At 39.6% G+C, this 72,089-nt stretch overlaps 1 protein-coding gene across 1 annotated transcript; it reads left to right on the plus strand.

Moving 5' to 3' along the window:
- The first annotated feature begins 5,749 nt into the window (after positions 1 to 5,749).
- On the plus strand, positions 5,750 to 45,308 carry FAM199X (family with sequence similarity 199, X-linked). The gene is made up of 6 exons (XM_024551592.3): positions 5,750 to 6,285; positions 25,747 to 25,966; positions 39,711 to 39,860; positions 40,103 to 40,264; positions 41,339 to 41,605; positions 43,224 to 45,308. The coding sequence occupies exons 1-6, from the start codon at positions 6,089 to 6,091 to the stop codon at positions 43,392 to 43,394; spliced, it is 1,167 nt and encodes a 388-aa protein (XP_024407360.2). The 5' UTR covers positions 5,750 to 6,088; the 3' UTR covers positions 43,395 to 45,308.
- Positions 45,309 to 72,089: the final 26,781 nt, after the last annotated feature.

Below are 72,089 nucleotides of genomic sequence, written 5' to 3' on the forward strand. Positions count from 1 at the left end.
CCTTGTGACTTCTGGCTTTTCCCAAAACTTAAAGGACCTCTGAAAGAGAGGAGATTTCAGACCATCATTGAGATTCAGGAAAATATGACAGGGCAGCTGATGGTGATTGGGAGAACTGTGTGAGGTCCCAAGGTGCCTTCTTTGAAGGGGACTGAGAAGTGTATCTTCTTCAACAGATGTCTCTATTTTTCATATTACATGGCTAGATATCTTCTGGACAGACCTCATATCCATACAAAGGAATACAGGGTGGGGAAAGAGTAGGCTTACAGTTGTTCATATGGAAAAATACAATAATTAATAATTAATAATACAAGAATAAACTCTGTGTTTCGTGAACTCACAACTATAAACCTACTCCTTATTAATTGTTTGGCTTGGAAGGGCATATTTGTGATGGATAACACCTTCCCAATCAAAAAGTACAGTTAACATGGTTTGATCTTACTACAACTTTGCCACACCTTCTTCAGGCATGGAGAATCAGGCAACTTCCATTTTGACAACTCGGCCTTTGTTTCTGGATCATAGCTGTAGACTCATGATTCATCTCTGGTTACATCCTTCTTGAGGAAATCTGGTTCATTGGTAGCAAGTTTGAATCAAGTCATCAGCCACTGCAGCATGATGTTCCTTCTGCTCTGGCAGCAGAAGCCACAGAATGAATTTTGCCAAAACATAGTTCATGGTAAGATCCTTTGTTAAAATCTGGGACACAGTCGTTTTTGGAATCCCCAGATTAGTTTCTAGTTTTCACTCTGTCAGTCACTGATCTTTGTTGATTGCAGCCCATACGTTCAGCATTCTCCAGTGTTCTGCTTGTTGCAGGAGTTCCAGAATGTGGATCACTTTCAACAGATTTTCAACCATCTTTGAAGCATTTGTGTCATGCTTTTATTTACGCTGCACTCATGCCATCATTTCTGAAAGCCTTCTGAATCACTGAATACTTTCCATGAAGGAGTGTTCAAGATTAAAGCAAAATTTGATGCATATTCATTGCTGTACTCACTCAGTCATTTTGAAGGCAAGGCCACACAGTACACATGCTCACTCAATGGCGTCTACCACCCCCACTGACTAGTACAGTGAAGTCATCATTGTTCACGCATGCACATTCCAGTCCACTCTCCCAGGCTGCCAGGTTACATCGATGTCATGAAAACTGTTCTTGTTATATTAACAATGGCTGGACTTTTCCAAGACAGACCCTGTACGTATACTGAAGAAGATATGACTTTCCTAACTCATTTATAACAATGGTTAAATAAAAGTTTGGTAAGGGTGATTGAAGAAGGGTGAATTACCCATTCATTTAAAATTTTAAAGTATTTAAACATTGGGATGGATAGAATTACACAGGGAAATAATACATTATTTTCACTTCAGAAATAAGAAAATTATATGAGGAGAAATATGCAAATTTTATTATAATAGTTCCCTTGTTGATATTTCTAAAAATTTTTTGGCCATCAACCTTTAAGCATTTCCACAATTGCTTATGATTAATGTTACATCATCTATTGCTAATCAAAAGTGTTTTCTAAGTCCATCATTTTTCTTTCAAATTGCGCCAGTTCTACCACAGAAATTATATGGAATTTCAGTACCACAGTGTTTCATCTAAAATACAAATCTCTCCCAGCCTAGTAGACAGCTACTCATATTCTAAAAGCCCAGGTCAAATGTCACTCCCTTCGTGAATCCCTCCCCAATCTCATTTCTCCCTGCCAGAATGCATTCTTTCCTTAAATGTGCACTCCTAGGTCTTAATACATACCTCTTTTAGATATTTTATCTCACTGCATTACAATTATATGCTTCATTGGTTAGCAGTTGTGTTTGGCTCATTAAGAACCCATTATTTTTCCATCACATAAAAGAAATTTAAAGGTAGGCAATTCGATATGTTTATGGTCGCTCCTTTTTATCTTTCTGCTGTTTTCCAAGATCAAGCTCTGGCTTCCCAGCTCAAGTTTTTCTCAATGTAACATTATGTTTGCTGTAGTTCCAGGCATCACATCAATAGCTGGGCAAGAATGAGTAAGAAGGTAACTAAAAGGGCCCCTGAATTTAGCAGCCTCATAGGCACCGTTACTTTTACTCCCCCACACTGGTGCATGCTCGTGCAGAGAGTGCAGGTGCATATGCGCACGCACATAAAATTATGAAGCTTTCTAAGAAGCTCCACCCAACAACTTCCACACACATATTGTTGTCTTTAGTCACATGGATGCCCCTGTCTGAAAGGAAGGCTGGGAAATTAATTTTTTTTTCATCTGGGTACACAGCTACTCCTCCCCAAAATCAGATTTTATTGCTTAGAAAGAAATGGGAGAAATGGTATGTGATAGTCAACTAGCAATCTCTGCCTCCCATTCCCTTTTACCATATCTGTTTCTTTACCTAGATTAATTCCTGGAAGGTGTAGTGTATGTCACATTCATGTTGTATTTCTGGGGCCTAGAATAGTACAAGACACTCAGTGATTGACTGTTTATTTTCTTCACCTGCAATATGAAGGGTTTGTTCGTGTAATCTGCCTAGGTAAAAAAGATTCCATGTTTTACTACAATAATTTTCTGTGCTTCGTGTTAACTATTAAAATCCTTAATTATTTAAGAAAACAAACCTTTCTCACTTATGAAAGAGCTAAGGTTCTTGATCATCATGTTACCTTATATTTTTATTTTTTAAAGTTTTGTTTCTATGAATAGTCAGATATGAGGGGGAAACCCCAATAAACTAGAATTTATTTATAAAAACTTGTGTATTTATTTTTTACATGTTTAAACTTCAGTCACCTTCAAAGTACTCTCTATCTGATGCAATATACCAATCGAGATACTTTTCCACTGCTCAAAACAGTTTTTGAACTCAACAATTTTGATGCTTTTTAGTGCTACTGCTGATTTTTGTTTCACTTTTTCCACATCAGCAAAATATTTCCCTTTAAGGACTTTTTTCCAACTGGGGAAACAAAAAAAAGTCACTCGGTGGGAGATGGGGTGAATAGGGAGTGTGGGGCATGGGGGTCACGCTGTTTTTGGTCAAAAAGTGCTGAAAACTTAGCACAGTGTGGGCAGGTGTGCTCGTAAATCACCCATCATGAAGTGGGCAAAGGGTGTTGGAAGTCTTCAAAAAAAATTCACTGAAGCTGACTGCAGCCTCTCACAACAACACCAACTGGTACACTGATATAGATGTGTTCCTAGAACACTCACCTAGTGGAGGAAGGTTGTACTACTAGGGGCCCACTCTCCAGAAGATAATTCCTTTTTTTGGAATTATTATGTACTGTTTTGCATCACCAACTGTTCTATTTTAAATTTCAAATATCCTGACAACTTTTGATTATTTGTCCTTCCTAATATTGAATCCTAAATGGAAAATGAAATAAAATAATTTTCAGGATATCTTTACCAACTAAAGCTATTTTTGAGATTTTCTAGATGGCCCCTGGGTAATCAGACTTTTTTTTTTTATTTTATAAAAAGAGGGGTACTAGAAAATGTGTTCATTCAATGTTAGTATTGATGAGTTGCATGGGAAGACCTGTCCAATCAGGAGATGCTAGGCCTCCCCGAGATTAAATATATTGGGTTGATCAAAAAGTCCATTTAGTTTGTTCTGTAAAATAAAAGGCAAATTTTTCATTTTCACCAATAGTTTTATTGATTTGGATATTTTGAGTATATCAGCTATCTTCTGCGTGGTATAGTGTTGATTGTTCTCAACTAATGTCTCAGTTTGGTCTCTATCAACCTCAAACAGGCCTACCCGACCAGTGAAAAATCTCCAGTACAAAACTTTGCAAACCCCTTTCAGTAAATTTGATCAGTCACAGCACCTTCTCCATACACTGCGCACATCTATTCTTGTGTTTCAGTTGCATTTTTACCTTCCCGGAAATAATAAATCATAATATGGCAAAAAATGTTGTGGGTTTTCTCCCATCTTCAATATTAAAATAGCTACACACAGATTCAATTTTGATTAAGATTATTTAATGCATGCTGATATGACAGCTGTCACAATACAATCTAACAAAATTGTTTCGAATCGAGTTAAAGACGACAACTAAGCGCTACTAGAGCCACCTTATGGGGGGGAAAAGCCAAGGGAACATTTTGGCCAACCCAGTATTTAATGATTTATTGAGAGATTATACCCTGGTTGTCAACCATGGTTCTTGGCATCAATTCAAATGCAGGAGGAATCCCGGACTTGATTGACTGCAAACAGCTTAACTTAACGGTAATACAGCATGTGTGTGAAACAGCACTGCTGTGACCAGCTCTGAGAGTGCTGTGGGAAGCTGCTGTGAAAACAGCAAGGCCCAGAGGCCAGGCCCCTTTTCACTGGGCAGATCTGTGATGGCGGGCTCCTCTTCCACACACGATGGCCTGCACCTGCCAAAGGCAATCTTCAATGCTAAGCGCGCCCCGGAAGTAAGGGGAGCTGACTTAATAGACAGAGGTCCCCGCCTCTCACCCCTGATTGGTCAGAAAGCAGCCACTCTGATTGGCCAGAGCTGCACAGTTCCGATTGGATGGGGTAAGCCTCAGTCCTATTGGTTGAATTAGGACCCCAGGAACTTTTTAATAAGGGCTGTCTGAAATAGCACAGTGCAGGAGAAAATTTAGTGGCTCACAGGTAGGCAGTCTAACCAAGAGGCTTCTCTCCGAAGTTCAGTTTGCAGTGAGAGGTCCCTGTGCAAAAATAGCTGGGAGGCTCTGCTTTTTTTTTTGCATGGTTGTTTGACCCCAGTTAGCCACCAGGAGCCGCCCGGCTCAGTCCTCAGGGTTCACATCATTTTATATGACATGTGCTTCCTTTTACCAAATAGTAGCAGATAGTTTTTAAAATTTTGCGTTCAGTTGGCACGATAAGAAATTGGCAATTTTGTGGTTTCCTCCGAATATTTAAAAAAATGTACACACCTAAGATCTGGAATCACTTGTCTGGAATACAGATAAAAGAGAGGAAAAAAGAACAGTATGATATCTAGTAAATTGATTTAAATTGAACAAGTTAAGCACCTTTTCTACGGGAGCATTGGCAGTACTGCCTACGTCTCCTCTGAGAGTCAGGGAAGGCTTCACAGAGAAGCTAATGTTTGAGCTGGGGCTTTAAGGATTAGCAAGGGAGAAACCGCAGGACATTCCAAGCAGAATGCAAAATGCAAGCCCCAGCACTGAGCACAAAATAGCTCTACGTTTTCAGCTCTGAGTAGCGTAGAGGCCGCCGTCTATAATTCTCAGGGTTTGGTGACCAGAGATGAGGTAGGGGCTACTTTTCTCTACTTGGCTAACTTTCCCTGAAGTTTATTGCACAGTGCTGGGCACACATCTGCAGGAGCTCAATAAATGTTGAATTGGGACCTGGTGATCGAGTGTGCTGGGAACCAGGGCATCTGAATTCTTTATCACGCAACCACAGTGAGCCAAGTCCCTTTTCGAAGGCCTGCGGCTTGCTGTTTAGTAATCAGCCACCGGTGAGAAGGCATTGGAGGGGATTGACCTGAAGTGCCCGGCGTTTTAGCGCCTGGAATCCCTCACCGGCCACTTGGAGGGCAAGGTGGGTGGTGCAGCGGCGCCTGAGGCGAGCGGCAGCTCAGTTCCTCCTCCACTCCAGCAGGGGGCGCGGGGAGCGGCTTCCTGCGTCACCCCCACCCCCACCCACCGCGGCGGACGCCCCGCGGACTGCCGCACTTGCAGGCGGAGAGCGCAGTGGGCGGGCCTGAGCGGGCCTGGGCGGGCCGGGCTAGGCCGGGGCTTAGCCAGGCGGCGGCTGCAGTGTTGCCCGGACGGGGCTGGGCTGGGTAGCAGCCTTGGCGGTGGCTGAGACGACTGCGGAGGCCACAGGGGGCTGACTTGGTGGCAGCGGGTTGCAGTGGCCTGGAGCAGCCTCCTCGCGCAGCGCCGCACCCCCGGGAGCTGCGGCGGGCCGCGCTCAGCCTGCTGGTGAATTGTGGCTGGCGCACCCCGGCGCGGCGGCGACGGCGGGCAGGTTAGAGTGGGGGCAGGGGCGGACGTGAGAGCAGCCGGGGCCCAGAGAGGTAACCTGAGCCCGGCCATCTCCAGCCATGTCCGACGAAGCGTCGGCCACCACTTCGTACGAGAAGTTTCTGACCCCAGAGGAACCCTTCCCGCTTCTGGGACCCCCTCGCGGGGTGGGCACCTGCCCGAGCGAGGAGCCCGGTTGCCTGGACATCAGCGACTTCGGCTGCCAGCTGTCCTCTTGCCATCGCACCGACCCGCTCCACCGCTTCCACACCAACAGGTATGTACCGCCGCTGGAGGTGGGGGCAGATTGCCTACACCCCTGCCTCAAGTCTGGGACCAGTGGGTCGCCTCCTAGCCTGGCCCTTCGCCCTGGGTCTGCACTTCCATATGCCCCATCCCCCACCTTTCTCTTCTACTGGCGCTCATTCCCGGGCTCCTTCCCTCTCACCCTCCCTCTTTTCACCCCTGCCCTCCTGATCCTCGTTCAGCCGGCATTTTACTCTTTTCTCCCATTCATCCTCTGACCGTAGCGACTCCTCCCTTCTCTCTCCCCGCACCCCCGTCTGTCCCCTGAGAATTCCAAATCCGCACCTTTGATTTTTAACTGTTCCTCTGTTTCCTACCATCCGCAAAAGTTTAATCCCTTCCATTTCTGATGGCTCAAAATCAATCTATGGATTTTTTGAAAGGTGGCACTTTTAAAGCTATAATCTTAATTTCTCCCAATTTCTAACCTGTCTCACAATTCTATTTCCACCCCCCCCCCCATTTTTAGTGAAGCTCTAGGAAACTGGACAAGTCTCTCTTTTTTTCTTATTTATGAACTCTTTGCCTTCGCGCTGTAGGCCCTCCCAAAATGTATAAGCTTAAATCTGGAAGATTCTTGATTCCTTCGTGTTGTACATCCTTTCATTTGTTCCCGGGTGGAAGGATGGAGCGAGGCTTAGAATAGGCTTGCTTAATACAAATTTATTCAGAAGGTGCATCCCCTAGTTGGTATTATTAGAAGGGAGTATTCTGGAGAATTCTTTCATGCAAGCATTTAAGTGTTACACCGAATGTGGGGAGTTTGAAGATGCTTTATAGGTAGCCCCAATCTTTAATATGTTTAAGATACATATGCAAAGGCCTGGGAGGGTGTGTGGGGAAAAAGGAAGGAGGAGAGGGGTTCAGGTATGGAAAATACTGCAGATGAATTAAGGAATTTAGTTCTGATTTCTGATCCAGTTTATAATATGAGCATAAACAAATCCTTCCACATTTTAATGTCTTTTGTATGTTCCCTTCCATCTCTTAAATCAATCTACAGATTTGCTGAGTTTATGCCAGATACAGGGAATGTATAAAACATGATTCTTACCTAAAAGACAGTTATATAGTCTGGAAGTAAGGTGCGATAGTTAAGCAATCACCCAGAACATAAGTGTGACACATTTGAAAAGAAAGTGGTAGTGAACTGAAGCCCAGAGAGAAAAGACTGAGTTCAAGGTCATAAAATTGAGCTAGGCAAAACCAGGATTACTCCTTTGGAGCCAATGCTGAAACTTGGGAACAGAGCTAATGGCTCCAATGATTGTTAGAGTTTTTTAGACTAACTCACAGAAGTCAATTTATTCTGTGAGGTAACTATAACATGGATGTCACATACTCATGAAATCATTTGTCCTTAGAATTTTTTGCATTGGAAAATAGCTGGATGAATACTTTTGCATATATTTGACATTTACATTTTGCAGCATTAGACCAAGTTAAATACACAGGAAGGTTAAGTGATTTCATAATCAGCTTGCTCTGATGATGAGGGCCTGTATGGGGACAGAGGCTCAGGGTAAGCACTGCCAGAATAGGTTGGGGTGATGGGGAGTGAAGCAAGGAGAAGAATACATTTCTTACAGTTTTCTCCTCCCCAGTTTCATTTGTGTTTTCCTACCGCTTTTCCCAGAGACCATGGTAAAGTCAAGGTTGTTTTGCAGGATGGGGCAGTGAAGATAGAGAGGGAAGTTTTGTTCAGCCTCAATTTTTCCAAGCCAAGCATTATTATTCCTAGTTACTACGTGCTTTTGAAAAACCTTCCTCACCTACCCTACTTTTTGTGAGGCTTGGAATGACTATAGGAGATCTACGGTATCTTGCTCTGTATGTTTTTCAGCAGAGATTAGGGGAAGGATAATTAGCAATGTTTATAGCAGATGATCTTTCTGCCCCGGGCTACCGTGCTTTTTAAATCTTTTCTCTTTCTGGAGTGTTCTTTATGCCTTCTTACCCCTTCTCATGATGGTGTTTGAGAGTACCATATGATCCAGTTGTTTCTTTTCAAGGAGAAGCAAACATCTAAATCACGTATATGGGCAAGGATTCGGGAGTACTTTTAATTTGGGGTTTTATGTGTCACTTTTTTTTCTTCACAGCACATCATTCATCAATTCAAGCAAGAATCCAAAAATCATATCTGTATAGTTGAATACTGATACTCTGCTTTGGGGTTAGTCATTATAAAACAAACCTCATTGAAGGTACAAGGCTTGTCAGCACGTAGACACTTAATTGACCTTTATTTTGCTTCTTCATTGTTGCCTGATAAGAAAACTGTGGATTGTTTAAACAATGCTGTTGGTAAGGGCCTTCGGATGGTGACAGGTCTGTACCTGTTTATTTATTGGACTCTGGGCTATACTGTAACCTTCATTAACCAGGAGAGTGAGCTGCTAGTATTAATAATCCCTTAGGTTGAATGTTTGTAGTATTCAGGTTAGGGTCACCTGTGACTTAGGTTGGTGTGTCACTGGTCTAGGTTCAGTGGAAAGTAAATTATATGAACACAACCAGTTTTGTACAATTCACTTTCCTAGTAGTATCTTTTAGGATTTTATGACCAAATAAGCATTGTATGGAATTTTGGGAGCATGAATGAATTTCAATAAGGAAAAAACTTAAATATTTTAAAATATATTTTATTGATTATGCTATTACAGTTGTCCCATTTTTTCTCTCCCCTTTATTCCCCTCTGCCCTGCACAGCCCCCATGTAAGTTCTTTGGCTTCTCCATTTCTCATACTATTTTTTTAATTAATTAATTAATTTATTTTTATTCAGTTACAATTGTCTGCATTTTCTCCCCTTCCCTCCACCCCACCCCAGCCAGTCCCACCTCCCTCCCCCACGATTTTGTCCTTGTGTCCTTTATAGTAGCTCCTATAGACCCCTCTCCCCACTCCCCTGTGGCTATTGTTACAATGTTCTTAATTTCAATGTCTCTGATTATATTTTGTTTCCTTTTTTCTTTTGTTGATTATGTCCCAGTTAAAGGTGAAATCATATGGTATTTGTCCCTCACCGCCTGGCTTATTTCACTTAGCATAATGCTCTCCAGTTCCATCCATGCCATTGCAAAGGGTATAAGCTCCTTCTTTCTCTCTGCTGCGTAGAATTCCATTCTATTTTTAAAGATTTTATTTATTTATTTTTGGAGAGAGGGGAAGGTAGGGAGAAAGAAGGAGAGAAACATCAATGTGTGGTTGCCTCTGGAGGGCCCACAAAGGGGACCTGGCCCACAACCCAGTCACATGCTCCAACTGGGAATTGAACCAGGGACCCTCTGCTTCGTAGTCTGGTGCTCAATCCACTGAGCCCCACCAGCCAGGGCTCCCATACTATTCTTAACCTCCCCCTCTCTATTTTGTACCTGCCAATTATGCTTCTTGTTCCCTGTACTTTCCCCTCCATTCTCTCCCCTCCCATTCCCTGCTGATAACCCTCCATGTGATCTCCATTTCTGTGATTCTATTCCTGTTCTAGTTGTTTGCTTAGTTTGTTTGTTTTTAGGTTCAGTTGTTCATAGTTGTGAGTTTGTTGTCATTTTACTGTTCATGTTTTTGATCATCTTATTTTTCTTAGAAAAGTCCCTTTAACATTTCATATAATAAGGACCTGGTGACGATAAACTCCTTTAACTTGACCTTATCCGGGAAGTACTTTGTCTGCCCTTCCATTTTAAATGAGAGCTTGGACCTACATCCAAGAGTAGCCTTGCATTTCATGACTTTGAATACTTCTTTCCAGCTTCTTCTTGCCTGCAGGGTTTCTTTTGAGAAATCAGCTGATAGTCTTATGGGAACTCCTATGTAGGTAACTGTCTCCTTTTCTCTTGCTGCTTTTAAGATTCTCTCCTTATCTTCAATCTTGGGTAACTTAATTTCAATGTGTCTTGGTGTGTTTCTTCTTGGATCCAACTTCTTTGGTTCTCCCTGAGCAACCTGGACTTGTATGTCTATTTTTCCTTTGCCAAACTGGGGAAGTTTTCCTTCATTTTTGTTCAAATAAGTTTTCAACTTCTTGTTCTGCCTCTTCTCCTCCTGGCACCCCTATGGTTCAGATGTTGGAATGTTTAAAATTGTCCCAGAGGTTCCTAAGCCTCTCTTCATTTTTTTTTTTTTTTTTTTGAATTCTTGTTTCTTCATTCTGTTATGGTTGAATGTTTCTTTCTTCCTTCTGGTCCAAATCGTTGATTTGAATCCTGGTTTCCTTCTCTTCACTGTTGGTTCCCTGTACGTTTTCCTTTATTTCACTTGGCATAGCCTTCACTCCTTCCTTCATTTTGCAACCATACTCAACCATTTCTGTGAGCATCCTGATTCCCAATGTTTTGAACTGTGCATTTGATAGGTTGGCTATCTCTTCATTGCTTAGTTCTATTTTGGGAGCTTTGATATGTTATTTCATTTGGGCCATATTTTTTTTGTCTTGGCGTGCCTGTTATGTAGTAAGTGATGGAGCCTTAGGTATTCATCAGGGTGGGGCAGCCCATGTTGCTGTTTTGTGGCCCCCTGTATGTGTGGCAGGAGTCCCAGAGGGAACAATGCTACTTGCTTTCCTCTTGGCTGGCTTTCAGTCACTTCCCTCGCTACCCACAAGCAAATTGGGCCCTTCTGGTGCTGATTCCGAGTGGGTGGGTTTGTGTACATTCTAGGTCCCTGTGGGTCTCTCCAATGACTCTCCTGTGAGGCTGGGAGTTTCTTCCCCTGCCACTGCAACCCACAGAGGTTTTTATAGTCAAAGGTTTTGAGACTTTATTTCCCTGCACTGGAACCCTGGGTTGTGTGGTGTGTCTCACTCCCCAGTTGTTCCTCCCAGTTTATCTGCATGTGAACGTGGGGCCACCCAGGCCACCAGCTACCACCTTGTCGAGTGTCCTCTCCATCCCAGCTGCCCATCTCTGCCTGTCCTACTGGTCTGGGTGAATGTTTCTTCTTTAATGCCTTGGTTGTTGGACTCCCATACAGTTCAATTTTCTGGAAGTTCTGGTTATCTTTTGTTTTTAAATTTGTTGTTGTCTTTCTTTTGGTGTGTGAGGGGGCAAAGTGTATCTACGTATACCTCCATCTTGGCTGGAAGTCTAAATTTTAAAAAATATTTTATTTATTTATTTTTAGAGGGGAAGGGAGAGAGAAAGAGAAGGAGAGAAACATCAATGTGTGGTTGCCTCTCACGTGCCCCCCACTGGCAACCTGGCCTACAATCTAGGCATGTGCCCTGACCAGGAATCGAACCAGCGACACCCTTTGGTTCCCAGGCCAGCACTCAATACAGTGAGCCACATCAGCTAGGGCTAAATATTTTTTTTAAATTGAAATGTCGATATGGAATGTATATAGTGATAAAGAATTTTTTTTTTTGTTTTGGTGACAGGATTTTTCTGATGTAGTTGTGGATTTTCTCTTAGCAATTGTTCACTGCAAGCTCCACCATCATAAAAAAAAAGGATGTTTAGCAAATTTAAAATAATTATAATGCTGTTGGTAGGTCCTGTAATTAAATTGTGAGATGAAGGGAGTTAATATGAACTTCTGGATGTGTTATTTTCTTCATCTTTCTGGAGTTCATCAGTACTTTCACACTGAACAATTGTGAAAAGTGTGTGGGAGGATAGTGCCTCCCTTTTGTACACCCTATTGGCAGGATATGAAATGAATTTTTGTATAAAGCAGTTACTCATTTGAGTGATGTTAGAGCCCTGTTTTCAATCACCACTAGCCAGAAAAACCTAAGACTACTGTGTTTTTTCTATCACCCACATTTTTCCTGTCTCATAGAAATAGAGGTATAGAAGAGCTGTGAGTTGCAGGTGGGAGAACCACATTCCATGAAGTAAGATAAGTTAAAGAGGCAGGAGGAATTTGGTTTGGGGACTTGTTGAGACAAGTTAAGAATGGGGATCAGGCTTTGGAGAACTGTCCAGGTTAGAAATGTAGATTTGGGAGTAATCAGAACAGAAATTCCAGTAGCGTGACATGAGTAGAACCGTGGTTAACACAATAGACACAGTAGATGAAACTTTTCAATAAATTTTGCAGTGAAAGGAGGGGAGATGTAGTAATATTTCAAAAAATAAAGATTTGTTTTCTGCCTTGTTTAGTTTTTCTTTTCCAGGAATAGAGCTTTTAGCTCCTTAGAAGCAGCCCATAGGAACGGGAGAAATTGAAAATACAAGAGAGGGTGGTTTGACAATAGATGGATGGGATGAACTTAGAAACCCAAATGCAAGAAATGGCTTTAAAAATGACCTGGAATGTTTTTATTTTCAAGACTGTAGATGGGGTGTGAGGGATGTGTAATGATTCTCAGACAACTGAGGTCATTGGGAGGAGAGTTGGGAATTAGAGTGAGTAGAGTTAGGGGGCTTGTGTCATCTGCTGTAACTTGGGACCTTGGGGCTCCAGAGGAGTAGTCCAACTCAGGGCTCTATGGGGAGTCTGGCAGGGAGTCAGTGATGAATATTCATGATGTTAGGGAAATGTCCCCTGAGAATGAATGGTATAGAATTGGAATGATTTTCATCAGCCTTATAGTAGGACTGTATTCCAAGGGTCTCATTGGCTGGATTCTCATCCTGAGGGGTAATGGTTAGGTCTACCTGAGAGAGAAAGGGCTGCAAAAGAATGTGTATGGTACACATGCTTTTCCTTCTTTTTTTAACATTTTTTATTGTTGACAGTGTTACAGATGTCCTCTTCCCCCACCCGTTTGCCCACCTCCACCCATCCTACTTGCCCCCTTCCCTCTGCCTATCAACACACTGTTGCCTGTGTCTGTGGGTTGTACACATATGTTCTTCGCCTAATCCCTTCACCTTCTTTCATCCAGTCCCCCTTCCTCCCTCCCCTCTGACAGCTGTCAGTCCCTGCATCTATGCTTCTATTTCATTTTGTTCATCATTGTATTTTATTCATTAGATTCCAAACATAAGTGAGATCATATGGTATTCATCTTTCACTGACAGGCTTATTTCACTTACCATAATAATCTCCAGGTCCATCCGTACTGTTGCAAAAGGTATGAGTTCCATCTTTTCTACAGCCGTGTAGTATTCCATTGTGTAAATGTACCACAGCTTTCTTATCTACTCATCTACAAATGGGCACTTAGGCCGCTTCCATATCTTGGCAATTGTAAATACCACTGCAGTGAAATATAGGGGTGCTTATATTCTTTCTAATTGGTGTTTTGGAATTCTTAGGATATATTCCCAGAAGTGGGATCACTGGGTCGAAAGGCAGTTCCATCTTTAGTTTTCTGAGGAAATCCCACACTGTTTCCCACAGTGGCTGCACCAGTCTGCATTCCCACCAACAGTGCACTAGGTAGGGTTCCCTTTTCTCCACAGCCTTGGCAGCACTTGTTGTTTGTTAACTTATTGATTGTGGCCATTCTGGCAGGTGTGGCATGATACCTTGTTCTGGTTTTAATTTGCATCTCTCTGATAATTAGTGATGTTCAATATATTTCATATATCTGTTGGCCTTTCCCCATTTTTTAATCGCATTGTTTGTCTTCCTGGTGTTGAGTTGTATACGTTCTTTATATATTAAGAACCCCTTGGATATTAACCCCTTACCCGGTATATCTTTGGCAAGCATGTTCTCCCATACAGTGGGTTCCCTTTCCATTTTGTTGATGGTTTCTTTTGCTGTGCAGAAACTCTTTAGTTTGACATAGTCCCATTTGTTTATTTTTTTCCTTTGTTTCCTGTGCCCTTGGAGATACATTGGCAAAACTATTGCTACAAGAGGTGTCTGAGATTTTACTGTCTATGTTTTCTTCAAGGAGTTTTATGGTTTCATGAATTCTGTTTAAGTCTTTTATCCATTTTGAGTTTATTCTGGTGTATGATGTAAGCTGGTGGTCTAGTTTCATTTTTCTTGCATATACTAGTACATTTCTCCCAACACCATTTATTGAAGAGACTGTCTTTGTTGCATGCGCTTGCCTCCTTTGTCAAATATTAATTGACCATAAAGGTGTGGGTTTATTTCTGGGCTCTGTTCTATTCCATTGCTCTATATTCCTATTCTTATGCCAGTACCAGCCTCTTTTTTTTCTTTTTTTTTTAAGATTTTATTTATTTATTTTTAGAGAGGGGAAAGAAGGGAGAAAGAGAGGGAGAGAAACATCAGTATTTAAGGGAAACATGGATCAGTTGCCTCTCGCATGCTCCCAACTGGGGACCTAGCCCACAATCCAGGCATGTGCCCTGACTGGGAGTCAAACTGGTGACCTTTTGGTTTGCAAGCCAGCACTCAATCCACTGAGCCATACCAGCCAGGGCTTTTCTTTGTTTTTTGTTTTTTTGAATTTTATTTATTTATCTTTTAGAGAGAAGGGAAGGGAGAGAGAAAAAGGAAGAGAACATTGGTGTGCAAGAGAAACATCAATTGGTTGCCTCTCACATGCCCCTGGCTGGAGGCGTGTCCAACAACCAAGGCATGTGCCCTTACCAGGCATCGAACCAGGACCCTTGGGAGTGAGGGACGATGCCCAACCTACTGAGGCACACCAGTTAGGCCAGTACCAGGCTGTGTTGATTACAATGGCCTTGTAATATAGTTTGATATCAGGTAGTGTGATACCTCCAACTTTGTTCTTGTTTCTCAAGATTGCTAAAGCTATTTGGTGTCTTTTTTGGTTCCATATAAATTTTTGGAATATTTGTTCTAGTTCTGTGAAATATGCCATTGGTATTTTAATAGGAATTGCATTGAAACTACAGATGCTTTGGGTAGTATGGACATTTTAATGATGTTAATTCTTCCAATCCATGAACACGGTATGTGCTTCAATGCCCTATTGTTTTCCAAGTACAGGTCTTTTACCTCCTTGGTTAAATTTATTCCTAGGTACCTTATTTACTTATTTATTTATTGCTGAAATAGTAGCACATGCTTTTCTTAATTTTACCAAAATACCATTGAAAGTCCTTTGTCTATTTATTATTAGTGAAAGACCTTGTGGATAAATATTCTTGGCTTTACCTTTCTTTTTTGTAAATAGGTTTTGGGCAGCAAGCCTAGTCATTCAGTTAAAACCCATTTCATTGGGATTCTTTTCTACATTTTTCTTTTTACAGAATGGAGAAAGTCTCCTTTGTGAATAATGTTATAGCTAGGATGTTAGTCTTAGGTAGCTTTCTCTTAGTGGAATAAGATGTAAAGGCTTTGTAAATTTGAATAGTTCAGTGCTGAGCACATGTACACAGTGATTATTTGTTACACATTTGAAACTGACAGAATAGTCTAAAAGAATCATGCAAAGTTTTATTATGAAAACTCATTGTAGAAAATTGTTCACATATACAAAACTGTAATGACCATGCACGGTCCCTTTCACTAAAGATAACTGTCAACATTTTGATGTTGTCACATCTTTTTTTATTAAAAAAATTTAAAATATTTTTTACTGATTATGCTATTACAGTTTTCCCAATTTCCCCCCCCTTTATTCCCCCTCCACCCTGCTCCCCAACCCTCCAGCATTCCCTCCCCTTAGTTCATGTCCATGGGTTGTACATATAAGTTCTTTGAGTCCTCTGTTTCCCTTACCATTTTTTCTCTCTCCCCGTCTATTTTATGCCTACTAACCATGCTTCTTCCGTGTACCTTTTCCCCCATTCCTCCCTTCCCCCTCCCCACTGAACTCCCGCTGTGTGATGTCCATTTCTCTGATTATGTTCCTGTTCTGGTTGTTTGCTTAGTTTTTGTTTTCGTTGTTTTTCTTTTCTTTTAGGTTCATTTTTAGTAGCTGTGAGTTTGTTGTCATTTTACTGTTCATACTTTTGATCTTCTTTTTCTTAGATAAGTCCCTTTAATGTTTCATAAAAGGAAGCACTTTATCTGTCCTTCCATTCCAAACGAAAGCTTTGCTGGATAGAGTAATGTTGGATGTAGGTCCTTGCCTTTCATGACTTCAAATACTTCTTTTCAGCCCCTTCTTGCCTGCAAGGTCTCTTTTAAGAAATCAGCTTATAGCCTTTTGGGCACTTCTTTGTAGGTAACTGTCTCCTTTTCTCTTGCTGCTTTTAGGATTTTCTCTTTGTCTTTAATCTTGGGTAACTTAATGATGATATGTCTTGGTGTGTGCCTCTTTGGGTCCAACTTCTTTGGGACTCTCTGAGCTTCCTGGACTTCTTGGAAGTCTCATTCCTTCGCCAGATTGGGGAAGTTTTCCTTCATTATTTGTTCAAATAAGTTTTCAATTTCTTGCTGTTGTCATTCTCCTTCTGGCACCCCTATAATTCGGATATTGGAATGTGTCAGGTTGTCCCAGAGAATCCTCAGCCTCTCTTCATTTTTTTAGATTTTTGTTTCTTTGTTCTGATCCAGTTGGATGTTTATTTTTCCCTTTTGTTCCAAATCGTTGCTTTGAATCCTGGTTTCCTTCTTGTCATTGTCGGTTCCCTGAATATTTTGCTTTATTTCATTCTGGGTATCTTTCATTTGTTTTTTAATTTTCAACCAAGCTCAATCAGATCTGTGAGCATTTTGATTACCAGGGCTTTAAATTCTCCATCAGATAGGTTGGCTATCTTCTCATTGCTTAGTTCTCTTTCTGGGGTTTTGCTGTGTTCTTTCATTTGGGCCATATTTCTTTGTCTTGATGCTGCTGATAAGAAGTAAGGGGTGGGGCCTTAAGTAGTCCCTGGGGGCAGGGCAACCCTCTTTGCTGTGCTGCCTGTGGGGGAGGGGCCAGAGAGGGAACAATGCAGCTTGCCTGCTCGTCTCTAGCACACTTTCCAACAGACTGTTGTGTCATACTGGAAATATCTCTCACCACGGCAACCCCAGCCTTAGCCCACAGTCAGCTCTGAGTCTCAGTTTTCCCTTTAAATCAGCTCTGCCCATGCAGCTCTGCTGAGCCTGGCAGGCAGCCCCATCCCTCAGCCGCCTCCCAATGGTTTTTCTGAGTCTGAGTCTGCCAGTGCTGTCCGCCTTACTGGTCTGGTTGTGCTGGTTGATTTTTTCTTTAATTCCTTAGTTGTTGGAGTTCCATGCAGTTTGATTTTTTGGCACTTTTGGTTGTTTGTTGATTTTAGATTGGTTGTTATCCTCCTTTTGGTTGTATGAGGAAGCAAAGGGTTTCTACCTACGCCTCTGTCTAGGCTGGAACCCCGATGTTGTTACTTTTTTAAACATTTTGTTTTTCCTGTTTATGCTGTTCCAATTTCTTCATTTTCTCCCCCCCCCCCCACCCAGCCCCTCTCTTCCCTCCCTAAGCCCATCCTCATATTGTTGTCCTTGTCCTTGGGTTGTGCATACCTGTTCTTTGGTTAATCCCTTCACCATCATTGATCCCTTCACCATCTTTCATTCCCCGCCCCCCTTTCAGGCAGCTGTCAGTCTGTTTTATGTATCTAAGCTTCTGTTACTATTTTGTTTCTTAGTTTATTGTGTTCACTAGATTCCACATGAGGGAAGTCACATGGTATTGGTCTTTAACCAACAGGCTTATTTCACTTAGCACAATGTTCTCCAGGTCAATCCATGCTGTTGGAAAAGGTAGGAGTTTCTTTTTTAACTGCTGCATAGTATTCTATTGTGTAAATGTACCACAGCTTTTTTTCCCACTCATGTGCTGATGGGCACTTGGGCTGTTTCTAGATCTAGGCTATTATAAATAACACTGCTATGAACATTGGGGTGCACAGATTGTCTTGAATTGGTGTTTCAGGATTCTTAGGGTGCAATCCTAGCAGTGGAATTGCTGGGTCAAAAGGCAGTTCCATTTTCAGTTTTTTTTGAGGCACTTCCACAGTTTTCCACAGTGACTGCACCAGTCTGCATTCCCACTAATAATGCTCCACAGCCTCGCCAGCACTTGTTTGTTGATTTGTTTATGATGGTCATTCTGAGTGGTGTGAGATGATATCTCATTGTCGTTTTAATTTGTATTTCCCTGATGATTAGTGAGATGATTAGTGATGTTGAGCATTTTTTCATGTCTCTGGGTCCTCTGTATGTACTCCTTGGAGAAGTGTCTATTCAGGTCTTTTGTCCATTTCTTAACTGGGTTGTCTGTGTTCCTGGGGTTGAGTTGTGTTAGTTTTTTTGTATATTTTGGAGATTAAACCCTTGTCTGATTTATTTTCCCTTTTTTCTGCTATTATAATATTGTTTATACATATTTGTATAGACATATTTGTACATACATCTTTTTTCCAAGTTTCCATTTGAGAAATGGGATAGATTCCTAGATTACTGAGTTAAATGGAATGAACATATTTAAAGCTCTTTTTAAAAAGATTTTATTTATTTATTTTTAGAGGGAAAGGGAGGGAGAGAGAGAGGGAGAGAAACATCAATGTGTGGCTGCCTCTCATATGCGCCCCCCACTGGGGACCTGGCTGACAACCCAGGCATGTGCCCTAGACTGGGAATCAAACCAGCGACCCCTTGGTTCGCAGGCCGGCACTCAATCCACTGACTCACACCAGCCAGGGCATAGCTCTTGATATATATATGTATGTATACACACACACACACACACACACACGTTACCAAGTGCTTTTCAAAAAAAAATGCCAATTTAATACCACCCCAAGTAGTGGATTAAAGTACTTCCTACCTTGTTTTTATCCACAATGCCTTTGATAATAAAAATAATATTTGCAAATCAGAAGGCAATAGAATTAAAAATAACTAATAGTAAAACATACTATTTTTCTGTTTTGAATGATTGTTTCAAGTATGAGCCAGGTTTCACACCATTGTTAATTTTTTTAATAAAGAAAAAAATGAAGAAAATTTTACCCTTTGCAACAGTATGGATGGACCTGAAGAACATTGTGCTAAGTGAAATAAGCCTGTTGGTTAAAGACCAATACCATGTGATTTCACTCATGTGGAATCTAATGAACAAACTGATCTAACAAGCAAGACAGAGACAGACTCATAGATGGAGAGCTGATGACAACTAGTGGCAGGGGAAGCTAGGGGGTGGAGGGATTGAGGAAAAAGGACTCATGGACATGGACAACAGTGTGCTGTTTACTGGGGTGGGAGGTTGTAAGGGCACTAAATGGTAATGGGAAAAAATACAATAAAGATTAAATCAAAAAAAAAAAAAAAGGAAAGGGAAAAGGCTTCTAAGAATATCCAGAACCCTTTTATATCTGTTATAAAGTCATGGATCTGGAAAACTGAGGAACATACTGATTTTGCCTTGAGGTAAGAACACAAAACCAATAGTTAAGCAAGTCTGCACAATTCCTGACTCCCTCGTCAGTGATCGAACCATAAGAGTTTTAAATATGGCATAGTTTTTTTTAAAGTCATTATTACTCACGGAGGGAAATACACATTTCTATCAAAGTTTTGTGAGCTGGAAAGGAATTCTCATTAAAAACATTTATCTAACAACTTTTCCATATAACACAGTACTGGCACATAGAAGATACTAACTTAATGTTGAATGAGTGAAAAAAGGTTAAAAAAAATGTCATGCAATTTGAAGACACAAGAGAAAAAATAATTTCCCCAGGACACAATGTAGATATAATCTACCTGTGTCCAGGATAGAACTTACAATTGCTTTTCATGATTGCTTTTTTTATAGTGACTTACTGTGTGATTTGGGCAATTCGGTGAATTCTACTAGGTTTGTTGATTTTTTAAAAAATGAGGATACTTCCTATTTAGCAAGCATGTGATGAAACTAGGCAATATTACAAGGTATATCCTTGGATTCTTAGATGAATTTTATAGTTTTCCTATGTATAAAAGTTTGCTTAAATCTGCTTTTATATTTACTGAACTATAACAGTTTAGAGTGTAGGTGTCTGTGTGTGTTTCACTGATTGAAAATACTTTAGCTCAATGGAAAGGGTGGCATAGAATTTGCTGGTTTGCCTGAATTTTGTAAATTAAGAACTTAGGAATTAAGGACAGTCATATAAAATAAGAGTAGGAGTTAAAAAAATGAAACATACAGTTCAAAAAAAACTGGATTTAATGAATGAGAAACAACCAAATTATAGGTAAATAACAGGCTTTTCTTCAGAAAGTCATTATTTCAGTACCGTATTAGTATCGGATATACTAAGTCATTATCTTAAGGATTAATTCTCTAGGCTACTGCGAAAACTGAAAATCTATAGCTTAGAAGATTTCAAGACCAAAAAGAAAAAAAAATTACAATCTTGTTACAGATATTACAGAAGAAAGGTTAATATCCTTAACGCATAAAGAAGTCTTTACAAAATCAATAAGAAAACATTAACACAGAGAAAAATTCTGTAGTAAAATAGCTAATAAATATTTTAAATTTTGATCCTATCAGTAATAAAAAAATTAATACAAAAATGTTTTTCTCCCATCCTCAGGCAAAAATTTAAAAAATGAAAATTCCAGCCCTGGCTGGTGTGGCTCAGTGGATTGAGTGTGGGCCTGTGCACCAAAGGGTCGCTGGTTCGATTCCCAGTCAGGGCAAATGCCCGGGTTGCAGGCCAGGTGCCCAGTAGGGGGCGCATGAGAGACAAACACACATTGATATTTCTCTCCCTTTCTTTGTCCCTCCATTCTCCACTCTCTAAAAATAAATAAATAATTTATTTTTACTTTTTTTTATTGATGTTAGAATACAGTTGTCTCCATTTTCCCACCACCACTTTCCTCTGCCCACCCACGCCGACCTCCCACTCTCAATCCCACCCTGCCTTGGCTCCATCCACGGGTCCCCTCAAAGGCCCTAGGACAGGGAAGGTGGCTGTAAGGGGTTTTCAAACACAGTGAAAAAGTACAGTGTCAGGAGTTACTGCTGTGACCGCTGTCCCCAAACCAGCACACAGGTAGAGAAAGGCACTGGGCGCTCCGCAAGGGCTGAGGACTCATACATGTTCATTTACGTTCCTTTCCCTTCTTTCGCATGTTATTTCCCTCTCCCCTCCCGATACTGTCTGTATTTTGTCGATTTCAATGTCTCCGGCTATATTTTGCTTCCGAGTTTGTTTTGTTAATTAGGTGAGATCGTATGGTATTTGTTTTTCACCCCCTGGCTTACTTCACTTAGCATAATACTTTCCAGTTCTACCCATGCTGTTGTGAAGGGTACGAGCTCCTTCTTTCTTTCTGCTGCATAGAATTCCATTGTGTAAATGTACCATAGTTTTTGGATCCACTCATTTGCTGATGGGCACCCAGGCTGCTTCCAGTACTTGGCTATTGTAAATTGTGTTGCTATGAACGTTGGGGTGCATAGGTTCTTTTGAATTAGTGTTTCAGGATTCCTAGGGTATAAATCCAGCAATGGAATTTCTGGGCCAAAAGACAATTCCATTTTTAGTTTCTCAAGGAAATTCCATACTGTTGCCCACAGGGGCTGCACCAGTCTGCATTCCCACCAACAGTGACTAGGGTTCCCTTTTCTGCACAACCCCACCAGCACTTATTGTTAATTTGTTTATGTTGGCCATTCTGACTGGTGTGAAGTGGTACCTCATTGTGGTTTTAATTTGCATCTGTCTGATGGCTAGTGATGCTGAGCATCTTTTCATATGTCTCTGGGCCCTCTGTATGTCCTCCTTGGAGAAGTGTCTGTTCAAGTCCTTTGCCCATTTTTTAATTGGGATGTTTGTCTTCCTGGAGTGGAGTCATGTGAGTTCTTTATATATTTTGGAGATCAAACCCTTGTCCAAGGTTTCATTGGCAAATATATTTTCCCATACAGTTGGTTCCCTTTTCATTTTGCTAATGTTTTCTTTAGCCATGCAGAAGCTTTTTAATTTGATGAAGTCCCATTTGTTTATTCTTTCCTTTATGTCCCATGGTCTAGGGGACATATCAGTGAAAATATTGCTTCATGGAATATCTGACATTTTCCTGCCTATGTTCTCCTCTAGGACGTTCATGGTGTTATGACTTACATTTAAGTCTTTTATCCATCTTGAGTTTATTTTTGTATATGTTGTAAGTTGGTGATCGAGTTTCATTTTTTGCATGTAGCTGTCCAGATCTCCCAACACCATTTTTTGAAGGGGCTATTTTGATTCCATTTCATGTTTCTGCCCCCTTTGTCAAATATTAATTGACCATAGCAACTTGGGTTTATTTCTGGGCTCTCTATTCTGTTCTATTGATCTATGTGTCTGTTCTTATGTCAGAACCAGACTATTTTGAATACTGTGGCCTTATAATATGGTTTGCCAGGTATGGTGATCCCATCTACTTTGTTCTTCTTTCTCAGAATTGCTGCCGCTATTCAGGGTCATTTATGGTTCCATATAAATTTTTGAAGTGTTTGTTCTGGATCTGTGAAATATGTCATTGGTATTTTAATAGGGATTGTGTTGAATCTATAAATTGCTTGGGTAGTATAGACATTTTGATGATGTTAATTCTTCCAATTCATGAGCATGGTACATGCTTCCATTTGTTTGTGTCTTCCTTAATTTCTTTCTTCAGTGTTGTGTAATTTTCTGAGTACAGGTCTTTTACCTCCTTGGTAAGTTTTATTCCTAGGTATTTTTATTTTTCTTGTTGCTCTGGCAAGTGAGCAAGAGGGATTTTTTTCCTGATTTCTGATTTTGATATTTCATTGTTGGTTTATGAAAATGCCTTGATTTCTGAATATTGTCTTTGGATCCCACTGTTTTGTCAAAGTCACTTACTAGATTGAGTATTTTTTTGGTGGAGTCTGTAGGGTCTTCTATGTACACTATCATGTCATCTGCAAACAATGACAGTTTTACTTTCTCCTTTTCTAATTGGATGCCTTTTATTTCTTTTTCTTGTTTGATTGCTGTGGCTGAGACTTCCAATACTATGTTGAATAGAAGTGGTGAAAGCAGACATTCTTGTTTTGTTCCTGATCGTAGTGGGAAAGCTCTAAGTTTTTGACCATTGAGTATGACGTTGGCTGAAGGTCTCTCATATTTGGCCTTTATTATGTTGAGGAATGCTCCCGCTATTCCCACTTTGCTGAGTGTTTTTATCATAAATGGGTGCTCTATCTTATCAAATGCTTTTTCTGCATCTATTGATATGATCATATGATTTTTGTCTTTCCTTTTGTTTATGTGATGTATTACGTTTATTGATTTGCGAATGTTGTACCATCTTTTCATCCTTGGGATGAATCCCACTCGATCATGGTGTATGATCTTTTTAATGTATTGCTGGATGCAATTTGCCTGTATGTTGTCGAAGATTTTAGCATCTATGTTCATCAGCGATATTGGTCTGTAGTTAATTCTTTCTTTGTTGTGTCTTTATCTGGTTTTGGGATTAGGATGATGCTGGCATCATAAAAAGAGTTTGGGAGTCTTCCTTGTTCTTGGAATTTTTGGAAAAGTCTGTGGAGGATGGGGGTTAGCTCTTCCTTAAATGTTTTGTAAAATTCTCCTGTGAAACTGTCCAGTCCATGGGTTTTGTATGCTGGGAGTTTTATGATTACTGCTTTGATTTCGTCAGCTGTTGTTGGTCTGTTCAGGCTTTCTGCTGTTTCTTTCATTTTTTGAAGATTATCTTTTTTTAAGAAATTTGTCCATTTCACCTAGGTCTTCAAATTTCTTGGCATATAGTTGTTCATAGTCCCTTTTTACAATCCTTTGTATTTCTGTGGTGTCAGTTGTAATTTCTCCTCTTTCTTTTCTGATTGTGTTTATTTGGGTCCTGTTTCTTTTTTTCTTGAGGCGTCTGCTTAAAGGCTTGTTAATTTTGTTTATCTTTTCAAAGAACCAGCTCCTGGATTTATTGATCATTAGAGTTTTTTCTTTAGTCTTTATGTTGTTTAATTCTGCTCTGATCTTGGTTGTTTCCTTCCTTCTACTTGCTTTGGACTGTCAAAAAATAAATAAATAAAATCTTTTTAAAAAAAGAGAAAAAAAGCAATTCCTCCCTTGGCCAGGTGGCTCAATTGGTTAGAGTGTCATCCTGTACACCAAAAGTTTGTGGGTTCAATTCCTGTTTAGGGCACATGCCAGTTAGTTTGCAGGTTTGATTCCCAGTTGGGGTGAGTATGGGAGGCACTGGATCTGTTAAGGTTGTGGTGAAATGAGCACTCATATACTGCTTTGGAGAGTGTAAATTGGTGCAGCCTTTCAGAAAGGTATTTGATTAAGTATATTATGGTCTTTAGAAGTACTTACGAGGTCTGCCCAGAAGGTATCTTGCCCTATACTATGAAAAATAGAGACAATATTATTGAAGAAGATGAAAGATACAAGAAACATTGTATATAGGACAATGACGCCTCAGTCCCCTTCAAAGTAGGCACTTTGGGACCTCACACAGTTCTCCCAGTTGCCATGAGCTGCCCTGTTGTATTTTCCTGAATTTCATCAACGATCTGAGATCTCTTCCCTTTCAAAGGTGACTTTAGTTTTGGAAAAAACCAGAAGTCACAGGGCACCAAATCTGGGCTGTAAGCAGGCCTGAGTCACCTGGGTGACTTGATGTTTTGCCATCTCTGCACAAGACATGATGCATGAGTGGGCATGTTGTTGTGATGAAGCTGCCAATCACCAGGTGCCCATAGCTGTGGGCTTCTGAATCATCCAAGTAGTTTCCACAGAGGAATGTTCAAGCTTAATGCAAAACTTGGTGCAGATTCATTGCTCTACTTGCTCAGTCATTTTGAATGGGATGGCCACACAGTACACATGGTCACTCAACAGCGTCCACCACCTCCAGTGACTGGTACAGTGAAGTCGTCATTGTTCACACATGTGCATTCCAGTCCACTCTGCTTGGCTGCCAGGTTATGTCATATCGTACAAACCGTTCTTGTTGTATTAACATTGGCTGGACAGTTTCTGGATAGACCTTGTATATGTTTTGTTTGTGGATAAATATTTTACTTTATCTGTCATTTAAATATTTTTTTCAAATACTGTGTACCAAAATTTGTCAGACAGACACAGTAGGGAGAACAGTGTAACCAGCCAGATATACCCATTGCCCAGCTTCAGTAGTTACTCACATATGGCAGTGTGCTTTATCAATCCCCATACTGATTTGTCAACCTTATGTTCAGACACATCCCACATGTATTTCATTCATAAATATTTTACAATAGTGTGTAGATGTAAAAGATAAAGGCTTGCAGCATGGCTCAGTGGGTTGGGCATCACCCTGCAAAGCAATAGGTCCCGAGTTTGATTCCTGGTCGGGGCACATGCCTGATTTGCGGGCCAGGTCCTCAGTGCGGTGTGTGCGGTAGGCGGCTGGTCCATTGATGTGTCTCTCGTACATCAATGTTTCTCTCCCTTCCTGTCTCCCTCCCTTCCCCTGTCTCTAAAAATAAATAAATAAAAGCTTTAAAATATAAGGGTTCTTTTGAAAATAATCCCAATATCATTATCATATCTAAAATATACTGCCATTCCTCATAAATGTCATAAATATGTTATTAATATCTTGAAATTGGGGAATTCTGTCACTCCTGTTGTGATTTCTTTTGTGTTCTGTTTTTAAGGTGGAACTTAACGTCCTGTGGAACAAGTGTTGCCAGCTCCGAATGCAGCGAGGAGCTGTTCTCGTCAGTTTCGGTGGGAGATCAAGAGGACTGCTATTCCTTGTTAGATGATCAAGACCTCACTTCCTTTGATTTATTCCCTGAGGGCAGTGTGTGCAGTGATGTGTCTTCCTCTATTAGCACATACTGGGATTGGTCGGACAGCGAGTTTGAATGGCAGGTAGATTTTGTTTTCCTTATATTGCCATCATTGCTTCCTGAGCAGTGTGAATTTCTATTTTGGTATTTTCATCTCTACCTCAAAGCAAACTTCTCTAGTATTTATCCATTCTTACAGATACTCTGACATTAAGGGTTAGATGGAATGTGTAGCCTTTATTTCTGCTAATGTACCTTTTAGGCTTCTGATGCTACTAATATTCTTTTGTAGATTTCCAAGTAACTTAATGCTTGTAAAATGTTCCAGTTGCTATGTATCATCAGTACCTTCCTCCGCATGAATCTAAGGAAACTTACTACATTATGATAAATGGCTTTCATGTCCTTATAGGCACAGTGTCCTTATGTCAGGATTATTTTATATGTTTAACATCACAAACCACTATCGTAAATACATAGTTATGAGTGCTGATATCAGAAATATAATTTCTCATTTTGTATTCTCTGTGTATGTAGAGATGTTTTTCTGCCAATAGTGTTTTTTCTTCTTGTGACATATATGTCATTTAAAATGGCTTTGTGGCAAATTGTGTGGAAATGCTGCCTGATAATGAATGCAATCTATCAGAAAACATAGATCATGTTATTGCAACATCCATTTTCAGATTGTAAAAGACAGTAACATTTAAAGAAGCTTTCCTGTATTCAGCAAATGTTATATTCAACAGACACGTGAATGCTTGATGTGTTTGAGAGCCATCAAAATACTTAAAGTTGTATTCCAAAGAGGAACTAAATATTACCTTATTTCAAACAATTTTTAGTTGAAATAATCTACAATGACATAAAGTCAAAACTAAGAGTTTGCAAGCCTCACCCTGCTGTGATTAGCGCTCTTGCAGGTACAAGTACGTTTGCAGAGCATTGAGTCATACTTCAGCCACGGTTTGGCCCTGTGCTTCTTTCAACTAATGTATCTTGTTTGTTCTGATAGCTGCATCGTAAGTTCTTTATTAATGGTTATTTAGATTGGTTTCAGTTTTTTTTTTCTTATTATAAACAATGCTACACTGAAATTTAAGAGTTTTTAAAGAGGAAAGAAATAATCCATTTTATGTTAAACATAAACATAAATGAACCATAGTTTTTTATCCACTCATTTGCTGATGGGCACTTAGGTTGCTTCCAGTACTTGGCTATTGTAAATTGTGCTGCTATGAACATTGGGGCGCATAGGTTCTTTTGGATTGGTGTTTCAGGGTTCTTAGGGTATAATCCCAGCAGTGGAATTGCTGGGTCAAAGGGCAGTTCCATTTTTAGTTTTCTGAGGAAATTCCATACTGTTTTCCACAGTGGCCTCACCAGTCTGCATTCCCACCAACAGTGCACTAGGGTTCCCTTTTCTCCGCATGCTTTCCAAGTTTATTATCTGTATTTTATGTTATATATACATTCAAAGGTTTCCCTTTTATGTGTAAATATTTGGATAAAATTTTATATTTTTAAACTTTAAAACATTGAGATAAAATTCAACATTTAAATAGTTTTATAGTGTGTTATTCAGCAATTTTTAATATATTCACAATGATGTGCATCTATCACCACTAATCCCAGGACACTTCCATCACCCCAAAAAGAAACTCATACCTCTTAAGAGACAGTCCTAATTCCCCCCATACCCATTACCTAGCAATCACTGATCTACTTTCTCTATGGATTTGCCTGTCTGGACATTTCATATAAATGGACTCATATGTAGCCTTTTGTTTTTGAATTATTTCACTTAGTGTGTTTTCAAGGTTCATCCCTGTTGTTGCATGTAACAGTATGCCATTCCTGTCTTAGCTCAAGTTACTATAACAAATACCGTAGTCTGAATGGCATAAACAAGAAACATTCATTTCTACAGTACTGGAGGCTAGAAGTTTGCAGTCAGGATGCCGGCGTGGGCAGGTGCTGGTGAGGGCCCTCTTCGGGTTTGCACATGGCTGCCTTTTGCTGCATCTTCATATGGAGGGTTGGCGGGAGAGCTGTGGTTTCTTTATCCCCTTATAAAGTCACCAGTCCCATCATGGGGCTCTGCCATCATGAATTATATAAACCTAGTTACCTTCCAACTCCACCTTCAAATATCATCACATTGGGGTGTAGGGCTTCAAGATACAGTTTTTGAGGGGGAGGCACACACTCAATAGCAATTTTCTTCCAAAGCTGAATATTCCATTGATTGTATGCATACACCACATTTTGTTTATTCATCCGTCAATTGATGGACATTTAAGTTGCTTCCACTTTGGGACTGCTATGAACACTCAGGTATAATTTATTATATGATTGTATATTTTTAATTCTCTCATATGTACACTGAGGAGTGGAATTGCCGGGTCATGGGATAACTTTGTTTAACTTTTTGAGTAACTGACAAAATGTTTTCCAAAGTAGCTGAATACAATGTTGCATTTCCACAAGTGATACTGTCACGCCCCACTTGACAGGGATACGTTTTGAGAAATGCATTGTTAGGAGATTTTGTTGTGTGGACATCGTGGAGCGCACTCACACAAGCCTGGATGGTGTAGCCCGCCACGCACTAGGCTGTGTGGTACGGCACTTCCCTCCTAGGCTACAAGCCTGTTCAGTGTGTTATCTTATAAAAACACAGATTAAATCCAGTACAGGGAAAATGATGTGACCAAAAGGTGCGATGAACAGGATGTATGAGGCTGCTGCTGGAGTAACTCTTTTACAGAAAACTTTTTTTAAATCCTCATGTGAGGGTATGTTTATTGATTTTAGAGTGGTGGTGGGGAGAGAAACACTGATTGGTTGCCTCCTGTATGCCCCCCGATAGGATTGAACCTACAACCTAGGTATGTGCCCTGATGGGGCATCAAACATGCAGCCTTTTGGTGTGCGGGGTAGCGCTCCAAGCGACTGACTCACCTGGCCAGGGCTACAGCAAACATTTTTTTTAATGAGTAGAAAGTACACTGTACAATAATGATAAAGTAATAAAAGTACAGTATAGTAAGTACATACGACAGTGACAGTCACTTATTCTCAAGTGTTATACACAATACATAATTCTCTGTGCTATACTTTTATACCAGTGGAAGTGCAGTAGGTTTGTTGCCATTAGCATCACAATACACGCATGAAAAAAGTGTCGTGCTTTGATGTCGTGACTGCTAAGACATCACTAGGCAACAGGAATTTTTCAACTCCCTTACAATCTTATGGGCCCACCTTCATATGTGCGGTCTGTTGTTGACTGAAAGTAATGCAGTGCATAACTATGAAAGTTACAGTTTCTCCACATCCTCGGAGACAGCACTCGGTATTGTCTCCTTTGGTGTGGCCATCCTACTGCTCGTAGGGTGGTATCTCACTGAGGTTTTGATTGGCATTTCCTTAATGACTAATGATGTTGAGCATCCTTTCGTGTGTTTATTGGCCATTTGTACATCTTTGGAAAAAATATCTGTTCAAACCTGTTGCCCATTTTTAAGTTGTATTACTCATCTTTTATTGTTGAATTGTAAGAGTTCTTTATATCTTATGGCTACTGGACCCTTATTGTATATATGATTTGCAAAAGTGTTTCCCATTCTGTGTGGTGTCTTTTCACCTGATAGTGTCTGTTCACTTGGTAAGGGTCCCTTGACACGCAAAAAAGTTTTTGATTTTTTAGTTGAATTTATTGGAGAGACACTGTCTAATAAAACCATGCAGGTTTCACGTGTACAACCCAGTAACACATCATCTGCACACTGTGTTTTGTGTTCACCACCCAAAGTAAAGTCTCTTTCCACCACCATTCAATCCCCTCTTTGCCCTCTTCCACCCCCCACTCCCAAAAGTTTTTAATTTTAATGAAGTCCAGGTTATCTTTTTTTTTCTTTGCATGCTGTGCTTATAGTGTAAAATCAGAAAAAAATTGGTTATGCCAATTTTCACTTATCTCTTTCTCAGAGTTTTAGTTCTTATATTTAGGTCTTGGATCCATTTTTAGTTACTTATTGTATATGGTGTAACATAGGGTCCAAATTCATTCTTTCCCATGTAGATATCCAGTTGTCCCGGCACCATTTGTTGAACAGGCTGTATTCTTTCCTTGCCAAATGGTTTTGGTACCTTTGTGGAAAATGAATTGGTCATAGATGTATAGGTTTTTTTCTAGACTCTCAGTTCTGTTCAGTCGAGATATACTTCTCCGTATCCTGATGCCACTACTACACTGTTTCTAGTTTCCCTGGCTTTGTAGTAAGGTTTGAAATTGGGAAGTGTGAGTTTCCTCACCGTGTTGTTCTTTAGCAAGATTGTTTTAGCTATTTGGGATCCCCTTTGCAACTTCTTATGAAATTAGGATTAGATTGTCCATTTCTGCAAAACGAAGGCAGTCTGAATTTTGATAGGAATTGCATTGAATCCGTAGATTGATTTGGGGAGTATTGCCGCCCTAACAGTATTAAATACTCCAGTCTATGGACATGGGATGGGATGTCTTGATTTATTTAGGTCCTTTTCCGTTTCTTTCAGTGACATTTTGTAGTTTTCAGTGTCCAAGTCTTGTACTTCCTTGGCTCAGTTTATTGCTAAATATTTCATTGTTTTGCTGCAGTTGTAAATCCTGCAACTTTGCTGAACTCACTCGTTAGCTTTAATAGTTTATTTTTTTCTCTGTGGATTCTCTAGGATTTTCTGTATTTAACATCATGTCATCTGTGGATAGAGATAGTTCTTCTTTCTTTTGAATCTGGATAGTTTTTTTTTTTTCCGTGCTTAATTGCCCTGGCTAGATCTCCACTACATTGTTGAATACATGTGGCAAAAGCAGGTATCCTTTTCTTTTTTCTAATCTTAAGGGAAAAGCTTTCGGTCATTTTTTTCACCTTTGAGGACAATGTTAGCTGTCAATTTTTCATGAATGCCCTTTAACATATTGAGAGATTTCCCTTTTGTTCCTAGTTTGTTCATTGTGTTTATCTGAAAGGGTATTAAAGTTTTTCTAATGCTTTTTTTTCATCTATAGAGATGATTATGCAGTTTCTCTCCTTCATTTTGTTAATATAATATACAACATTGAGTGATTTTTGTATGACTCACCTTGCATTCCTGGAATTAATTCTAATTGGTCATGGTATATAAACCTTTAAATATGCTTCTGGGTGTTGTTTTTAGTATTTCATTGAGGATTTTTACATCAGTATTCATAGGGATATTGGTCTGTAGTTTTCTTCTTTTTTTAAAGTTTTATTTATTTACTATTACAGAGAGGGCAAGGGAGGGAGAAAGAGAGGGAGAGAAACATCAAGGTGTGAGAGATACATTGATTGGTTGCCTCTCACGCGCCCCCCAATTAGGGACCTGGCCCGCAACCCAGGCATGTGCCCTGACTGGGAATCTAACCGGCGATCCTTTGGTTTGCAGGCCAGTGCTCAATCCACTGAGCCACACCAGCCAGGACAATTGTTCTTTATTTGAATTAGTGTATCCTTCGTTTCTGACTGGGTCTTTTTTAAAAAATTATTTTATTGTTATTTAAGTACAGTTGTCTACATTTATTCCCCACCACTTCTCCCTTCCCCAGCCATCCCCATTTCCCTCCCTTGCTCCCACCCCCTCTTGGTTTTGTCCATGTGTCCTTTATAGTTGTTCCTGAAAACCCTGCCCTCCTTCCCCCCATTATCCCCTCCCACCTCCCCCCTGATTACTGTCAGATTGCTCTTCATTTCAATTCCTCTGGTTATATTTTGCTTTCCCGTTTCTTTTGTTGATTAGGTTCCACTTAAAGGTGAGTTCATATGGTATTTGTCCCTCACTGCCTGGCTTATTTCACTTAGCATAATGCTCTCCAGTTCCATCCATGCTGTCTCAAACGGTAGGAGCTCCTTCTTTTTTTCCTGCTGCATAGTATTCTATTGTATATATGTACCATAGTTTTTTGATCCATTCATTTATTGATGGGCAATAAGGTTGCTTCCAGTACTTGGCTACTGTAAATTGTGCTGCTGTGAACATTGGGGTACATAGGTTCTTTTGGATTGGTGTTTCAGGGTTCTTAGAATATAATTCCAATAGTGGAATCGCTGGGTCAAAATGTTCTATTTTTCATTTTCTGAGGAAATTCCCTAATGTTTTCCACAGTGGCTGCATCAGTCTGCATTCCCACCAACAGTGCACTAGGGTTCCCTTTTCTCCACATCCTCTCCAACATTTGTTGCTTGTTGATTTGTGGATGATGGCCATTCTGACTGGTGTGAGATGGTACCTCATTGTGGTTTTAATTTGCATCTCTCTGATGGCTAGTGATGCTGAGCATCTTTTCATATGTCTCTGGACCCTCTGTATGTCTGATGTGGATCCAGGCCCACAGGATCCAGTGTTGTGGCAGCAATAGACAAATACACACGGATTACAGAAATCCCGTGGAGAAAAAGGGACGGCATGGCCACTCTCTAAGTGAGAGAGGGTGAGAGTGCTAGAGAGAGCCCAAGAGACAGAGCCGACCCCTGCCTGGACAGGCTTTTATTGCTTTTCTGGGCACATTACACTGAGGATGGTCCTCATTTACTATGCACAGGTTCACCACAGGTGATTACCTTTTAAGGACAAGAAAGGACAGAATACTGCTAATTACTTCAAAGAGAAGGATGTTACAGCTCAAGGGGGAAACTGCTCACACTCCATACTTGGGTGGTTTAGCACAGATTTTAGGAAATTAAAGATACTCAGTAAACATTTGCTGCCCCAGGGTGAGGGAGTTTTAGCAAGAGCAAGTCTCAGAGCAGTCTAGGTACAATGCAGGCCTCATTTCCCACGGGAGAGCCTGTCCGTGGAAGTGGGTCCTGCCCGCCAACCTTGCTCCCCACTGGCTTTTCCGAGTGGGGGCTGAGCCACATTTCCCACACCTGGAATAGTTCCCCACATATGGCCTCCTTGGAGAACTATCTATTCAAGTCTTTTGCCCACTTTTTAATTGGGTTTTTTGTCTCCCTGGAGTGGAGTTGTGTGAGTTCTTTATACATTTTGGAGATCAGACCCTTGTCGGGGATATTACTGGCAAATATGTTTTCCCGTATAGTTGGTTCTCTTTTCATTTTGCTGATGTTTTCTTTAGCCATGCAGAAGCTTTTTAATTTGATGAGGTCCCATTTGTTTATTCTTTCCTTTATGTCCCTTGCTCTAGGGGACATTGGTGAAAATATTGACACATGGAATTTCTGAGATTTTCCTGCCTGTGCTTTCCGCTAGGACTTTTATGGTGTCGCGGCTTATATTTAAGTCTTTATCCACCTTGAATGTACTTTTGTGTACGGTGTAAGTTGGTGATCGAGTTTCATTTTTTTGCATGTAGCTGTCCAGATCTCCCAACACCATTTGTTGAAGAGGCTATTTTTGCTCCATTTTATGCTTCTGCCCCCTTTGTCAAATATTAATTGGCTATAGATACTTGGGTTTATTTCTGGGCTCAGTTGTGTTCCATTGTGCTATGTGCCTGTTTTTATGCCAGTACCAGGCTGTTTTGATTACAGTGGCCTTGTAATACAGTTTAATATTAGGTATTGTGATCCCTCCTACTTTGTTCTTCTTTCTCAAAATTGCTGCATCTATTCAGGGTCATTTATGGTTCCATATGAATTTCTGAAATGTTTGTTCTATACCTGTGAAATATGTCATGGGTACTTTAATAGGGATTGTGTTGAATGTATAAATCACTTTGGGTAGTATGACATTTTGATGATGTTAATTCTTCCAATCCATGAGCATGGTACATGCTTCCATTTGTTTGTGTCTTCCTTAATTTCTTTCTTCAGTGTTGTGTGGTTTTCTGAGTACAGGTCTTTTACCTCCTTGGTTAGGTTTATTCCTAGGTACTTTATTTGTCTTGTTGCTATATCAAATGGGATTTTATCCCCCTGATTTCTGTTTCTGATGTTTCATTGTTGGTGTACAAAAATGCCTTTGATTTCTGAGTATCGACTTTGTATCCTGCTGTTTTGCCAAATTCACTTATTAGGTCAAGTAGTTTTTTGGTGGAGTGTATAGGATTTTCCGTGAACACTATCATGTCATTTGCAAACAATGACAGTTTTGGTTCCCCCTTTCCAATTTATGCTGCTGAGGTCCTCACTAAGTTCCTTGAGCATCCTTATAACCAGTGTTTTGAACTCTGCATGTGATAGATTGCTTATCTCCATTTTATTTAGTTCTTTTTCTGTAGTTTTGATCTGTTCTTTCATGTGGGCCATGTTTGTCTCCTCATTTTGGCAGCCTCCCTGTGTTTGCTTCTATTTATTGGGTAGAGCTGCTTTGACTCTGTGTCTTGGTAGGGTGGCCTAATGTAGTAGGTGTCCTGTAGGATCCAGTGGCACAGCCTCCCCTATCACCCAAGCTGGGTATTTCAGTTGCACCCTTCGTGTGGCCTGAGCTCACCCTCCTCTTGTCTTTGAGACTTGGTTGCTGTTGGCAGATCAGTGGGAGGGATTTACCCAGGCCAGTCAGCTAGAAGGATTGTCTGTGATCACTGACCACCCACCTCTGCCCTCCATGGAGGATCAGCTGTGCAGGGGCAGGGTGGTGGGGCTCCAAAGTAGTCTGTATCTCTCCACTGGGCATGCTGGTCCTGGAGTTTCCCAGGTGGTGCAGGCCAAGGTCAGCCCACACCTGTGTTTTCCCCGGGTCACCCTGCCTGAGCTGTAAAGCAATCTGAGAAGGCTGCTACTTGTGCTGGGCTTGGAGATTCCCAAGCAAAGCCAAGCTGTGAGTGCAGCCTGACTGCTGTTAGCGCTCACTGAAGCCAGCTGTTGCTTGTTTGATAGGATTTATGAGCCAAGAGGAGTCATTCAAATGGAAAAGCAGCTTGGGTGGGCCCATAAGTTGGGTGGGGTGGACTCTCTGGGGATCTCCAAGGTAGGTCACAGTGTTAGCCAGGTTGATGGAGTCTCAGATATGACACCAGCCTACCAGTTCTGTGGGTGGAGAATTCAGCAAAGGGACAATGACCCCTGCTCGCCCTGGTGCCAGACACTTCAGTTTCTCCTTGTATACTACTGGTGCCCTTTAAGCTGCCTCCCCCAGTGCTGGAGCTCAGAGGGAGTGAATCTGAGTAGGTGAGTCTGTGTGTGGGTTCCCGAAGAGGAACTGCTTAGGGCTCCAGCAGCTTCCTCCACTGAATCAATCCCCACTGGTTTTCACAGCCAGAAGTTGTGGGGACTTAGCTTCCTGGCTCTGGAATTCCTGGCTGGGGGGCCTGGTGTGGGTTGGGGACTCCTCCCTCCTGAGATATCCCTCCTGAATTTTATCCACGTGGCCAGCCCTCCTACCAGTGTAAATGGATGTGTTTTTTTTTTTAAATTCTGTAGTTGTCAGACTTCTCTTCAACTTGATTTCTGATGTTCCTGAGTGATAGTTGTTCTATATTTTAGTTGTAATTTTGATGTGGTTGTGCGAAGAGACGAGCCCATGTCTGCCTACGTTGCTATCTTGCCTGGAAGCCCAGTGCCTCATTTTTTAAGCTCACACTTGTACTTTACAACCAGACTACAAGGATTCTTAATAAAATGTAATTGTGGTAATTCAGAGAAACATATTTCTGCCTATTTCATGTGATTTATTTAGAGTTCTTATAATGTTGCAAAGTGGCAAGTATTTTTTAATTGCTGACCTTTCCAGTCATTTCATGAGGAGTTACAGTGGGGAACTGACCTCAGTCATTCACTGTTAATGTCCGTGACTGACTGGAACAAAACTCAGGCCGCCTCAGTAACGTGTTTTTCCACTTAAGAAACTGGAGTACGGGACTCTGTTGCCATGAGTATTTGCTAGTTAAATATGCTGAAGGGTTTAAAATGCTCTCCTGTTTTTGTAGGACCTCCTAATGATGAGCAGTCAGTTATCCAAGAAGTTAATTACAAATTATGTGTTAGGATTGATATAGACTAAAAATTGTTGACTGTAGTTTAAAAATTTGTGTTACTGCTCTTGTGATTAAAAACTGCATTTGTTTAAATCTTTCTTTTAACCAGATGTTTCACTTACTACTAAAGTAAATATAAATGACTCAGAGACTCTGGGAAGATAATACTAACTACTTAATAAGGCAGGATTTTAACCTTAGAATGAAGCAGTATCTTAGTATTAGAAATAGCTTCAAAGCATTTTGCTTTGTTCATCGTTTTCTTTGATATATGTAGTAGTCTTAGAACTTGAGAAATTATTTTATTGTTGAGCAGGAAAGCATAGAAAATTTAAAGGGTGAGTAATTTAGCTGTCATACTTGAAACCTAGAGATGCAATTTGAAATTACGTATCAGCTGTCACAGAAATGAACTTACTCATAAAATTTTGCTGCATACTGCAGAAAATGCAGAAGAGGTTTGATTTAATTCTCTCTGTGTCACAATTACTGATTATAATATAAATATACTGGATATTGTTGCCTGCGGAAAATAAGGGATCAGAATTATTAAGCATTTTATCCTGAAGTACTCAATATATTACTAGTTATAAAATGGAAAACTGCTTGTCTAATAAATAGACAGGAGCCCATACAATTAATTGTCATGTACATCTGCTGCTCTCTTCCCATATCTCCAATTGACTACTTGACATTTCCACTTGGGTGACCTTATTGTTTAATGCTAACCTATTAATCTGATGCTGAGGCCTTGATCAGTAATGAAACTTCCAATAGTGTTTCTGTGGGGAAAAAATAGACTGCTTTGTGACGTGTCTTAGAGTGTAATGAAAAATGAGTATTATCATTTCCAAGGACACTTGTACTTGCCTCTTTCACTGTTACTGCGAACGCTCCGTATCCCAAACTGCATTCTTCTCTCGTTCCCAAAACTTGCAAGATGTCCTTGCGTAGCCTGAAGCACTGGACTTGTGTCCTACTTTGGATATTTCCAGTAACTGTGTGACCCTCTCTGGGTATCACTTTTCCTTATTTTTAAAATGAGTGTGTTAGACTGGAAGATCTATAGCATTGCTTCAGGTTTTTTTGCTGTAAAAGTTGAGTTGTTTAAGTGCATTGCCCTGGATGGGTTGTGTGACTGAAACGTCGCCAGCTTTCTTCTGGTCTCACGTTGGTCGTGTATTACCCTTATCCATTCAGTTATAAACATCCTTGTAAATAGTTTTTATTCAAAATTTTCTCTGTTCTCACTTGTCTTTCCATTTTTGCTTACCTTAGTCCAGGCCCAGATCAAACTAGAGCTCTATTTCCAGTCTTTCCTCACTCTCCTGTGACCCCGTACTGCTTTCTAACTTATCTTCCCTTGAGTTACTTCTGCTTAGGAAGTGTCATTGGCTTACCTCCACACATCATGTAAGTTTTTGCTTCTTCGGTTGGCTTTCAAATCCATAGCAAGATTTTCTGTTTTAATCATACTGTTTTCTTTAACTTAATTCTGTGTTTTTCCATCTGTTTTACTAAATTATTCTTCTTACCTAAAAGCCTTTTCCTTCCCCCCTTCTGCCCTTCTGAGATACTACCTTGTGAAACTTAACCCAGCCACTTTAGTGACACATGATGTTCTCTGAGGGTGTGCGCTGCCTTTTTAAGGATCCGAAACCATGGCAGGAGATATGAAAGGCAAAATATGCCTGTTTATTGAGTGTCACATATGTGCCAGACATGTGATCTAGTCTAAACCTTTCAACAATCCTTTGAGGCGGATGGCATTAACCGTAACTTCCACTGAAGATTTCGAGGCTCAGAGAAGTGAAGTAAGCTCCACAAGATCAAACGTCTAGTGAGCAGTGGAGCTAGGATTTGAACTCCATTTGGGATCTTTTTACTTCTCCCTAAAAAAGTGGACAAAGAATCATTAGTTACCTTCTTTATACCCCACCTCCTGCAACAAACACGTAAACTTACTTAAAGACACAGATTGAAATGCTTAACATAATCTGGCACCTAGCATGTATTTGCTGAAGACTTGGCTGGACATTTTTCTTAAATTTGGAGAGCATAGATATTTTGAAAGTTCCTTTCTCTACCTAATTTATCAAAGGAGCCTGAAGTAGAGGAGGCCTTTCATCTGGTGAGTGTCTCATTTTCTTTTAGGAACCCTAGGGAGATCTTTAATAGAGTAATGTCGTGATTTAAAGTCTTTCAAAGAGAAAATAGTAAAGCATTTTCTTTATTGACATTAAAAGCTGAAAAAGAGATGACATTTGCGTGTGTGTTTGTTCTGTAATCATCCTTTCATGACAGTGACTAGATAACATAAGGGCAAAGAGTGAGAATTCAAGCAGTGCTGTTAAAGGAAGTCATACAAATTGTTGGACGCTACGTATGCACTTGGGTACATCAATGGCTGTCAAATTGAAAATATAGTTTTGAAGAGTCGCAGCTAACTCGGACAGTTTCTTTCTGAACACCATGGTCCCTGTGCATAGTGATCAAGCCTGCTTTTCCAGTTTCATTCCTGTTTTGTATGCGATTGACCCCCCAATGCCTGCCCCCTTGCAGCTCTCCTAAGCTTTAATCCTGCACCTTCAGCTCGCTGCTACATTTTTCCACTGGTGACCTGTCATCTCAATGCTAACATTCATGACTTGCTATGTCATATAATTGTATGTTTATGCCATTGTATTACGTTCCTGAATATAAAGTTCTTGTGTGAGGATCATGACTTACACTCCTTTGCGTCGCCGGTACCCTTTATAGCACTGTAAGCATGATAGGAAGCCAAATACATGTGATTATGATAATCTTCTTGGCAAAAATAGCTTTTCTCTTTTGGTAACTTCAGAAGCCCTCGTATTCATCCAGAGTTCAGTTATAATTGCAAAGTCTGTAGGACCAAACAATGACAACGAGGTTCTGTTTTGTATCTTATAAAAGCAAAAGCATTGTCTTTGAAAACTGTTAGGTACTTCTTGTATAAGAAAATGTTTTCTCTTTTTTGATGAATGACTTAAACACATTTATTTCGAATTAAATCCATTCTGAGTTTTGAAGGTGACGGACATATGTCTGTTACCTGGATTGTGGTGGTGGTTTCAGGGCGTGTGCATGTGTCCGCACTCACTGAATTGCACATATTAAATATGTTACAGTTCTTTGTGTATTGGTTATAAATCACTAAAACTTAAAAATTCATTCTCACTGGCTTTTAATAGGCAATACAAAATTATAGCACATATTTTTGCTGTTCATGTCACTTTAAACTGACTTGATTTCCTGTGTATTTCTCCTTTGCCTACACATTGTCTCTTACCTTTTCCCCCCTAATTTTTCTTTTGTAATACTCCTGGACTTTAAAGTGCTTTCCTTTATATTAAGGGAATATTTTAAATTATTTTAATTGTCTTGAGGTTGTTAATACTAAAGACTGGAGGAGCAGGACCATGATTATTTGTCTTTATATCGGCAGTATGCTTAGCACACTGTCTGCACAGAAGCCGGTAATGGCAGATCACTTAGGTCTCGTGAGACGGAGACCAGTGCTCCTTTCTCATTACACCGGGTGAGCCCTGGCCTACGGCCGCATCACGAATTAAAAATGTTAATGATGATTTCCTCTCAAGTTAGCACTTTAACAGGTCTTATGATTTTAAGCTTTTGGAAACTCTCATTGAATAAGTGACTTCATACAAAGAGTATATTGATGCTGCTGCACTGTCTAAAATGGGACTGAATCAAAATTAATGTCTTCTGATTCTGTATTCATCATTAGTCTTTTATTACAATCCAGCAATTTTTAATAAATATAAAATATGTTGTGGCATTTAAAATGTGTTTTTTTAAAAAATTTTGCTTTCCCTACCCCTTTCTCCTTATTTGTATAAAGTTGCCGGGCAGTGACATTGCCAGTGGGAGTGACGTGCTTTCTGATGTCATACCCAGCATTCCAAGTTCACCTTGCCTGCTTCCTAAAAAGAAAAACAAGCACCGGAATTTAGATGAACTTCCTTGGAGTGCAATGACGAATGATGAGCAGGTAGAGATCACAGCATTCTTAATTAAAAACATATATGGAGAATATGTGACGCTCAATTTGCGTGTTTTAAAGTCACAGGGTAAATATGGATTGCTTAGTAAATCTGAGTTTGAGCTATAACTAATTGTTTTATAGGGATCGAATATATTAAGTGTGTTGATGTTTAAAACATTATAAATGGGACACTAAACAATCGGAGGGTTTGGCATTGATCTTGTTTATTATAATCTTTCATCACACAGGTGGAATATATTGAGTATCTGAGTCGTAAAGTCAGTACTGAGATGGGTCTTCGGGAGCAACTAGATATTATTAAAATAATTGATCCTTCTGCTCAAATCTCTCCTACAGACAGTGAGTTTATTATTGAACTTAACTGTCTCACAGATGAAAAACTGAAGCAGGTATGAGAACATTTAGATTGTTCAGCTAGTGAAAATAACATTATTTTATAACATGTATACTTAAATAATTGTATGTAAATACGTACAGATATAATTAAGGTCAAAATCAATACCGTGAAATGTCATATTAGAAAAACAATGGTAATAGTTGAAAATGCATGGTTTTGAGAGGTTTTATGTACATCTCACCTGGCAGGACCTTTCTGGGATCATGTGGGTCTACAACGTGCTTTTTAAGTGTGTGCGCTTTACAACTTAAGTTCCCCACATTAGGGATGGTTACACTAAAGTATAGATTTATTCCAACTCAGCTTACAAAAGACTGATCGACAGAATGAAAATACTGATTATTGAGAGGTATACTTGACCATCTGAACTGAAGTATTCGAGTGGTCTTGCGGAATAACTGAGCTTGGCTAGGATAAAATGTAATTAATTTCCTTCTGCTATTCTGAAGTAGACATTTCCAGTGTCTTCTAAATACAGTCTTTAGTGCAGTGTTTTTTGCTAGTACTTAGGTTCTACTTTTTAAAAATGTTTTGCATTTATCATCATTTACAAAACGTTTTTCTCATTTCAGTATTTCTCTCAACAGACATAGTGTACTTTTCTATATTCCAGCCCATTTTTCATTAGTATGGTAAATTGATGACTTGCATTTGAAGGCAGGTACCACGGGCCCCTAGCTAAGATTTATGAAACACCCTAATGTTAGTTATAATTAGCAATTTACTTAAATTGTCTTTAGCGGAGGCCTTTTTACAAATCTCATCTATTTTATTTTATTGTTAGTTATTCTCTCCGAGTGTTGTTATCCTATATTCCTAAATTCTGGAGACCAGTAGCTTTCCATTTACTCAGTATATTTTATGTGCTTTTAAAATGTGGCTCCATAATATGTATTCCAGAATTTTAAACACTGTCAAGAGGTTTCTTTTTGTCCTTATTTCTTCCTATGTATATCTGTAACACTTTTGGATAGTCTTTTAAGTACAACGCTATTTTTTTCTCCAGTGTTTTGAGGGTAAAATGTCAATTACCAACATTAACTAGTTTTCGTCTGCGTGTTCCAAGGTGAGAAACTATATCAAGGAGCATAGCCCTCGCCAGCGGCCTGTGAGAGAGGCCTGGAAGAGAAGCAGCTTTAGTTGTGCAAGCACTAGTGGAGTGAGCGGGGCCAGTGCCAGTGCCAGCAGCAGCAGTGCCAGCATGGTCAGTTCTGCAAGCAGCAGTGGGTCCAGTGTTGGAAACTCTGCTTCAAACTCCAGCGCCAACATGAGTCGAGCGCACAGTGACAGCAACTTATCTGCAAGTGCAGCAGAGCGGATTCGAGATTCAAAAGTAAAATGTCTAATCAATACAAAACTTTGCCTTTCAATATTAACATTAGTACTTCCTCATACAACTTTTTTGAAGAGTTAACCTTACCCTGCTATCTAGATGCCTATGGGTTTTGGCTTTAATTTTTTTGTTTTCCATTCTTTTATTTAATAGTCATATGCAGACCTGTTTTATGTACAATATTTGGTTCTATCAAATAATCAGGCCAAAGCATTCTATCGGTAATATTCCCCAAAATAGAGTCAGGTGAAATAGCACTTCATGGACTAGCAAAACTTGAGACTTCATTACTGATTTCAGTTTTGAGGCCATACACACAGTTCACAATATACCTAAACTGGGCTGAGGTGATGGAATGGGCTGAAAGAAACCACAAGATTCAGAACAATTAAACTATGTATTTTGCTTGCACTAGAGCCACAAATATGAACAGCAAATGTGTATATGGCATTGCTCTTTTATTTTATTGCGGGGAACATCTCTGACAATGAACTTTGTGGCGATGGAACAAAGCCCTCTAGGCTGAGTACTTTGAAATGCTGCTGTGACCTGCAGCCATGGCATTCAACTTTATCTGATTTTTGTGTCTATTTTAAGGAAGATAATTGATGGAAACAATGATACTGACTGCAACTTACTACTGAGCAGATCTAACTATATTGCTGATGTTGTTCTCCATTAGCTCCTAAGAATGTTCTGTCTTTTGTGTGTGCTGAATGTTTTCTTAATGGTGTAGTCTTAAATGTTTCTTCTTCACCCTTTTAAAAGTGTAATAATGCTCTTTCTAATTTCTGTCTACTGTTTTCACAGTTGAAAAAGTTCTGTATAATATTATTGGGCATATAAAAAATAGGAGGCATTAATTTAAGTGTACTTGCGGTTCTGTGATGCCTAGCAGGGGAGTTCAGTTCTTGCAGTGGTAACAGTGTGGAGCCGACCTGAGGATGATAAGGGTATCTTTATAACTCTTTGGAAACCAGTGGTGACTAAAAGATACACAGTGTTTCCTCCTCTGGCTTTTACCGAAATCACAGAACATAGCCAGCTTTGTCGGTTGCCAAGGGATTCCTCTGGATATGTGGTCATTCCTTTTCAGCATCAGTTCAGCGGGACAAAGAATAGACTGCCCACTGGGTTTCTAATGGTCTTTTAAGATGGTGTTTGCCTAATATGGAAAATACGTGATTCTTTTCCAGTCAGAGTAAAAGTGCTCGTGTTTGGATAAAAGGCATCTTAAAAGCATAAGCATTAGAGATTTTGGAAATGTTCTCTACATTTATGTTTAGTGTTGTTCAGTATGTGTTCACTCTGCACAGACACCAGTGCACCTTAATTTGATATTTAAATCTTTGAAATGATGGGTTGTCTCTATCTAGTCAAAATGATCAAGTTTCAACCCTTCCTTATCAGAAGATTGGTCAAGAACCGTAAAAATAGAATCTTGAAGAATCGTTTTCTAGTCTAAGCCAGTGGCTCACCTACTGGAACCAGGCTCATACTGCAGAGGAATTTGAACATCTCTAAAAATTCTGAAAATGTAGAATTGGTTCCATAAAATACTTAGGGGTGGATATGCCAGAACTTACCCTTACTGATTTAGAAATTTTTATTTTGACAGAAGCGATCCAAGCAGCGGAAGTTGCAGCAGAAGGCCTTACGCAAGCGGCAGTTGAAAGAGCAGAGGCAGGCTCGGAAGGAGCGGCTCAGTGGGCTCTTCCTTAACGAAGAAGTGCTGTCCTTGAAAGTGACTGAGGAAGACCATGAAGCAGATGTAGATGTTTTGATGTAATAAGGATGAAGTTATCAGCATTCTTCCTAAGCATTAAAGTGTTCTATTCTTACTTGTTTACGTGCCTCTTGACCAAACTTTTGGTTAGGGCTGTGCTGATATATTAATAATTTAGGCCAGTGGTTCTCAGCAGGTGGTCCCTGGACCAGCATCTTCAGCATCACTTGATAATTTATTAGAAATGCATACAATAGGGCCCCACTTCAGAGTAGTGAATCAGAAACCTCGAGGCAGGGGAGACCCAGCATTATGTTTTAACAAGCACCAAGTTAATTTTGCTTTTTTAAAAAACCTTCACCCGAGGACATTTCATTGCTGAGAGAGACAGAGAGAGAGAGAGAGGGAGGGAGGGAGGGAGAGAGAGAGGGAGAGAAACATTGATACACTGATGTGAGATAGAAACATGGACTGGTTGCCTCTCGACACACCCCAGTTGGGGATCAAACTCACAACCTGGGAATGTGCCCTGACTGGGAATCGACTCATAACCTTTTGGTCCACAGGATGAAGCTCTAACCAACTGAGACACACCTGTTAGGACTGTGCATACTAGTTTTAAGAACCACTGATTAAGTAAATGTTTTGACTGTTTAAACGTTAATGTGGTTAAATGGGCTTTTTAAAATACTAGTACTTTTACAGTTAAGAAGATTTCAAGGTATTGCTGACAAGTAGTTTATTGTTAGTATATATATGTACATGTGTAGACATCATAATTCAGTTTCCTTAATGTTGTGATTTCTTAGTTTACTTTTTCTAAAGGGCCATAGCATAATTTTCAGTTCCTAGTGGAGATCTGTTTTTGAGGTTGTGAGGATGGAGTGTGGACTGCTGTTTACGTAGAGCCTTCATTATGTTTAGTTCTATCTGTTTTCATTCATTATTATTAACTCAAAGATAGAAAAACAGGCCCTACTATCTTTCTTTTTAGGTTTGTTTTTGCTTTTCACTTTATGTACATTTAGAATCCTTTCTGTAAGTAATGACTACTGAGGAAATAATGTTACTAACTGAATTTTAGACTTGATGCTGTGTTGGTTAATATTCAAATGTGAAAGCAATTAAACAACACAACCCATTGTACTTTTTCACTGCTTTCTGAAGTTTTAGGCTGTGCAAATGTCTTTAAGGTAAGGCAAAAAATATCTTAAGTTCTTTTTGTAGGTCATTTTTTTCAGCACATCTCTAATTTTTAAACATTTGGTACAATAGCTTCTGGCATGTGAACAGGTTAATGTTCAAAATTAACTAAAGAAAACCCTTATAGTTCTCCTAAGCTTCTGTATAAATTGTTAGAAATACATAGAGCAGTGAGATAATAGGGAAAAAAAAACCTTCGCTTGTTAGCTGTTAAAGTAGAACTAATTTTAAATGTGAAGTCATGGAGTTTCTTTAAGTGCTCTCAAGGAGAGTTTGTTATGAACATTCAAAAGTAGTGTGATTCCTTTTCTTCTACCACACATCTTTAATCATTCACATGGGCTAAAGAAGAAGGAAACTGATACTACTGACAATCAAGCCACTTTCTCACTTTCATAATTTTCATTTTATTGTAGATAACTTTGGAAGGTAATCATGATACTATAGGAGTTGTAGTTAGTATTTTTAAAACTAGAGTCAGGTTGATGGGAATGTCTACTTTTTTTAAACTTTTTATTCATATCAAGGAATTTGTAAAGATAAAGAGTAATGACTTAAATTCTTGATTTAAAATTCTTTATCTAAATATAAAGATGTAACCTTTGCTTACAGTCATGTATTTGGAAATTTTGATTTCATTGTGGATCATTGAAGATTAAAGAATTGAAACTGAAGATAAAAATTGCTATGTTGCAGCTTTGCTGAGGTCTGTAACATTTTGAAGACCATTAAATTCATACTTAAATTTTACTAAAATAAAAGTTTATATGTGTATGTGGTTATTAGTTGGAGTAGTCCTTCTGACTTTCCCCTTCCCCTCGCTTTGGTGCTCCTAACCAGCTTAGAGGCCCCAAAGAGACTTGGAGATGGACCCCAGAATACGCTGAGGGAGATGGGAAGGCTCGTCCTTGTTGTGTTTTCCCTTTCAAGTATAGGGAGAGTAAATGGAAAGAAGAGCAAATATAGCTGAATTCTCTGTCTGCTCTTGTCAAAAGCAAAATTTCTGTGAATGATTGTTCTCTTTACCTACTCTTCAAAGAAAACAGTCCCCTTTTGGAGACCATAGAGCAGAATTTATCTGTTTAATACTTGGAAACAGTTTACTTGACAGTGACCAGTAAAAGGAAATCCTAAACAGGGTTGTCACGTAATAAGACTAATTCTTTTTCTCTCCCAACAATCACATAGTATTATTACCTTAGATTTAACTTAAGTCACTATTAAACAAGTTTACCAAAGTACCACAAAGCCAATTTTAAAAGTACATGAAGTTTTGAGAGTTCGTAGTAAAGTATAGCACAATATTTTGTGTAAATCTGGATGAACTGTCTTTACAATTCTATAAATTAGAAATAGCCCATAAAGTTGGTTTGGAAGAGATCATAATGCTTCTCCTGATTAAAACAATAAACGTAGGACAGTTTGGGATTGCTTATGATTGAAGAGGAAGATTACAAAGTCTTTATCCCTCTTCAAAAAAAAAAAAAAAAATCAGAAAAAGACAAAAAGTTCTCTTGTCTTTGTCATGTAGATAATTCAAGTTTGAATTATTCCTTTTTTGGAATAAGTAGTAACTTATTCAATCTGGTGTATCTTTGAGTTCAATTTAAAACAAACACAACTCTGTTTTTTTTTTTCTTTCTATATATAAACCCTAACTAACCAATTAATAAAAATGTGAGATTTATTTGTTCCAGTGTCAATTCTCCTGCTTTAAAATAAGCTTTGTTAATGAAGAGCGTGATAAAGTCCTCTCAGGTTTATCCAGAGACATTTTATTAAAGCCCGTGTGTATATGTCAATTATATCTCAATAAAACTGAAAAAAAAAGATAATCATGGAAGTCTGTGAGTCCCCATCTCAGCTTTTTAAAGTATGAGCCTTGAGTTAAACAAAATGGCGTGTCTTTTTCTACAGTTTTGCAATGGAATCAAAGTAAGGACAGTGCAATCAGTGTGACGCATAGTGAGTGGAGTATAAAGGGCTAGTTCATTATGTCCCTCCCAACCATACTCTAGAGCAAAATAACACTTTTTTTTTTCTTGAGATTTGTCTCATTTTTGTTAGTCTGTGGTGTTTTTGTCCATTTCCTCAGTCCTTTGGGATAACTGAATATTGCTGAATTAATCCCAGAAACTGATTTGTAACTTAATAACTGTATGGATTGGGTGGATGTCTCATTTTTACAGAGTTTTAAAAAGTGCTAAATCCCCTCATAAACAAAAAATTCCAAGATACAACAGTATAAACGAATACAGATTCTGATGAGCTTTTAAAATTGAAATTTATCAAATGTGTTCACATTTATGCTAAACATGTTATTACATGACAAATATAGAAGTCTGGTTTCCAGATTCTGTAGCAGAGATTTTTGTTGGTGGCTTAGTCCATACAGCCTCATGTGCCTTAAAGGTGAACTCTGTACTTCTTGTCAATGTCAGGCTTTTCCAAACTAAAAAATAATGTAAATGTTGCAGTTTGTTTTATAAAACGCTCATGCTATTGGATATCAGTAAGGAAGGCCATTGAATTGAACCAATCGATGGTAATAGAGAGTATAAAAAAACAAAAACTTTCAGATTTTAAATTTCATTTGCCTAACTTTGTTTTGGCCCATCTTGGTCATTGAAGAACACTGCAAGTCATCTAAAGGACAGCTTAATGTGCTCTTTCATTTTTCCCCCTGAAAAACATCATACACCAGAACACTTTTTAAAACCAGACAAACTCTTAGTATCTGGAAGGATAATTTTTAAGGCAAAAGTACTTCAAGAACAGATTATACAGCAAGTTGATTCTCTTGTTAACTTTAGGGATTCTTTGCATTCATTTGTGTAATAGCTGGAACATTCCCCCCGCCCTTTAACAAATTACCTTTTAGCACTCCTATCTTCAAAAAAATTTTTGCTTGGAATTGGGAGAGTTACTTAAAGTCAGTGTATAGTTAGAGAGGGTTGATGGGAGAATTCCCAGTGGCATTCAAACAATAGTATGGATGGTGAACACACTGACATTCAACATGTCTAAACTTAGAGGTAAATTTAATTCTTTTTTCCCTAATGTAGTTTTATTTTTTTGTATATTTTATTGATTATGCTTCTATAGTTGTCCCAATTTTTTATCCCCTTTATCCCCCTCCCTGTACCCCATCACCCTCCAGCATTCCCCACCCCCTTAGTTCATGTCCGTGGGTCACACGTACATGTTCTTTGGCTTTTCCATTTCCTATAGTACTCTTAACCTCCCCTGTCTATTTTCTACCCACCATTTATGCTTCTTATTCCCTGTATCTTTTCCCCATTCTCTCCCTTGCCCCTTCCTGCTGATAACTCTCCATGTGATCTCCATTTCTGTGATTCTGTTCCTGTTCTAGTTGTTGGCTTACTTTTTTTATATTTATTTATTTATTTAATTGTTTTTCAAGTACAGTTTTCTGCCTTTTCCCCCCACCCCAGCCCAACCCCCCAGCCCTCCCTCCCGTTTCCAACCTCCCCTTATTGTCCATGTGTCCTTTATAATTGTTCCTGCAAACCCTTCACCCTTTTCCCCTGAAATTCCCTCCCCTTTCCCTTCTGTTCACTGTCAGCCAGTTCTCAATTTCAGTGTCTTTAACCAAAGACACTGAAAATTGTCTTATTATTATTAGACAATTGAAATTGTTATATTTTGCTTATTTGTTTGTTTTGTTGATTAGGTTCCTGTTAAAGGTGACATCATATGGTATTTGTCTTTCACCGCCTGGCTTATTTCGCTTAGCATAATGCTCTCCAGTTCCATCCATGCTGTTTCAAAGGGTTGGAGTTCTTTCTTTCTGCTGCATAGAATTCCATTGTGTAAATGTACCATGGTTTTTTGATCCACTCATTTGCTGATGGGCACCTAGCTTGCTTCCAGCACTTGGCTATTGTAAATTGGGCTGCTATGAACATTGGGGTGCATAGGTTCTTTTGGATAGGCGTTTCAGGGTTCTTAGGATATAATCCCAGCAGTGGAATTGCTGGGTCAAAAGGCAGACCCATTTTTAGTTTTCTGAGGAAATTCCATACTGTTTTCCACAGTGGCTGCACCAGTCTGCATTCCCACCAACTGTACTAGGGTTCCCTTTTCTCCACAACCTCTCCGACACTTGTTGTTTGTTGCTTTGTTTATGATGGCTACTCCGACCGGTGTGAGGTGGTATCTCATTGTGGTTTTAATTTGCATCTCTCTGATGCTAGCGATGCTGAGCATCTTTTCATATGTCTCTGGACCCTCTGTATGTCCTCCTTGGAGAAGTGTCTGTTTTTGTTTTTGTTTTTTAGGTTCAGTTATTGATAGCCGTGAGTTTGTTGTCATTTTACTGTTCATAGTTTTTGATCTTCTATTTCACAGATAAGTCCCTTTAACATTTCATATAATATGGGCTTGGTGATGAACTCCTTTATACTCTATCCAGCAAAGCTATCATTTAGAATGGACGGGCAGATGAAGTACTCCCCAGATAAGGTAAAGTTAAATTTAATTCTTAAAAGGAGTATTAGTTAGAAAATAAATGTTTGTATAACATATACTGTGATAACTTTGGATTTGTTTAAAGTCTGACAAAGTAAGATAAATTTTGTCTTTACTATGAAATTTTGCTAAGTGGGTAAGAAGCATCTGAGACAGATTTAGACCTAAGCTTCTCTGTCACCATAGTAGCTGGAACATAGATCCTTAGAATGCTTAATTCTTATTTCTTTGGAAAACAATTTACTTATCCCAAAATGTTTAGAAGGAGCTCAAATTCCTCTAATTAGCTGGCTATTAAGAGTAAGGAAGTTGCATGGTATAGCTGGAGATCTGAGTTGACTCACTAAAATTTTATTTTATTTTCATATTTTTTCTAACATTAAAATTATTTTCAGCCCTCCTCACAATTATATTTTAAATTAAGGTTATTAATGTTTGAACCTAGTTCACATTATGATAAATTAATTTTTAATTTGACATTCATATTTAACTCAGAAAAACTGGTTTGGTCTTCTCAGATTTCAATGTGTAGTATTTTTTTTCTTTATTGTTAGGTTTATGTTACATCTTTCATCAATGGAATCGATGGAAATACATGGTTTTTTCTGTGGTAAGGGATGGGAGTAGAAAAGAGGAGAATTGCACTAATTATACATAAGCATTTTGACTGTATAAAGGTAGCTGTAGACTTAATGTGTATGAATGACAAGTTAATATTTACATATTCTGAATTGTTCTAAGGAACAATAGCCTGCAGCCATGGCTTGTTTTGTGGAGCTGCTTGCTTTTTAATGGCAGCTGACTGATTGGAGTTAAGTTGACACTTGGGGTAGGTTATCTAGCTAATCCAGCTCATGCTTTTAGGAATAGAGCAGACATTGTCTGTTCCCTCTAGTAGATCAACTTAATTTCCTTTTTAAGTACTCTAATTTACATATAGGTATTATCCATTTTAAATCTTTGTGTTGGGAATTTAATAAGGCTATTGTCAAAAGCTATTAAAAATAAACACAAGTATATGTAAACATTTTCACAGATGGTTTAAAAATTTCCATGTTTTGGTTCAAAGGTTAGTTCTTTAGCATCAATATCGTAACCAAAGCAAGCAGGAAATCCACTCCTTTGGAGCCTCTTCAAGTAGTCTTAAATGCTGTAATATATCAGATTGTTTTTTTTTTGTGGGGGGGTTGCATTTTTTTTGCATGTCTTTCACTTTATTTTTTTTTGATATATTTATTGATTATGCTATTGCAGTTGTCCCGTTTCCGCCCCTTCACTCAACACCATCCTGCCCACCCCCTCCCTCCCACATTCCCCCCCTATAGTTCATGTCCATGGGTCATACTTATAAGTTCTTTGGCTTCTACATTTCCTACACTATTCTTACCCTCCCCCTGTCTATTTTCCACCTATCATTTATGCTATTTATTCTCTGTACCTTTCCCCCCTCTCTCCCCATCCCACTCCCCTATTGATAACCCTCCATGTGGTCTCCATTTCTGTGGTTCTGTTTCTGTTCTAGTTGTTTGCTTAGTTTTCTTTTGTTTTGGTTTCAGGTGTGGTTGTTAATATCTGTGAGTTTGCTTTCATTTTTACTGTTCATATTTTTTATCTTCTTTTTCTTAGATAAGTCCCTTTAACATTTCATATAATAATGGCTTGGTGATGATGAACTCCTTGAACTTGACCTTATCTGAGAAGCACTTTATCTGCCCTTTCATTCTAAATGATAGCTTTGCTGGCTACAGTAATCTTGGATATAGGCCCTTGCCTTTTGTGCCTTGGAATACTTCTTGCCAGTCCCTTCTTGCCTGTAAGGTCTCTTTTGAGAAATCAGCTGACAGTCTTATGGGAAGTCCTTTGTAGGTAACTGTGTCCTTTTCTCTTGCTGCTTCTAAGATTCTCTCCTTCTGCTTAATCTTAGGTAATATAATAATGATGTGCCTTGGTGTGTTCTTCCTTGGGTCCAGCTTCTTTGGGACTCTCTGAGCTTCGTGGACTTCCTGGAAGTCTATTTCCTTTGCCAGACTGGGGAAGTTCTCCTTCATTATTTGTTCAAATAAGTTTCCAATTTTTTGTTCTTCCTCTTCTCCTTCTGGTACCCCTATATTTTGGATGTTGGAACGTTTCAAGATGTCCTGGAGGTTCCTAAGCCTCTCCTCATTTTTCCGAGTTCTTGTTTCTTCATTCTTTTCTGGTTGGATGTTTGTTTCTTCCTTCTGGTCCACACCATTGATTTGAGTCCCAGTTTCCTTCGCATTACTATTGGTTCCCTGTACATTTTCCTTTGTTTCTCTTAGCATAGGCTTCATTTTTTCATCTAGTTTTTGAACAAATTCAACCAATTCTGTGAGCGTCTTAATAACCAGTGTTTTGAACTATGCATCCGATAGGTTGGCTATCTCTTCCTTGCTTAGATGTATTTTTTCTGGAGCTTTGAAGTATTCTGTCATTTGGGCCTTTTTTTTTTTTTTTTTTTTTTTTTTTTTTGTCTTGGTGCGTCTGTTACTTAAAGGGGCTGAGCCTTAGCTGTTCACCAGGGGCGGGGCAATGCTGGTCACTGCGCTGTGGAGCTGTACGTGGGGGAGGGGCCGAGAGGGAGCAATGGCGCCCCCTCCACTCTCTACCGGATTGCCCTCTCTCCCTCTGCTACCCACAATCAAATTGGGCCCCTCTGGTGCTGGTTCCCCAGTGGGTGGGCCTGTGCACACTTTAGGCCCCTGTGGGTCTCTCCAACGAATTCTCCTGTGAGGCTGGGAGTCTCTCCTGCTGCCGCCCCAACCCCCACTGGCGTTTTCAATCTGAGGTTTGAGGCTTTATTTCCCGCGCTGCAGCCCTGGGTTACATGGTTTGCTTCGCTCCCCGCCGATCGTCCTGGTTTATCTGTGCGCGAACGTAGGGCCGCAGGGTCTGCCAGTGGTCAGACTGCCTGCCTCGTTTGTCCCACACTCCGCCAATTTCAGTCCCGCCACGGCCACACGAGTCCTCTCCGCCCCAGTGCCCGTCTCCGCCCCTCCTACCGGTCTGGATGAATGTGTATTTTTTATCTCCTTGGTGTCGGACTTCCTTGCTGTTCGATTTTCTGTCAGTTGTGGTTGTGCGAGGAGGCGCAGTGTGTCTACCTACGCCGCCATCTTGGTTCTCCCATATATCAGATTGTTAACCAGGATTCCGCCCCCCCCCCCTGTATTGGTGCTAAATGTATTATTATATTAATGCACTTTTGTATATATAACAGTCTTCTCTACATTGTGTACTTACTATAGTGTACAAAAAAGCTGTTTTTCCTGAAGCTGTGAGGGAAAAACAATAGTTGTAACACAAGTCATTTCTATTTTGAGTTCCTTCTTGTACTTGAAAGTAGTAGTTCAGTAGTTAAATATAAATGAATATGTATGGCTGTAATTAAAACTGGCAATGTGGCAGAACTGTCTTTGGAAACTGAATATCAGAATGAAAAGAGTTGGTTTAGTTATTAAGAACTCTTGTAATGTGTTAACTTTTTTTTCAGGGGTTGGGGGATGTACCATTAAATCCACTTCTTTTCATGTTGCATCCCAGAACATTTATCAAGAGAGAATTGCTCTCTTTTCTTTTGCTCAGAGTTTGGTTAAGGCTCCATAAACTTTTGTTTTGTGAAAGCCCCAATTTTCCAAATTTCACTGGTAAGTCATTTTTTTCTGGACAGATAAAATTTCCAGAGAGATTAGCATTCATAGTAAGTGAAAATTAGCTCCAACTTTTGTTTAAAAAGTCAAATCTGCTTTCCTTATATATTGATCTAGAATCTTTTAAAATTATAATTATATAAAAGAAGTATCTGTGAGCAGTTTTACATGTAAATAGATACAGAAGCAATACAGCTTTTCAGCAGCAACTTTATGTCTTGCCACTAGAGGGAGGTCTGGTTGCTCGCTCCTTCAGAAAATGTCTTAGCTGTTCTTCTTTTGTTTTTAATTTTAGAGGTTGAAATCAGCCTCACTCTCAAAATTCTTTTTGTGATAGTAAATACTTTCATTTATTAGTCTAAGGGAGTTAATTAAGCTTGTGTAATAAAGCCCAGTCTTATTCATGTTTTTATAATCTTCAATTTTTAATAAATGTTAGATATTAAGTGAAACGTGCGTGTGTGTGTGTGTGTGTGTGTATGTGTTAGGTATTTTAGAGCTGTGCTGTCCATTATGGTAATCACTAGGCACTTGTCACTGTTTAAATTAATTAAAATTTAAAATTTAGTTTTTGGGGCCCTTTAGCAACACTTCAAGTGCCAAATAGCCACGTATTGCGAGAGGCTACTTACTATATTGGAAACCTCAGAATACAGAACATTTCCATCATCAAAGAAAGTTCTGTTGGACAGTACTGATTCTAGAGATTTGATGGTTTACATAGTGACTGTTGCTATTTTACCGGTGAAAAGTAATCAGTGGTTCAAAACTTCTGCCTACAATTAACTGTTGTAGGTAACTGATGAGAGAGGGACAGCAAGCTATATCAAAGAAGTAGAAGTGTCAATTTACAGATCATCTCTCAGAGTGTTTCTTTATTATTGTGATGTGAGAACCTTAATAGAATCACTGTTACTTGGGTCTGACAATACCCCACCCTGTCACTGTCAGTGTGGATCTTAGGGTAAGTGCAATGTTTATATTACATTAGCCATGCTTCTTAGTAATAGGTTGACAATACTAGATTGAGGTAAATTTCCTCTTTGTAATGGTGAAATAACATTTTGAACATTCCAGTTTATTCATTTGATTATCAGAATCCCATTATATGCTTAGTTTTCTCTTAAAAATAGCAGATAATCAAATTTGTATACTTCCCGCTTCATCATAAAAATTTTTTCAAGTAGGACAATAAAGTGAATCCCCACACACCCACATCTACTTTGCTCATCTCTCATGGCCAGTCGGGTTTCTTTTACCCAGTCACCCATTCACCTTCTCTAAACTCCTGATGATACTAAAGCTAAATCCAGGTGACATATATCATTTAAAAATATTTCAGTATCAGATTTCTAAAAATAAGGACACTTTTGTTTTATACTTACCTATGGTATCATCATCATACCTCCATAAATAAAATGATCCCTTATATTTAATATGTGTTGTAGTTACATGGCTTGCAATCAAAACCTAATCATTAGACTTATTAATTTCACAATCACTCTGCATTTTGTTAGCAATAAATTAGAAAAATTATATTATTGCTTGATAAGACCTGATGGTGTGTCTTGAGCACATTTTCATTGAAAGTGAGACATCTATTGCTTTTTAAAACAAATTCGAGTAATTTTCTTTACTATGTTGTTATTAAAGTCATGGTCTAATTTCGGTAGCAGGCAGGAATGAGGGAAGTAACTGTTTAAGATAAGTTGCATGAGGTATTTGCTGTCTCACCTACCTCTGAGTGCAACTTTTTATTAATTTTTAGCCAAAATTGGCCCACATGGTAAAGATTTGAATACCTAGTATTTATTAAGGAGTTTTTCAAAGGTACTATGGACAGATATAAATAAAAATATTCTGTTATTCCTTAGAAATTAAGTTTAGGAAATCTGTTTTAACAGATGTGACTGAGACTTGCTTTTCATTTTATATTTTAACTTACTGAAGCTTATACTTTTCAAATAAATTGTAGAGTTTGAGAGCTTGAGAGGTTGTTTAGCTTGGTGGTTGTCCAACTTGAGTGTGAATCAGAATCTCCTAAAGGCTTGTTAAAACACAGATAGCCAGGTCCCACTTCCAGAATTGGCCTGGGGTGGGGCCTGAGAATTTGAATATTTCACAAGCTTCCAGATGATGTTGACGCTGCTGGTCCAATGAACACACAGAGAACCGCTGGTGTATCCTCTTTTTTCCCTGCCTGCATTTTACACATGAGGAAATTTACAGTAACATGAAAGTGACGACGTTGCCCTAAACTGGTGGCTGATATAGCCAAATCAGAATCCAAATCTTAAGGTTCCTTAATCACACTGCAAGTCCAGTGCTTTTCCTGTTGTGTGTTTGTTTCCTTCAGACCACTTGCCTTCAAGTGATTCCTCTGAACATTTCAAGTGAGTCTTCTCTGAACATTTGGGTTTTCTTGGTAGTGGTAAATTATCTGCCTAGATGGGAAGTTTCTAAATTGTAGTCTGGGGATTAAACTTATTTGCAAAAACTTTTTGCCCATTGATGTGTTTTTCTGGGGAGGGCTCCATCTCTTTTTATCAAGTTCTCAAATGAGTTTTCTTCCTCCTAATGGCTAAAAGGACTCTGTCCTTTTAAAGGATATTGTGCTTTTTGGAAATAACCATGGATCATTTGGAGACTGGTGGTTAATGTGGGCGAGAAAGCTAGAAATCACTACATTTGGTCAGTGAGGTGTGAGTTTACATGTGGTTACACTGGTTTTCTTTTGTGGCCTAAAAACTGGCTGTGATATGTATATTAAAGGAGAGAATTCCAGAAATATTTTGGGCAGTGACAGCATCACTGGACTAGGTGTATCGTGATAACGTGGAATGAGGATGTTATTAATTTGGATATATTGGCTTACTGATTAAAAAGTCTTCATTATTTTATAATCATGACATGTATTCTAGAGAAAAATCTTCCACTAATGTTTGAGTAATATTGGGTTAGATTTCACAAAATTGTTTATGAAATCTGAGATAACAGAACTAGATGGTAATCTAAAAATTTGAGACATGCAAAGACTTTTTGATTTAACAGTCATTAAACCAGTCTTTATTTTTGAAGATGAGAAGTTTGAAGCTAAGAGAGGTGAAGTGCTTCATACAGGTCCTATGATTGAATGATGACAAATTCAGGACTAGAATCCAAGTCTCTGGAGCTATAAACTAGAGTTCTTTTCACTACATCACACTGCTTTATCTCATGCTGCTGCTTTTCATAGTGGTTTGGGAGAAACTACCTTAAGAATTTGGTATAAAGCAGTGGTTAAAGTGTGGAGCCCACACCAGCAAAATTAACATCACCTAAGAGCTTATAATATATGCAAATTCTCAGGCCCCATAGCAGACCTATAGAATCAAAAATTTCAGGTGTGGGACCCAGCAACCTGTATTTTATTTATTTATTTATTTTAATTTTAATTTTGTATTGTTATTCAATTACACTTGTGTGCCTTTTCTCACCATCCCTCCACCTCACATTTTTTAATTGGGTTGTTTGTCTTCCTGGAGTGGAATCATGTGAGTTCTTTATATATTTTGGAGATCAGGCCCTTGTCTGAGGTATCATTAGCAAATATGTTTTCCCAAACTGTTGGTTCTCTTTGTAATTGGTGCTATTTTTCTTTAGCCATGCAAAAGCTTTTTATTTTGATGAGGTCCCATTTGTTTATTCTTTCCTTTAGGTCCCTTGCTTTAGGGGACATGTCTGTGATCTCTGTGAGGATGTTGCTGTGTGGAATGTCTGAGATTTCCCTGCCAATGTTTTCCTCAAGGACTTTTATGGTGTTACGACTTATATTTAAGTCTTTTATCCATCTTGAGTTTATTTTTGTGTATGGCGTAAGTTGGTGATCGAGTTTCATTTTTTTGCACGTAGCTGTCTAGATCTCCCAACACCATCTGTTGAAGAGGCTGTTTTTGCTCCATTTTATGCTCCTGCCTCCTTTGTCAAATATTAATTGACCATAAAGACTTGGGTTTATTTCTGGGCTCAGTTGTGTTCCATTGTGCTATGTGCCTGTTTTTATGCCAGTACCAGGCCGTTTTGATTACAGTGGCCTTGTAAAACAGTTTGATATCAGATATTGTGATCCCTCATGCTTTGTTCTTCTTTCTCAAACTTGCTGCAGCTATTTGGGGTCATTTACGGTTCCATATAAATTTCTGAAATGTTTGTTCTATATCTGTGAAATATGTCATGGGTACTCTAATAGGGATTGCATTGAATCTATAAATCGCTTTGGGTAGTATGGCCATTTTGATGATGTTAATTCTTCCAATCCATGAGCATGGTACATGCTTCCATTTGTTTGTGTCTTCCTTAATTTCTTTCTTCAGTGTTGTGTAGTTTTCTGAGTACAGGTCTTTTACCTCCTTGGTTAGGTTTATTCCTAGATACTTTATTTGTCTTGTTGTTATATCAAATGGGATTTTATCCCCCTGATTTCTGTTTCTGATGTTTCATTGTTGATGTACAGAAACGCCTTTGATTTCTGAGTATTGACTTTGTATCCAGCTGTTTTGCCAAATTCATTTATTAGGTCAAGTAGTTTTTTGGTGGAGTCTATCGGATTTTCCATGTACACTATCATGTCATCTGCGAACAGTGACAGTTTTATTTCCTCCTTTCCAATTTGGATGCCTTTTATTTCTTTCTCTTGTCTGATTGCTGTGGCTAGGACTTCCAATACTATGTTGAATAGGAGTGGTGAGAGAGGGCATCCTTGTCTTGTTCCTGATCTTAGTGGGAAAGCTCTAAGTTTTTGTCCATTGAGTATGATGTTGGCTGTAGGTCTCTCATATATGGCCTTTATTATGTTGAGGAACGCTCCCTTTATTCCCACTTTGCTGAGTGTTTTTATCAGAAATGGGTGCTGTATCTTATCAAATGCTTTTTCCGCACCTATTGATATGATCATGTGATTATTGTCTTTGCAGTTATTGATGTGATGTATTATGTTTATTGATTTGTGAATATTGTACCATCCTTGCATCCCTGGGATGAATCCCACTGGTCATGGTGTAGGATCTTTTTAATGTATTGCTGGATGCGGTTTGCCAATAATTTGTGGAGAATTTTAGCATCTATGTTCATCAGCGATATTGGCCTGAAGTTTTCTTTCTTCGTTGTGTCTGTATCTGGTGTTGGGATTAGGATGATGCTGGCTTCATAAAAAGAGTTTGGGAGCCTTCCATCAGTTTGGATTTTTTCAAATAGTCTGTGAAGGATAGGGGTTAGCATTTCCATAAATGCTTTGTAGAATTCTCCTGTGAAACCATCTGGTCCAGGGCTTTTGTGTGTTGGGAGTTTTTTGATGCCTGCTTCAATTTCGTCTGCTGGTATTGGTCTGTTCGGGTTTTCTGCTTCTTTTCAGTTTTGGAAGATTATATTTTTCTAGAAATGTGTCCATTTCATCTAGGTTTTCAAATTTCTTGGCATACAGTTCTTCATAGTAATTTCTTACAATCCTTTCTATTTCTGTGGTATCAGTTGTAATCTCTCCTCTTTCGTTTCTAATTGTGTTTAATGGGATCCTCTCTCTTTTTTTCTTGATGAGCCTACTTAAATGATTGCTAATTTTGTTTATCTTTTCAAAAAACCAGGTCGTGGATTCATTGATCCTTAGAATTGTGCTTTCAGTCTCTATGTCATTTAACTCTGCTCTGATCTTGGTTATTTCCTTCCTTCTGCTTGCTCTGGGCTGTCTTTGTTGTTGTTCCTCGAGTTCTTGTAGGCGTAGGGTTAGGTTGTTTGAAATGTTTCTATCTTTTTAAGGTAGGCCTGTATTGCTATGAACTTCCCTCTGAGGACTGCCTTTGCTGTGTCCCATAGGTTTTGGGTTGTTGTGAGTTCATTTTCATTTGTATCCAGAAAGTTTTTGATTTCTTCCCTAATCTCGTTCTTGACCCATTCACTGTTGAATAGTATGCTATTTAGTCTCCATGATTTTGAGTGTTTTGGTTTTTTTCCTTTGGGGTTGGTTTCTAGTTTCAGTCCCTTGTGTTCAGAGAAAATGCTTGATATGAATTCAATTTTCTTGAATTTGTTGAGGCTAGCTTTGTGTCCTATCATATGGTCTATCCTTGAAAAAGTTCCATGGACACTTGAAAAGAGTGTCTATTTTGCTTCTTTGGGATGAAAAGCTCCATATATATCAGTTAAGTCTATTTCATCTAGGGTATTGTTAAGTGACACAATTACCTTCTTGATATTTTGTTTGGAAAACCTGTCCTTATTTGACAGTGGGGTGTTAAAGTCCCCTACTATAATTGTATTGCTGTCAATATCTTTCTTGAAGGCCTCCAAGATTTTCTTTATGTATTTGGGTGCTCCTATGTTGGGTGCATATATATTTACAATGTTTATGTCTTCTTGGTGGATTCTTCCTTTGAGTATTATGAAGTGACCTTCTGGGTCTCTCTTTATGGCCCTTCTTTGGAAGTCTATTTTGTCTGATATGAGTATTGCTACCCCTGGTTTTTTTTCCTCTCTGTTTGCCTGGAAAATTTTTTTCCAGCCCTTCACTTTCAGTCTGTGTAAGTATTTTGTCCTGACATGGGTCTCTTGTAGACAGCATATGTGTGGGTCATGTTTTCTTATCCATTCAGCTATTCTATGTCTTTTGATTGGAGAATTTAATCCTTTAATCCATTTACGTTTAAGGTTATTATCAATAGGTAGTTATTCATTGCCATTTTTTCATACCTGTGTTCCTCTCTCTTTCCCTTTGCCTTCCTTTCCTTAAAGCAATCCCCTTAGCATCTCTTGCAGAGCTGGTTTGGTGGAGCTGTATTCTTTTAGACTTCTTTTGTCTGGGAAACTCTTTATTTGGACTTCTATCTTGATTGAGAGCCTTGTTGGGTAAAGTAATCTTGTTTGCAGGCTTCTGGTTCTCATTACTTGGAATATTTTTTGCCATTCTTTTCTGGCTTGGAGTGTTTCCATTGAGAAGTCAGTTGCTAACCTTATTGGGGCTCCCTTGTATGTTACTTCCTGTTTCTCCCTTGCTGCCTTTAAGATCCTCTCTTTGCCTTGCAAGTTTGTCATTTTAATTATGTGTGTCTTGCAGTGGGCCTCTTTGGGTTCCTCTTGTTTGGGACTCTCTGTGTTTCCTGGATTTGGGTGACTTTTTCTCTCCTCAGATTAGGGAAATTTTCCATCATTACTATTTCAAACAGGTTTTCTATCCCTTGCTCTTCTTCTTCTCCTTCTGGTATTCCTATTATACAGATGTTGTTAAGTTTCATGTTGTCCTGCATTTCCCTTAATCCCTCTTCATTATTTCTGAGCCTTTTTTCCTTTTCTTGCTATTTCTTCGTGATTTTTTCTACTTGGTCCTCCAGCTCGCTGATCCGATCCTCTGCTTCATCAATTCTGCTTTTCATTCCTTCTACTGTGTGTTCAGTTCATAAATTGTATTCTTCATTGCCTCTTGGCCCTTCTTGATAGTTTCTATTTCCTTTTTCATGTTAATATTGTTTGCTTTGAGTTCACTGTAGTTTCCGTGTAGTTTCTGGTAGTTCTCTGTGAGCTCAGTGAGCGCATTGAGCTTTCTGATAACCATTGCTTTGAACTCAGTATCTTATAGTTGACTTGCCTCTTTTTCAGTTTGCATTCTTTCTGAGGCTTCCTCCTTTCCTTTCATTTGGGGATTGTTTCTTTGTCTTCCCCTTGTTTGTGAGACTCTTCTTGTTAGCCTCTGCTTCTTTAATTGATCTGTTCTGACTCCGTGGGTTTATGGTATGAACTTCTATGGTAGAATGCCAGTGGGATTCAGTGGTGCTGTCTCCTTTATCTCCTGTGCTCACTGGTCTTGAGCTGACGTTTATGAGTGTAACACGGTCTAACTCTGGTCTTTTCAGCAGTCCAGGTTTTCTTCTCTCACCTGTGGTAAAAAGAGAAAGGGGGGGGGGAAAGAAGAAGAAGAAAAAAAGGTATCGAGTGAAAAAGGGAATAGAAAAGGAAAGGAAGGAAGGAAGATGGAATAAAGAAAGAAAGAAGGGGGAGAACCAAGATGGCGGCGTAGGTAGACACACTGCGCCTCCTCACACAACCAGAACTGACAGAGAATCGAACAGCAAGGGGGACCAACATCAAGGAAATAGAAAATAAACATTCATCCAGACTGGTAGGAGGGGCGGAAACGAGCAGCCAGGGTGCAGAGGACTCGCGTGGCTGTGGTGGGACTGAGACTGGCGGAGTGTGGGACAAATGGCACAGGCAGTCTGAGCACTAGCAGACCCTGCAGCCCCACATTCGCGCACAGATAAACCCAGAGGGCCGGACTCACAGTGGCGGAGAACGGGGCAGGCAGAGCAGCGGGTAGCACCCCGCGGCACCACATTCGCCCACAGATAAACCGGACGAACAGCGGGGAGCGAAGCAGACCGCGCCACCCAGGGCTCCAGCATGGGGGAAAGAAAGCCTCAAACCTCTGATTGAAAATGCCCGTGGAGGTTGGGGCGGCAGCAGGAGAGACTCCCAGCCTCACAGGAGAGGTTGTTGGAGAGACCCACAGGGGCCTAAAGTGTGCACAGCCCCTCTTACTCGGGAACCAGCACCAGAGGGGCCCAGTTTGATTGTGGGTAGCGGAGTGAAAGATTGAAAGCCGGAGGAGAGTGAGGCGGGCGCCATTGCTCCCACTCGGCCCCTCCCCCACGTACAGCGTCTCAGCACAGCAACCAGAGCAACCCTGCCCCGGTGAACACCTAAGGCTCCGCCCCTTAAAGTAACAGAGGCGCCAAGACAAAAAAAAAAAAAAAAAAAAGGCCCAAATGACAGAACACTTCAAAGCTCCAGAAAAAATACAACTAAGCGAGGAAGAGATAGCCAACCTATCGGATGCACAGTTCAAAGCACTGGTTATCAATATGCTCACAGACTTGGTTGAATCTATTCCAAAAACAGATGAAAAAATGAAGCCTATGCTAAGAGAAACAAAGGAAAATGTACAGGGAACCAATAGTGATGAGAAGGAAACTGGGACTCAAATCAATGGTGTGGACCAGAAGGAAGAAACAAACATCCAACCAGAAAAGAATGAAGAAACAAGAACTTGGAAAAATGAGGAGAGGCTTAGGAACCTTCCAGACGCCTTGAAACGTTCCAACATCCGAATTATAGGGGTGCCAGAAGGAGAAGAGGAAGAACAAATAATTGAAAACTTATTTGAACAAATAATGAAGGAGAACTTCCCTAATCTGGCAAAGGAAATAGACTTCCGGGAAGTCCAGGAAGCTCAGAGATTCCCAAAGAAGCTGGACCCAAGGAGGAACACGCCAAGGCACATCATAATTACATTACCCAAGATTAAACACAAGGACCTACATACAAAATTACTGTATCCAGCAAAGCTATCACTTAGAATGGAAGGGAAGATAAAGTGCTTCTCAGATAAGGTCAAGTTAAAGAAGTTCATCATCACCAAGCCCTTATTATATGAAATGTTAGAGGGAGTTACCTAAGAAAAAGAAGATAAAAAATATGAACAGTAAAAATGACAGCAAACTCACAGTTATTAACGGCCACACATAAAACAAAAACGAGAGCAAACTAGGCAAACAACTAGAACATGAGGGTTGTCATTAAGGGAGTGGGAGGGGGAGAGGGGGGGAAAGGTACAGAGAATAATTAGCATAGATGATAGGTGGAAAATAGACAGGGGGAGGGTAAAAATAGTGTAGGAAATGTAGAAGCCAAAGAACTTATAAGTATGACCTATGGACATGAACTATAGGGGGGGGGGATGTGGGAGGGAGGGGGGTGGGCAGGATGGAGTGGAGTGGGGGGGGGAATGGGACAACTGTAATAGCATAATCAATAAATATATTTAAAAAAAAAAAGAAAGAAAGAAGGACAGGAAGGAAGAAGGAATTCAGGGGGCAAGATGAAAGAAAAAAAAAAAAAAAGTCTTCTGCTGTCTTTAAACTGGTCAGGTCAGTTTTGCTGGTCCTCCTGTTTGTGAAACGTGGGAGGGGGTGGTTGGAAGGATTGGTTTCACTTTTCTCCCTTCCTGAGCCACACTCTTCGCTGTTGTTAGGTCTCCAGTCCAGTTCCTCAGGGTCCTTCTGCTCCCCACTAGGCCTTTAGTTCACCAGTTGTGCTGTCCTTGAGTTGCACCAATTAGGGGCAACTCACACTTCCCCTTCTTGTTCTTTCCTGTCTTGGGTGCTAGGGGCTCTCGTCGCTGCTATGGGGTAGTTCAGCACCCTACTGGGTCAAGTCTTTCTGGGGAATGTAGTCTCCCTAGCCCTGCAGCTCCCCTCTGCTGAGTGTTCTGCCTTAGTCCTAGAGAGCAGGGCTCGGTGTGCAGGGGCTAGGTAGGAGTTGTTCAGAACCGGTGCTTTTAGGTGTTGTCGCTCTCAGGCAGCCAGGCCCTTGATCAGCCGATCTGCTGCTTTGGGCCTGAGTCATGCTCGGTCGGCCAGTCTGCAGCTCTGGGCCTGAATCGCGGGGGGTCAGTCGTTCCGCCGCCTTGGGCCTGTGCGTGGGGCAGCTAGCCTCTGCTCCCGGTGCACACCCACCCAAGGTTTCAGGTGTGGGCGGCCAGCTGGGGTTTCAGTTTTGGGCCCCCAGTCCGCTAATCTGGGTGTGCGCCACCAGGCTTCAGGTGAGCACCGGGGCTGTTTATCCCGCGTTCACAGTCCAGGGGCTGAGGAGGGAGGGGCGCCAGAGGCCACAGCTGCTGGGGAGAGTTCTCTAACTTGCCGCTGAGTGCCTCTATTTTCTTTCTCACTTTGAGAAATTTTTCCTATTCAAGCCCCCCTGGTCCAAACAAGCATCTGGCTGCTCACACAACTCAGCCTGGCTCTCTCCCAAGAATCCTGCAGCAGACCCTGCGCCGGGGCTGGGGCTTCAGCCGCCCTGGTCCCCCGCGCTGGTCCCAGGGACCTTATTGTCCTTAAGCACTCTTCTTACCATCAGATCTTTCAATGTCCTCTATCTTTGGTCTCCGATCTTCATATATGCTGGAATACCGTTGGCTGTTCGCTCTGCTCCTCAGATCAGCTAGGTGTTTCAACTGTTGTTGAGGGGAAGTGGACTCTGCTCCCACCTATCTCGCCACCATCTTCCCGACCTTGCAACCTGTGTTTTAACAACCCCTCCCAAAGGATTCTGATATGCGTTCAAGTTTCAGAGCCTCTCGTATAGAATAAGGAATCTCTAGTGTTGCTGAACATGAGAATCATTTGGGGACCTCTTAGAAAATAATGGTGCCTAAGCATCAAATAAGTTTTCAACTTCTTGCTGCTGTTCTCCTTCTGGCACCCCTATAATTCGGATATTGGAATGTTTCAGGTGTCCCAGAGGTTTATAAGTCTCTCTTCACTTCTTTGAATTCTTTTTTCTTCATTTTGTTCTGGTTGGATGTTTATTTTTTCCTTTTGTTCCAAATCGTTGCTTTGAATCCTGGTTTCCTTCCTGTCACTGTTGGTTCCCTGAATATTTTGCTTTATTTTATTCTGGGTATCTTTCATTTGTTTTTTCATTTTTTGACCAAGCTCAGTCAGATCTGTGAGCATTTTGATTATCAGGGCTTTAAATTCTCCATCAGATAGGTTGGCTATCTTCTCATTGCTTAGTTCTCTTTCTGAGGTTTTGCTGTGTTCTTTCATTTGAGCCATATTTCTTTGTCTTGGAGCACCTGATAAGTTGTAAGGGGGTGGGGCAACCCTTTTTACTGTGCTGCTCTGCTGACTGTGGGTGAGGGTCCAGAGAGGGAACAATGCAGCTTGCCTGCTAGTCTCCAGTGCACTTTCCAGTGGACTCTTGTGTGAGACTGGGTGTTTCTCCCACCTTGACAACCCCCGCCGTAGTCCACAGTCAGCTCTGAGGCTGTTTCGAATTCAGCCACCTTTGCCCACACGGTCCACCACCTCGCCTCAGTTTTTCTGAGCTGGCCCATGCAGTCCTCTGCCTCACTGGTCTGGTTGTTTTGGTTGACATTTTCTTTAATTCCTTGGTTGTTGGAGTTCCATGCATTTTCATTTTCCGGCACTTCTGGTTGTTTATTGATTTTAGATCTGTTGTTCTCCTCCTATCCTCCTTTTGGTTGTGTGAAGAAGCGAAGGGTTTCTACCTACACCTCCATCTTGGCTGTAACTGCATGTATATTGTATTAAGCTGGGAAATATTGGGGTAAACTGTGCAGCAAAAGATAAATAATGCATAATTTTCTAAACATATTATGAAATTACTTCCAGTTACATTCTTCTTATCAAGGAAAAGAACACTCAGATGCTGCTTCCTCATTCAGTTAGCAATATTTGTTGGATGCCTACTATATGTGAGGCACTGTTAAGACCTAGGGGATAAGTACTAAATAAGCAGTTACAGTCTCTTCCATCACACAGCTTACATTGGTTTTGGCATTGGTTTTCAGAGTTTCACAAAAGTGGGAACCAAGATGCATTTCATTAAAGGAGAGCTATACTTAATGCCAAGAAAGTAAGAAGAGAGTAACATAAAAAAGCTATTATAAGCCCTGGCTGGTATGGTTCAGTGGATTGAGTGCCAGGCTGCAAAGCAAAAAGTCACTGGTTCATTTCCTCAGCAGAGCAAAGAAGGACAAACCCTGGAGCAAAACCCCGGTAGGGTTGAGGACGAGGTCCCCGGTTGGGGCTGTCTGAGAGGCAGTCAGTCAATGATTCTCTCACACATCGATGTATCTCTCTCTTTCTCCCTCCCTTCCCTTCTCTCTAAATAAATCTTTTCTTTAAAAAAGAAGCTATATGAAAAGCTTTTCCACATTGACATTTTTATCATTTTGCTACAGAGTAGTAGAAACTTCATTACAGACTAGCATAGGCCACATTTAGGCATTTCGAAAGTCCTAATGCTAGTGCATTTTAAGGCAACCCCAATTCCTCCCTATTAGGGTGTATTTTTCTAAGCAGTACTAAAATGTTTATTGTACCTTTACTTAGTTTCTACGCTGTTCTACCTTACAATTAGGGAGGTTTATTTGTTTTTTCCACAAGTTCTCATTTTCACTTTTATATCCCCATGGTTCCTTGCACATATGCAAAGAACTGGCTGACTTAATAATAATAGCTTTGTTAATCAGAGATTAGTGGAGATTTTAATGTGAATAGAGATATTTTTAAAAATCCAAGGACCATGGTTCTTCATTTTCTCCTGTTTTAAGACAATATTAATTGACACCACAAATACCATTTGTTTCTTTGAAAATCCCTGTTCTTTGTATGACCTAAAATGATTTAGGTCACGATCATTAAGGTTACATGAAATACTGCGTACTAAGGTTACAAGTTCTAGTCATTGCAAAATGAAGCAAATCCATTTATAGACTGATGAAATGAAGATACTTTTTATTTATATAGTTTTATTTTTTAAATTAAACTTACTGGAGTATATTGGTTAATAAGATCATGTAAGATTCAAGTGTGCATTTCTATGATACATGATCTGTATATTGTATTGTGTGCCCACCACCTACAATCAAATCATCTTCCATCACCATATATTTACCCTCCTTTACGCTTTAATACCCCCCCACACCCTTCTCTCTGGTACCACCATACTGTTGTCTGTGACTATCAGTTTCAGTTTTATATCGCACATATGAGTGAAATTATATGGTTCTTAGCTTTCCCTGACTGACTTATTTCACTTAGCATAATATTCTTTAGGTCCCTTCGTGTTGCAAATGGCAGTATTTCATCTTTTCTTATGACTGATTGGTATTCCATAGTATACATGTACCGCATCTTACTTATTCAGCCCTCTATCAAAGGACACTTTGGTTGTCTCTAAGTCTTGGCCATCATGAGTAATGCTGCAATGAACATAGGGGTGCCTATATCTTTGCAAATAAATGTTTTTGAGGTTTTCAAGTAAATACCTGGCAGAGGGATTACTGGGTCATATGGGTTCCTTTTCCCCCACAACCTCTCCAACACTTGTTATTACCTGTCTTGTTGATAATAGCCATTCTAACAGTTGTGAGGCGGTACTTTATGGTAGTTTTGATTTGCATCTCCGTAAACGCTAGTGAGGTTGAACTTCTTTTCATATTATCTCTTGGCCATTTGTATGTCTTTTTTGGAGAGGTGTCTGTTCAGGTCCTTTGCACATTTTTTAATTGGATTGTTTGTTTGGTGTAGAGTTGTATGAGTTCTTTGTATATTTTGGATATTAAACCTTTGTCAGAGCTGTTATTGGCGAATTTCTTCTCCCATTTGGTTGGTTGCATTTTTGTTTTGTTGTTAGTTTATTTTGCTGTGCAAAAGCTTTTTAGTTTGATATAGTCCCATTCATTTATTTTTGCCTTTACTTCCCTTGCCTTGGGGGGTCAAATTCATAAAATGTTCTCTTAAGACCAAGGCCCATAAGTTTAGTATTTTTGTTTTCTTCTATGTGATTTATTGTTTCAGATCTTACATTTAGGTCTTTGATCATTTTGAATTAATTTTTATACATGGGACAAACTGTATAGTTTTATTCTTTTGCATGTGGCTTTCCAATATTCCCAGAACCATTTATTGAAGAGGCTTTCTTGTCTTCATTGTATGTTTTTGGCTTCTTTGTCAAAAATTATTTGCCCATGTACATGTGGTTTTATATCTGGGCTCTGACTTCAGTACCATTGGTCTATTTGTCAGTTTCTCTGCTAATACCATGCTGTTTTGATTATTGTAGCTGTGTAGTATAACTTGAAGTCAGATAGTGTGATACCTCCAGTTTCGTTCTTTTTTCTCAGGATTGCTTTGGCTATTCAGGGTCTTTTATGGTTCCATACAAATCTAATAATTTATTCTATTTTGTTGAGAAATGACATTGGGATTTTTAAAACAATATATTTTATTGATTATGGTATTACAGTTGTCCCATTTTCCCCCTTCACTCCCCTCTGCCCTGCACTCCCCCTCCTGCCCACATTCGCCCCCCTTCAGTTCATGTACATGGGTCATACATATAAGTTCTTTGGCTTCTCCATACCCTATACTATTCTTACCCTCCCCCTGTCTATTTTCTACCTACCATTTGTGCTCTTTATTGTCTATACCTTTCCCATCTCTCTCCCTCTCCCATTCCCCTGTTGATAACCCTCCATGTGATCTCCATTTCTGTGATTCTGTTCCTGTTCTAGTTGTTTGCTTTTGTTTTTGTTTTAGGTGTGGTTGTTAATAACTGTGAGTTTGCTGTCATTTTACTGTTCATATTTTTTATCTTCATTCTCTTAGATAAATCCCTTTAACATTTCATATAATAAGGGCTTGATGATGATGAACTCCTTTAACTTGACCTTATCTGGGAAGCACTTTTTCTGCCCTTCCATTCTAAATGATAACTTTGCTGGATAGAGCAATCTTGGATGTAGGTCCTTGCCTTTCATGACTTGGAATACTTCTCTCCAGTTCCTTCTTGCCTGTAAGGTCTCTTTTGGGAACCTCTTTGTAGGTAATTGTCTCCTTTTCTCTTGCTGCTTGTAAGATTACCTCCTTATCTTCAATCTTGGGTAATGTAATTATGATGTGCCTTGGTGTATGCTTCCTTCGGTGCAACTTCTCTGGGACTTCTCTGGGACAGTATTTGGGACCGTTTGTGATACCATATAAATTTTTGCAATGTTTGTTCTATATCCATGAAATATGTCATTGGTATTTTAATAGGTATTCTGTTGAATCTATAAATTGCTTTGGGTAGTATGGACATTTTGATGATGTTAATTCTTCCAGTTCATGAACATGGTATATGCTTCAATTTTTTGGTGTCTTCCTTAATTTCTTTCTTTAGTGTTGTGTAGTCTTCTGAATACAGGTCTTTTATCTCCTTGGCTAGGTATATTCCCAGGTACTTTATTTTTCTTGTTGCTATAGCAAGTGGGATTTTTTTCCTGATTTCTGCTTCTGATATTTCTTTGTTGGTGTACAAAAATGCCTTTGATTTCTGAATATTGACTTTGTATCCCTCTGTTTTGCCAAATTCACTTATAAGGTCGAGTAGTTTTTTGGTGGAGCCTATAGGATTTTCTAGGAACACTATCATGTCATTTGCAAATAATGACAGTTTTGCTTCCTCCTTTCCAATTTGGATGCCTTTTATTTCTTTTTATTGTCTGACTGCTGTGGCTAGGACTTCAATAATATGTTGAATAGAAGTGGTGAAACTGGACAACCTTGTCTTGTTCCTGAACTTATTGGGAAATCTTTTAGATTTTGCCCATTGAGTATGATGTTGGCTATAGGTTTCTCATATATGGCACTTCTTATGTTGAGGTATGCTCCCTCTACTCACATTTTGCTGAATGTGTTCATCATAACTTGGTGCTGTATCTTATCAAATGCTTTTTCCACATCTATTGATATGATCATGTGATTTTTGTCTTTCCTTTTGTTTATGGGATGTATTACATTTATGGATTTGTGAATAAACAGCCATCCTTTCATCCCTGGCATGAATCCTCCTTGATCATGATGTATGGAGAATTAGGATGATCCTGGCTTCATGAAAAGTGTTTGGGAGTCTTCCCTTTTCTTGTAATTTTTGGAATCATCTGAGAAGGATAGGGGTTAGCACATCCCCAAATGTTTTGTAAAATTCTCCTGTGAAATGGTCTGATTCAGTGCTTTTGTGTGCAGAGAGTTTTTCTATTACTGCTTTGATTCCATCAATAGTTATCGGTCTGTTTGTGCTTTCTGCTTCTTCTTCATTCAGGTTTGGTAGGTTAACTTTTCTAAAAATTTGTCCATTTCAACCAGCTTTTCAAATTTCTTGCCATATACCTGTACTTAGTAATTTCTTACAATTCTCTGTATCTGTGTCAACTGAAATCAGTTGTAATCTCTCTTCTTTCATTTCCGATGTAATTTATTTGGGTCCTTTCTCTTTTTCTCTTGATGAGTCTGTTTAAAAGCTTGTCGATTTTGTTTATCTTTTCTAAGAATCAGCTCCTGGACTTACTGATCCTTAGGACTGTTCTTTTAGTCTCTATGTCATTTAATTCTGCTCTGATCTTGGCTCTGATCTTGGTTATTTCCTTCCTTCTACTCGCTCTGGGCTTTGTTTGTTGTTGTTCCTTCATTCTTTTTTTTTTTTTTAAAGGTTTTATTTATTTATTTTTAGAGAAAGGAAAAAGGAGGGAGAAAGAGAGGGGGAGAAACATCAATGTGTTGTTGCCTCTCATGTGGCCCCCCTGGGGACCTGGCCTGCACCCAGGCATGTGCCCTGACTGGGAATCAAACTGATGACCCTTTGGTTCACAGCCCTCACTCAATCCACTGAGCTACTCCAGCCAGGGCTGTTCCTCCATTCTTGTAGATGTAGGGCTAGGTTATTTGTTTGAAATATTTTTATCTCTTTTAGGTGGGCCTGTATTGCTATGAACTTCTCTCTCAGGACTGCCTTTGCTGTGTCCTGTAAGTTTCGGATTGTTCTGAGTTCATTTTCTTTTGTTTCCAGAACTTTTTCATTCTTCCTTTTTATCTCATTATTAACCCATTCATTGTTTAATAGCATGCTATTAAATCACCATGAATTTGAGTGTTTTGAGTTTTATCCTTGAACTTGTTTTCTAGTTTTAAGCCTTGAGGTCCAATAAAATCTTGATATGATTTCAGTTTTGTTGAATTTGTTGAGGTTTGTATATGTCCTATCATGTGGTCTATCTTTGAAAATGTTCCATGTCCATTTGAAAAATATGTGTATTTTGCTTCTTTGGGATGAAAGTTTCTCTCTCTCTCTCTCTCTCTCTCTCTGTCTGTCTCTCTCTCTCTATACACACACACACACACACACACACAAGATCCATTTGATCTAGGGCCTTGTTCAGTGCCACAATATATCTTTGTTGATATTTTGTTTGGAAGATCTATCCATTTTTGGCAGTAGGGTGGTAAAATTGCCCAGTATAATTGTGTTGCTGTCTATATCTTTCTTGAAGTCCACCAAGATTCTCCTTGTACATTTGGGTGCTCCTATGTTGTGTGCATGTTTATAATGTTTATGTCTTCTTGATGGGTTCTTCCCTTGAGTATTATGAAGTGCCCTTCAGTGTCTCTTTTAGGCCTTTGTTTTGAAGTCTATTTTGACTGAGATAAGTATTGCTACTCCAGCTTTTTTTCATACCCATTTACTTGGAATATTTTTTCCCAACCCTTTATTTTCAGTCTGTACAGTTCTTTTTTTCTGATGTGGGTCTCTTGTAGGCAGCTTATACGAGGGTCATGCTTTCTTATACTGATGCAGATCCCGGCCCACAGGATCCTGGGTTGTGGCAATAGACAAATACACACGGACTACAGAAATCCTGTGGAGAAGAAGGGATGGCATGGCCACTCTCTAAGTGAGAGAGGGCAAGAGGGCTAGAGGGAGCCTAAGAGAGAGAGCCGACCCCTCCTTGGACAGGCTTTTATTGCTTTTCTGGGCACATTACATTGAGGATGGTCCTTACTTACTATGCACAGGTTCACTGTAGGTGATTACCTTTTACAGACAACAAAAGACAGAATACTGCTAATTACTTCAAAGAGAAGGATGTTACAGCTCAAGGGGGAAGCTGCTCACACTCCATACTTGGGTGGTTTAGCACAGACTTTAGGAAATTAAAGATACTCAGTAAACATTTGCTGCCTCAATTCAGGGTGAGGGAATTTTAGCAAAAACAAGTCTCATAGCAGTCTAGGTACAATGCAGGCCTGATTTCCCACAGGAGAACCTGTCCGTGGGCGTGGGTCCTGACTGCCAACCTCACTCCCCACTGGCTTTTCTGGGTGGGGGCTGGGCCACATTTCCCACGCATGGAACAGTTCTCCATATTATACATTCACCTACCTTATGTGTTTTGATTGGAGAATTTAATCCATTAACATTTAAGTTTATTACCGATAGGTACTTAATGATTTTTCCCCGTTTGTTCCTCTAGTCCTCTCTTTCTTGCTGTTTTTCTTTCTCAGAGCAGTCCCTTTAGCATATCTGGTACTGCTGGTTTGGTGCAGGTCTATTCTTTCAGTCTACTTTTTTTCTGGAAAGTCTTTATTTTGTCCTCCATTTTAATTGAGAGCCTTGCTGGGTGGAGTCGTCTTGGTTGCAGGCATTTGCTTTTCATTATTTGGAATATTTCTTGATATTCTCTTTTGGCTTGTAGTGTTTCTGTTGATAAATCAGTTGCTAGCCTTATCAGAGCTCCCTTGTATATTACTTCTTGTTTCTCCTTCAGTGCTTTTAAGATTCTCTCTTTGTCTTTAAACTTGCCATTTTAATTATGATATGTCTTAAAGTAGGCCTGTTTGCGTTCATGTTGATTGGGACCCTCTGCGCTTTCTGAACTTGTTTGGCTTTCTCCTCTGCAGGTTTGGGAAGTTTTCTGTCATTATGTTTTCAAACAGGGTTTCTTTCCCTTTCTCCTTTTCTTCTCCTC

The sequence above is a fragment of the Desmodus rotundus genome, chromosome X, assembly GCF_022682495.2.
Source record: "Desmodus rotundus isolate HL8 chromosome X, HLdesRot8A.1, whole genome shotgun sequence".
Taxonomy (NCBI): domain Eukaryota; kingdom Metazoa; phylum Chordata; class Mammalia; order Chiroptera; family Phyllostomidae; genus Desmodus; species Desmodus rotundus.

Coding starts and splice junctions, on each gene's coding strand:
- FAM199X (XM_024551592.3), top strand. CDS start 6,089: ATGTCCGACGAAGCGTCGGCCACCACTTCGTACGAGAAGTTTCTGACC. Junction 6,286..25,746: donor CACCGCTTCCACACCAACAG/GTATGTACCGCC, acceptor TCTGTTTTTAAG/GTGGAACTTAACGTCCTGTG. Junction 39,861..40,102: donor CAATGACGAATGATGAGCAG/GTAGAGATCACA, acceptor TTCATCACACAG/GTGGAATATATTGAGTATCT.